The 60,948-nt window shown below is 41.2% G+C and overlaps 3 protein-coding genes across 3 annotated transcripts in view; 2 read left to right on the top strand and 1 right to left on the bottom strand.

Moving 5' to 3' along the window:
• LOC140353504 (uncharacterized) overlaps window positions 1-1,159 on the bottom strand; it is a 1,809-nt gene extending 650 nt beyond the window's left edge. The window contains exons 1-2 of the mRNA XM_072438078.1: window positions 806-1,159; window positions 363-516 (exon numbers count right to left, since the gene is read on the bottom strand). Of these exons, the coding sequence (XP_072294179.1) occupies window positions 363-516; window positions 806-870 (219 nt within the window). The 5' untranslated portion in view covers window positions 871-1,159. The remainder of the gene's footprint in view (window positions 1-362; window positions 517-805) is intronic.
• A 3,571-nt stretch (window positions 1,160-4,730) lies between these two features.
• Window positions 4,731-6,038, top strand: org (oogenesis-related gene). The gene is made up of 6 exons (XM_072438079.1): window positions 4,731-4,778; window positions 4,830-4,934; window positions 5,135-5,357; window positions 5,573-5,739; window positions 5,816-5,920; window positions 5,985-6,038. Exons 1-6 carry the CDS (start codon window positions 4,731-4,733, stop codon window positions 6,012-6,014), a joined length of 678 nt encoding a protein of 225 aa, XP_072294180.1. The 3' UTR covers window positions 6,015-6,038.
• Window positions 6,039-29,772: 23,734 nt separating this feature from the next.
• On the top strand, window positions 29,773-58,952 carry lingo3a (leucine rich repeat and Ig domain containing 3a). The gene is made up of 2 exons (XM_072438766.1): window positions 29,773-29,819; window positions 56,026-58,952. The coding sequence occupies exon 2, from the start codon at window positions 56,085-56,087 to the stop codon at window positions 57,915-57,917; it is 1,833 nt and encodes a 610-aa protein (XP_072294867.1). The 5' UTR covers window positions 29,773-29,819; window positions 56,026-56,084; the 3' UTR covers window positions 57,918-58,952.
• The last annotated feature ends 1,996 nt before the right edge of the window (window positions 58,953-60,948 follow it).

Below are 60,948 nucleotides of genomic sequence, written 5' to 3' on the forward strand. Positions count from 1 at the left end.
CAGGGCTACACCAAACCACTGTTGTAGTAAAGTCCTATTTTCTTTGCTGATTTCTGACATTCCTTTTATACAGTTGGCAAAAACATGGTAAGGATAAAGACAGACAAGTCCATTCATTACAGTTGACTTTTCGTCTGTTATGACAATGATAGCTTTCTAATTTAGTGAGTGAAACTGCTGTTTGCCACAGTGGAAGGAACTACAACTTTAGACTTTTGAAATAAAAAGTTTCAAAGGCTGCTTCCTGTCTTTACTTTTTAGGAAGTAAAACATGTTTTTTCCCGTAAGTTGTGCATGAGCAATAATAATGAACGTTAGACAGTGACGCTAAGTAAGTCACAACCCTATAATGCATATCAAACCAAACACGTACCCAAGTCTTGATGTATGGGGCATGAGGTGGCATGACAATCGATGGATTCAAAGACATCGTCCAGTGTGTAGTTGGGCGGCTGCAGTTCGGGGCTGAGCAGGGACCTGTCCACACTTGATCCTCTGTGTGAGTGGCTTCGTTGCCTGTAAAGAAAAAAGAAAACAACATCAACTAAACACTTTTACACTGTGTACATTGAACAGAGGATGGAGTGTCACTGTCATCTTTATATTTAACTAGAGGGCATCAGTGACTGTGGAACTCTTCTAAGGCTCTTCTATCACACAGTTTAGGGTTAAAGACCAACACTTGTGTGCAAATATCTCGTTGTTTTGAGATGTCTACTGATTTATCAGACACCTCAGTCTGTATTCAATAGGAAACAGGTTCTGCTGATAGTTCCTTTTAGACTCCTTATAGCATTATCCTTACCTGTGATGTTTGACAGGCAGAGCTGGAGGGTGGCCTCGTGTTGGATTTGACCAATCCGACTCCATCCAAACAGTAAAATATAAGCCTAAAACTCGTTCACTTGAAGCTCTTTGTGCGTGTGCAGCAGGTGGCCAGCTGTGCTCTGTCACACATACTTCCTGTATGCATGGTTACAATCCCCTCCCAGGTTTTGTATCGTTTTGTACATGCTGAATTTTCATATTCTTATCTTGGCTCTCAAACGTTTTCATTCTGCTTTGAGGTTGTAACCGGAAGTTTCTGCAATGAGGGTTGAGCCATGTTTGAGTTATAACCTCAATTTGACAGAACAGAAAAGAGCAGTTAGCAACCACAAGAACAGTGCAACAACATTCTCCAAATGACTGAGTTTTGTATCATGCAGTCTCTAAAATCAAACTGTGTTAAAGGGATGCATTTCAACCTTCTGAAATCTTTATTTCTTTATTGAGGCATTAAAAAAATAATAATAATAATAATATATATATATATAAAAAAATGCATGAATGACCTTGACAGCAAACCTACTAAATAGATTAATATACATAAACATACAACTAACATATAACTAATATATGTATTAAATGGGGTAATTTTGTCATGACTGATGAGGAGTGGGAAAATTCTGACTTCTGAAGAATGTGACCCGTTTTTGTTTCTTTTTCTTTCATAACACCCTGTCAAAGCTCTCATTTGAGTAACAGGGAGGGGCTGAAAGTTGGAGAACTTGTGGTTGACAGGAGGCTCACCATTATCATGTGTTCTGCAACTGTCCTGTGGCACAAAAACATTGGGCAGAAATGAACAAGGCTCTGTTTATGACATAATATTCCCATTCAATTTCAGAACTATGTATTTGGGCCTCGAAACCCCTGCCATGGACAACATGAGTGAATGCCTTTGAAACATACCTCTGGTGGCTGGGGAAAGGCCATCACAAACACATTTATGACACAAGTTGCACCTGACAATGACTGGACTGACATTATAATGGACATATGGATGATGGAAATAATTACTTTTAGACTTAATTTGGAAATAGAAAAATGCCACAATTTGTGTTTGATGCTGATGCACTGAGATGATGGTTTGTGGATGTTATGTGCCACCTTTGTTTTGTTTGTTGCTCTCTGATCTGTTTTATATGCTTTTTATGTTTTTTATGTTTTTTTGTCATTCTTTTGTATTTAAAAAAAGAAAAAAAGAAAACATTGAATGGATGCTTCTCATTAATGATGGATGGAACTATTTCAGTAATTGAAACAAAAGCATTAAGAACTAACCACATTACATTTGTGTTGACTTGACTGTATTAAATCATCAGTTAGATTTTCACTTTTAGTTGAATCTCTGCAAATCTGAAATCGCTCCCACCAGTGTTGCCCGGTGGTCGAGTGGTTAAGGCTCCATGTGCAGCCGGCGCAGTATTGTATCTAATGATTCGCTGCATGTCCTCCCTTCTCTCTCATCCCACATTTCACACATCTTTCCTTTATAATAAAGCCTACGGGCCAAAAATCTTTAAAATAAGAGAAATCCCTCCCGACAATCACTGAACATGACCAATTGTGGATATCCTCTTCTTCAAATGTGTGTATTTTTATATAATTGTCCATGTGTGATCTTCTCATGCCCTTTAAAAGGACAGACATTGTGGGTGTTGTGTACAGCAAAAGGCTTTCAAGTGACCCATCCTGCCATGACTCACTGTCCAATTATAAGTAGACTGCAAACTCAAAGGTCAGCCTTGTAAATATAACCCTCGTCATTATGGAACTATAGCATTACTAAAATAAAGCCATTTTTAAATCAATGGAATATTTATGTCTTAACTTTATGATCAACACGTTATTGTGGATTTAAAACAACTCATGTACATTTCTGTTACATCACAGTCCAGTCGACTAAATTCATGTGAACCCTCAATCATAATGATATTCACTGATTAGTATTAATGCTTATGAGTGGGAGAGTTAAGCACAGGTTCAATGGTTTCTGCGTCATAAGAGAGAGACAATCTTAGCATTCAAAGTACTAGAGTGTCTATGTGGGACTCATTGACAGTAGACATTTAATATTTTAATTTATAGTTTACGCCTGGATAACATGCACATATAGCTGTCTTTTATGAAAGGAAAATTAGTTGTAGGACAACACAGGACAAAACAAAGTATGTTTTTAAAAATACTTTATTTATTTATTGTTCTACCACACTGTGAAAAGAAATACTTGCATAAAGAACAAACAAATAACAAATTGAACAAAGAGCAGCATTAATCAAAAACCTCATGACACTGGCCTCATTATAACTGTTGATGAAGCCTATCGGTTGCGGGTGGTGAAATGTTTTTTTATAATCTCACGGAAGCGGCTTTTAAACTTGCCGTCTGTGTGAGCCGCAGTGACAAAGCAGGAAACAGAAGAGGTACACAGAGTCTGAATGTCTCCCTTTGGTAATCTTTCTTTAGAGGCTGCTGAGTCTTTGGACAGTTTCTGCCGGAACACTGAGTTGGTGGAAACATCTCCTGTCCTTCTCAGAGGAGCTTTGCTGTAGCTGAAAGTGTTCTTCTCGTCCTTGCAGCGCCGGAGCCCGGTCTGACAGAGCAGCGCCTCTTCACTGGCCATTTGGGGGCTCTGGCTCAGGGTGATGAATCCATAAGGAGTGGTGATTTTGGCCAGGTGAGGTAGGGAGAGAGCGGCCCTGCTGGCTGGATCCAGGCACTGGTGGTCCCCTTTGTGAGCTGATGGTAGAGCACCACCACTCTGCAGCAGAAACCTCCTCTGGTTCAGGGGGTCCGACACACTGCGCTCGGCTTTACGCTCAGACAGCCTCAAACAGGAGGAGGACAGGCTGGCGCAGGATGCAGAGGCTGGTAGATCCTGTTCAGAGCTGCAATCACTCTCCTCCTCCTCATCTCCTTTGGCGGTGTCCAAAGACCTGAGGCTGCCTGTTACCGACAGACTGGGTATGGTGAACTGAGGGATGCTGTCAGGCGTCAGGATGTTAGGGAAGGTGGTTTCTAGGCTGCTCTGGGAGTCTGAGTCTAAAGAGCATCCAAACAGCTTACTGTTGTTGGCCCAGAGCAGCGCCCGGATTCTTGCACTGCTGTGTCTGCGAGCTGCAAATAAATCTTCTGAAGGAACAGCCTTGGCCTGACTGCTAACCGCCCCGATGCTAAATGTCCTGGTGACTGTGTTCCTCTCCATCTCTCCAGCGGTGTCAGAGCTCGTAGCAGCAGTGTTGCATGACATACCACTTTTATAGTGTTAGGTGAAATAAATTAGGTCTTTCCTGTGCATCACCACGTACGCATTAATGATGAAAAGAAGTTCCGGAAATTATCTCCAACTAGAGAGCCAGGCTAAGAGGGTTCATAATGATGTTATTCATATGGTAAACAGAGTAGCAAGAGCATGTCCAGAGCGCCTGCTTTGTTTGGAACAGCATTGTTAAGAGACGCTACTCACGAGTACAACATCTTCAGCCCTGACGCAGGAGTCTAGGCTCTTTTAGAAACAAAAAAACTATATATATGAATATATTACCATTAATAGAGCAATATTAACATTAATAGGCCTATTAAGATTTGTCTTATATTAAAACATATTGGATAGACAAACATGACATTTTGTTGTAATTTCAGAAACAACATGTAATCCTATTAATGACACTTAGAGTTGATTGCGATTTGATAAACAAACTTTATGTTTTCAAGAACCCCGCCTTATTTAATTGGCTGCACCTGATTGGCTGGCGCTGATTGAACCAGGTGCATCTCTCTGCGCTCATTGGCTACGCGGCTTAGCTGGAGGTACTTTATGCTCCTAAACGTTCCTCTGCAGTGTTACTGAGCTTTGTCCCTCCATTTCTCAGCAATCGGCTGTTTGTCCAGTCTCCGGCTACAACATGATCACCGAGAGCTGCAGAGACACGGCCCCGGTGGAGCAGGAGCAGGTGGAGCAGGAGCAGGTGGAGCAGGAGCAGGTGGAGCAGGAGCAGGAGCAGGTGGAGCAGGAGCAGGAGCAGGTGGAGCAGGAGCAGGTGGAGCAGGAGCAGGAGCAGGTGGAGCAGGAGCAGGTGGAGCAGGATGACCAGGCCCAAAGTGACGAGGTAAACTGAGCGGTCAGGAGCCACGCGTGGACGGTGTATTACTATAACATGTTTTCTGTTGTAGAAAAGAGTCGCTGAAGGAAACGTGCTTCGCGTTGTGCTTCGCGGGCTCTTCTGGCCTTTCGGTTTGGTGGTGTGTAAACTCTTATTGCATTTTAATTTGCACGTAGGGGTTTAATAAACGTGTTTCCCCTCGTTAGGTCCGTGCTTACCGGGGCTTCTGGTGGGTGCTCGGATACAGGCGGCCCACAGAGACAATCCTGGTTCATCCCCAGCAGGTCTCGAGCCCGGGCCGCCCGAGCCTCACGGGCCGTAAACGCCTTCTCTGGAGCACGCGCGTGCTGCTGTCGGTCATGCCCCGGTGGCTGCAGAGCGCCCTCGGGTATCCGGTGTCCAGCAGCATCGGCCGCTGCCTCTCCCCAGGTACTTGTGCTACAAACTACAAGAGGAAAGAACTTCACTGCAGTTTAAAAGTCTAATTCAGCTGTAGTGAGTGTAAAGAACAGATGTGCCAAGCAGAAACAAGGGTGTTGTGTCCTGTGTGGAAGTAATGCTGAGTTATATCACGTTTTAGCAGTTATTATATTGTGAATGACATGTTGCGTTTGTGCACATCAGACTTTTCTTTTTCTTTTCAGACGTAAGAGTTTCTCCTACAAAGCCTTGTGGCAAAGGCAGCAAGAGGAAGCAGGATGAGCTGGATGAAGATGATGACCTGGAGGAAGAGGAGCATCCAACCTGGGTGGAGGCTCTTCACCAGGAATGTGCTGATGACGAAGGCTCAGAGCAAGACCCTGACTATGAGGTTTGAAATTCTTTTGACTGTATTTCCAATTACCTGTCCTTATTGCAATGGTCTAAAATCTTCAATTCCCCCTCAGCCCAGCACCGCAGAAACGGCCAGTGAAGAGTATTGCTCACACAACAACACAGAAGACGACATTGTGGTTGAAAAGGGTGTCATCGTTATAGAAGACGTTAACATGGTAAAGGGAAATGTCAATGCATGTCTTAAGAAATCCCTAATCCTAATTTTTGTTTTTTTTCCAGGAAGTGACACCTGCTCCAACTCAAGACTAAAGTCCTGCTCTTTGACTGTTTTTGCTGTACATTGTGTTTTAAAGTTATAGATTTTGAAACTTAATAAATTTTGAATACCATGTCCTTTTTTTCTTTGTCCACAAGATGGCAGCAAATGCTAGTTTTGAGAGAAGGCCATGTAATCTTGCTGCATTTTTGAAAATGCATGATTTATGCTCTATAGCTGCAGAACGTTAGAAACATTTTCTGAACTGGACTCAAACTACTTTATATGCAAATGTGACTATTTAAAAGATTTACTGGAAGGAAAGGATAACCTTTCCTCTGCCTACCGACTCTGCAAATGGCCACTATTTTGTCCAAACCTTGCGTAAGAATGCAATCTAATGTTAGCCTATAAAATGAACAGTTTGTAGGGCTTGGAGTCTATAGTAAAGCTAGAGAATCCAGCTGTGAGCACAGACTGAACAGGCCTTGATGAATTCCAGTTTAAATATTTGTGTGAGCTTTTTGGTGCCCATGAGTTTGCAGCTCATCAGTGCAAATAACTTGCTCTTGAGTGGCTGTGGATGGGGCTATAGCAGAGTCCAGCAGCGAGGCCTCTGGGGATCTCACTGAAGGGTAGACTGCTGCAGCTCTGTCTAGGCACCTATCTCTGCTGTTTGTAGCTGGCTGGAGACTGCTTTAAACCCACAACTCTGCCTTTGCCTTTCAACTGCAAGGTGAAAAACAGTCGAGCTGTGCTATATATTTCGCTCCCAGGTGTACCACAGAACAAAAGCATCCTGGAGCATGCAGTGTTGGCTTTATAATGGTGTTAATACTGTGTTTCTTTGAGGGGGATGACTTGAGTTTCACATTTTGCATCTTTTCATTTAGTGAGTGTGTTGCACTGAAGAGGTGCATACTGTTACAGACAGTTGGAAAAAGGATGTTAATGACTGCAATATTGATATTTGACGCATTTCTTTGACCTAACTTGACAGACAGCACAACAGCACTGGCAGCAACACAATGTAATGTTATACTTTGAATGGAAGAATAAGCAAATTGACTGTGCTTCCACCTTCCACACCAAGGTGTTTTTGGGCTGTTTGAAGCTTTATTGACGGAAAGTATGAGATGGCAGATTTTTGTAGATGGACAAACTAAGGCAGGTTTTGTCCAGATTATCCCCAGAACTTTGAGACAAACCCCACAGTGCCAAGTCGCAGAATCTTGCTGGTGACATCTGCTCTTGTTCACCTGAAATGAATGGCAGCAGGTGCAGGCCGCGCTGTAGGCTCCTGATTATTATATCTACATCACAATGTGGTTTGGGAATGCCAGCTAACCAAAAGCTCAGCCCATTTGTCCCCTTCGCTTCTGTAACCTTCTCTGCCCTGTCCTGGGACGGACTGTACTGTGGCCTCTATGGAAAGCAGCGCAGCGTGATTTGGTTTACCTCCAGCCTAACGACCATCTGTCCCCATAGACTGAGAGAGCATCCATCACCGTCTGAGGACTGCAGCAAAACGGGCCAGACAAATGGACCGACAGGCGGAGGATTTACACAGTCATACGCTGCGGATGTAAGAGTATTTGAGAGTTTAGAAGTGAACGTTACATATTTTTAATTATTATAGTCACCTGTGATATTTCAGGGCCTGTTCAGGGATTGTAAAAATCAGTGTATACGATTTTCACCATCTTCTTGGCCTTTTTTGTTGCTGATAAGGTTGTCCAAAAATGTATACCTCCATAGTAATCAATACTAAAATGATCGTTAGGGACTGATTTGAACCGGTTTTAAAATATCAAACAAATCTGGACCCTTCCCGAATAGAAATCATCTATTATTTTTGTTGAAAATAACAATCTAGTGCAAGAAAATACATGTGTTCATTATTGTCTTTGAGCCTTTACTTTAGGATTGAAATGTAATTTGAAATGTCAGTAAGTAGTGTGACATGTTGCAGTACCAATTTAATACTGATCATGTATTTCTCCAAAGTGTTGAGACAAGAGGATGTTTTCTTTTTTGGCTTTAATCCTAGTTCTGTATCATAAAGCAGAGCCACTTTTCTATGGTCGTGTTGCATTTGGCTCTGATGCAGATCAAACTTGGGCTTGGCTGTCATTTGCTGTGATTGTCCTTGTCGCTAACACCAAAGTTAAGTGTGTGAAGTCTGCCCTGTCGATGTAAGCGAATCTATTTACACATTCATGATACTATTCCTGGCCATGGCCCGGACCCAGAGTTTACACAATGTCGGAAAGAGCCGAGGCACGTAAATAAAAGACCGATCGAGACTGGCATTCCCAAATACTTTATTTCTAGTTTATCAACATAAATGAGCATGACACTTCAGAGTTACTTTAGCTGAGCTCTGACTACATTTGTCACTTGTCACTGCACTAGTTTCTATTTTTAAAAGGCTTAAACATAATTTGTGTTGTGTTCAAACTTTATTGCACATTTATGCTGAAATACCTTTGAGGATGACCCATCACTTTTACTGAGATTTAGGACAACACAAAATGCTGTATAGAGCAGGAGAGATGATTAAACATAATCTGCATGTGCCAGGAGTGTCCTATTCTAAAATGATGCGCTAAAACATCCCAGCCCACTGAAGGGCAAGTTGTTGATGTGGTGATTTCTTTGGCACTCTCGACTGTGTGAACTGTCAATGCTTCCATCGAGTCGAGCTGTAAGCTGATTTGGATACGAGCATCTGCCAAAAGCTGTAAAATACATTTGAATTCAAAATACTTGTTGACTTGAATACTTGACACTTGACAAATATGTGTTAAAGTACAGTATGCAGTGCATTTGTGGCAAGGTGTTACATGAAAATAGATTTTACTTCAAGATGATACAATACAAACTAAGTCATTACAGTAAATGTGTCAGCTTAGACAAAAATAAACGTTACAAAAACATATTAATGTACATATCAACTCTTGAAATTCTTCACTACGAGAGTTTCAAAAGCCAGCCACAAAATCCCATGTGTCAGCAGCAGCTCAAAGCTCTAGAGAGCAGCTACTGTTCCTGAACATATGATTTATGGAATCCAGCTTCACTGACAGAGGTCACACTCATCTCTGGATTCCCACTTATTATAGCGAGCACACAGAAAAGAGTGTTATATCCAGTTGGTGTGTCACGTCATAATAAACACAGTTTGTAATTAAGTGATTGATGCTATTGAAGGGTCATTGTCACACTCGTTCTATGCACATCAGGGTTTTATATTTCCTAAGTGTGCAAAGGAAAGCAGCTGCTTCCTCAAACTCTGCCAGCAGTTTTCCCACCTGCTCCCAAAGTTCTCAACATGGGAAGCATTCAAACCAATCAAATGGCTCTGCGCTGTCATTTCCTCATCTGAACGAGTGGTGTAAATGTGTTAAAGTAAATTATGCAGTGACAAATTCCCCACCGAGATGTGGCATTGAAACTGACACGCATTGAAATTTGAAACGCTCACTAGTCGCTATGTATCAGTGATTCTTTCTGTAAAATGGCAACTTTAATCATATCTGTGCATAGGCTATTGCATTTTCCTGTTGCGTTAAACAGACGACATGTTTAACTCCCCCAAATGGAAATGTTTATATGCAAACTACTTCATAAATACAGCCCCCAAAGCGTGGCTGGTATTTTCCGCTCAGCATTTAGTGACAGTGACACACCATTGGATTATAAGCATAAAATGAATATTGATTGTCGTATATAAACAGGCAGGGCAAGAAAGAATTGTATTTAGACTTTTATTACCTAACTGTATCAGGTTCAAATCAAATATAGAACTTACTGGCGACATTATGAAGTTGATTTATTCTCAATTAAATGGAAAAAACCTTGCACACGATGACCAAGTTCTTATGTTGTAATTTTGTGTTTTGGTTCTCGAGCAGATGATCAAATAAGAGAGCAGATCCTACGACACAAAACAGGTACAAACTCGGCAACACAGATGAAGCTGTGATTGTAGCTTTTCATTTTAGTAACCTTTCTTTTCCAAAACCAGTAAGAGCGCTGGCTACAAACCTCACCTTTGAGAGGAGCAGAGGAGCAGAGGAGCAGCACAATCTTTTGAGTCTTATTTTGATGCCTTCATGTATTTGTCTGAAATGTCATGTTTATCTCCTGAATACAAAGGCTGTATATCTGGAGCGTCCTAATGTTTTCTGTGGTTTCCTTCAGCTGGCAGCACACATTGTTAATCATTATGTACCGCCCCGTCGCTCCAGGGGTGGACTGACAGTGCCGAGAAACATGCAGAGTGAATAGCAAGCTTCGTTTTTGTCGCAGTTTCAGTCAAGTTCTTTCATTTTCCCATCATGAGCTCCATTATCCATGTAGACAGCGTTACTCCTTGTCCCTGTGAGTGAAACTGTGCTCTTTATTTATGAGATGGTGGGACTTTGTTGTAATTCTGCTCATTTCAATTTATGTTAGAAGCATCTATGGGCAGATTAAAGGTTTATTCTGTCCAGTTTTACAGGTGCTGCTCAGAGGCACGTCTCCCTCTGTGGGCTTCGTGTTATTGCAGATGAAGACTGATTGGTGGTCAAGAAAATGAAAGCAGGAACGTGCACCCTCAGCTGCACGTTAAGCCCGGAAACTCATGCCTCGGACTAAACAAATCACTTTTCCTGTGGACAACATGATGACCACTGACTGAATATAGTAGAATCAGCAAAGAGATGGAATTTGATACATAACAAATTACCCTTTTTGTTTTCAATTTGAGCAAATTGGGGGGAGTTAAGCAAGTGCTAAATTGATGGCTGGGACTGTATATCAGGGTTTTATAGTGTTAAATAGTCAGAGCAATAGCAAAGGTACCGGACTTAATCACTGAGCCACTAAATGAGCTTTAGAAGAAAATAAGTTAGTGTTTTTAATATCAAAATGTCAATATGCTTTTCTGAAATGAGGACAGATTTGGAAGCTCATATTAACATCAAGTCAGCAGAGACTCGTTAAAGGAGGCAGGTAGATTCTGTACTTCAAATACATATACTTGACCCCAGAAATAAGGTCATATTTTGATAAAAATATTGCTTTTACTGACACCAATTGTAAGGTTGATTGACTCTTGGACATGGTGGCCAAGTGGTTAAAATTGGATGTTTTGGTTCTCAAGCCTATTCTCCAATCAGAAGCAGAAGAATCTCTCATTAGTGTTGCCAGATTCAAAGCTGAAATCCAAGTCCTTTCTCTCTGATGTGAATGGTCACTGCCTAAAGCCCATCTTCACCTGCACCATTCATGACTCAGTGCTAGTGCAGCCTCTGCAGTATATCCTGGAGGTTCTGAGCTGAACATGAGCCATGGGCTGTCCACACACTGAAAAGGAGAAAGTCTTGCCGGTGACTTCTTACCGCCTGCAGGTTCAGTTGTGATTGTAGTTCTTTTTTAAACCAGTAAGAGCTTCATACTTCACAGTTGGAAACTGTGTGCGGTGCCACTTCGCGTCCCCTTCATGGAGAGTGCAGTGATGAAGTGTTGGATTCTGGTAGTGTCATTGTAGGGCTTTGCAGCATTAGCAGAAACCTGGCAACAGTTTGCTGCTCTTCTGTGTAACTTATGTAAGAAGCACAGCAGCGACAGACAGTAGCCCAAAGTATGTGATCGACACTCATGACCTGCTGGCCAGAGAGTGGACTTCTAATACCTCTGGGCCCCAAAGCCAGGCTGTTAACAAGTCTAAAAATAGAACAATTGGACAGATATAGTGTGGGTGTATATGCTGCAGCCCTTTGTGCAGCGCTTTAAATGGGAACTTGATATAATCTCCAAACCAGCAGCGGTTGACTCAGGCTTGGGCCGAGTTGCAATACCATCCATTGTGCCGTTACGATTGCATAACCTTTTATTTATTGGCCTGGGTCTCATGTCTTTTTCCGTTCTGTAATACCCTCCATCTCTTTGTCTCTCTCTTTGCTTCCTGACATTTGTAGTGATGCTTGTGGGAACTGTGAACACTGCACCACTGCCTCGGCTTAACACAACCGGCCACCCATTTAAATCGGCTGTCTTGGCATGAGCGCTAACAAGCTTAAAAGCCAAACTGGAGCAGTGGTCAGCAAGAAAAAATTACATTTTTATATTTTCATGTTTTTGCCTTCCACTTGACCCCCTAATGCTTGCTGCGTGTGGGCTTGTGTGCGCTATAGGAATGCAAATGAGTTACTGCCGATACATATGACCCTCCTCCCTCATACTAGTTGGTATTAATACATACAATACTCCATCTATTTGCACCACGATGCCTGATCCTTTCTGCATTAACATATCCACTTTTAATCCCGCTGCTTTAGCTAATGCCATGGCATGGGGAATGTCATCTTTTGTGCCCGTCTTAATTGGTTTTCATTATGTATGCACCACTTCATTTGCTCTTATCATTCACAGTGATCAGGATCGGTCTTGTCTGAGCTCCTAAACCCGACTGGAAGCCACAGTAAAGAGGAAACATAACCCGGAGAAGTCTAATCCACCCACCACCACCAGCAGCCACTGCACTGCCCTAATCTGCATACGATGTGGGAGGCTATTGTGTGAACTCCACTGGAAATGAGGTGTAGCAGCTCATACGCTACACGCACACGCACACACACACACACACACACACACAGCTCATACACACACACACACACACACACACAGCTCATACACACACACACACACACACACACAGCTCATACACACACACACACACACACACACACACAGCTCATACACACACACACACACACACACACTGCTCATACACACACACACACACACACACACAGCTCATACACACACACACACACACACAGCTCATACACACACACACACACGCACACACACACACGCACACACACACACACACACACAGCTCATACACACACACACACACACACACAGCTCATACACACACACACACACACACAGCTCATACACACACACACACAGCTCATACACACACACACAGCTCATACACACACACACACACACACACACACAGCTCATACACACACACACACACACACACACACACACACACAGCTCATACACACACACACACACACACACACACGCACACGCACACGCACACGCACACACACACACACACACAGCTCATACACACACACACACACACACACACAGCTCATACACACACACACACACACACACACACACACACAGCTCATACACACACACACACACACACGCACACACACACACGCACAGAAAACACACACACACACACAGCTCATACACACACACACACACACACACAGCTCATACACACACACACACACACACACACAGCTCATACACACACACACACACGCACACACACACACACACACACACACACACACACACATACACACACACACACACACACACACAGCTCACACACACACACACACAGCTCACACACAAACACACACACACACACGCACACACACACACACAGCTCACACACACACACACACACACACAGCTCACACACAAACACACACACACACACGCACACACACACACACAGCTCACACACACACACACACACACAGCTCACACACACACGCACACACACACACAGCTCACACACACACACACAGCTCACACACGCACACACACACACACACAGCTCACACACACACACACACAGCTCACACACACACACACACACACACAGCTCACACACACACACAGCTCACACACACACACACAGCTCACACACACACACACAGCTCACACACAAACACACACACACACACACACACACAGCTCACAGCTCACACACACACGCACACACACACACACACAGCTCACACACACACACACACACACACACACAGCTCACACACACACGCACACACACACACAGCTCACACACACACACACACACACAGCTCACACACACACACACAGCTCACACACACACACACACAGCTCACACACACACACAGCTCACACACACACACACACACACACACACACACACACACACAGCTCACACACACTCTGTATGTTTTCTGTTTAGACCAAGATTTTCTAATAATATTGGAAAATGGAAAGATGAATAAAAGACGCGTGGAAATGTTTTTTATTCCAATTTGTAGCATCGTGATTCTAGCTTTATTGGAGTCATGTATCTAAGTGAATGGACAGGGTGTTTATGCAAATATTCTTCTTCTCCCGCTGCTATTTCAGAGTAATGTTGTCACGACGCTAAAATGCCAAACTCAATTGCTACGCTACGTAACAGGCTCAATACTAATACTAATAAATGCTCCTTTTTTAGACGATAGACAAACTATTTCAACACAAAATAACAGTACTTTATGTTTCCATTACTACTAGATCAAGCTAGAAATTTAATCTGTTTATGTGAGTGTGTGCTCAAAGTCTGTATATAGTTTGGATACTAGTTTTTATTGATTAGAATCTGATTTTTGATACTTTTGACCACCCTAATAGAGAGGCTCTGGAAATAACTCAAACATGTTCAAACCGACTGGAAATGATACGCAATTGTTTTCGCATATGGAAGTAGATGATTACGCGCCCCTGGGAGACTGTTATTCAGCTTGGGCGTAATGTTTCCTCCGGCTTTTCTACTAGTGCTTCTTGCGTAAAGCCTAAATAGATTGAATCTTTGGGGAGTTATTAGCCTCCAGCCGTGTATTATCAGAACTCGTTATTTTGTTTGTAGTGAGGGGTGAAATAGTCAAAAATTTCCCACATTAAGGACACCGTGGGCGCCAATGTGACCTTTATGCCAATCCCAAGCCTTTTAACAATGGAAAAGTTGTGTAAGGAAGACAATCTTAAAAACACATCAATATGCAAATCAATGCATTCTCTTTTGAGGATTTTATGCCTCCGCAATCCCAGAAGAGAGAAGCCAAAAGATTAAGAAGAAGCAAGAATTTACAATGACAACAATGACAGACGTTCTAATCTCAAATGCGTCACTGGCATAGTTTATGTTCTACACAAACACTCAATGTGCATGAGCACGTTGTTCTTTTCACTTTAGTTTTTCCTCAGCACAGGCTTGGCCAAAGTTCAGCAGAAACAAGCTACGGTGAGTTTTTGACCCCAGAATGGTGTCAAAAAGTAGTGACATTACGCGATTGTTGATAACTGAAAGAACTGTGAGCCACAAGTCCAAAACGGCAAGTTTGTAGACCTCATCTCCAACATATAATATTCTGGTTTAGTTATTTATTTCAAAAACAGAGAGTTTATAGAGTTATATACGGTAGATCCTAACCGTCCATCTGAATAGGTAAGGCAAGTTTATTTGTAGAGCACATTTCATACACAAGGCAATTCAAAGTGCTTCACACAGCAGGAAAAAATGCATTAAAATCACAAAGAAATTACAGAAACAGAAATACAATAAAATTGACTAATTAAAAACATTTTAAGTCATAAAAGAGAAAAGTGCAAAGAAAAATCCTTTCAGTCATATGCACAGCTAAACAAAACTGTTTTTAGCTTAGATTTGAACATTGTCAGAGTAGAATATGATGATCAATTCGCTAAAATGTTCCCATGATGTGAAATGGTTCAGATAGTTCAGAGTTATGGTCCTGGCTTGGTTTAATTAATTTCTATATTGATATACAGTACAATATTTTGCAAAATAAACAGACCAGATCACTAATAAATAACGATGCATAATTGTTCATATGTACTAAACAGGGTAAACCTTCCATAGTTTTCTTGTGGCAGAGGTGAACAATCTGGACTCTGCTGCTGCTCGGCCTCGTATTTACTCCTGACAGACTCAAATTGAAACTGTGATCACATTCTCCACACTTTCCCACCGCCACACTCACGCTCGGGATCCTCGCGAGGCCCCTCTCTTTTTTATATCTTTGTTTCGCTTCATCTCTTCCACTGACTTGTTGCCTTGGGGGATTCATCAGTCGCTGACCTTGACACCATTTTGTTTTCTCAAGCCCTCTCGCCTGTCTCCCACAAGCCCGGACGCTCCATTTGTTAAGATTGGTGAGGAAACGGTGAATGAACTTTAGATTGGATTAGGAGAAGAGATTGAAGAGGAGGTGGATTAATCAAGTGCATTGTGTTTGTCTCAGTGACAACTACAGACAGTTCTGTCACTACAGGCCGATACGCCGTCTGCCCTGCGAGTAAATATGGACTGTTCACAAGTCGCTTTCCTGGGAATAAAGTTTGCCAACAGAGGAAAGCCAAGTATAGAGAAAAGCAATTCATTTTTCTGCAGCCATTCTCAAGTGTCTCTGAGGAAGCTCAAGACGCTGAGCCACAATCTACAACTTATGTACCAATCCATGTAATAAAATATGGATTTACTAAAAACTTAAATATATATATATAGGTAAATATGGTGCATTAGCCTCGTGAAATTCATTTAAGATACTGGGCTCATTGGAAAGCTACAACCCTCATGTTTGAATCAATTCAGTCACTTTATTTATCCCTGCAGAGCAATTAAGACGCTCAGAGAGTGGCAGAGTTACAAGAGTCTATAACCGTATTCTTCTCTTTCTACTTATTTATTATCAAATGCACCATTCTGGGAAGCATCAAGATCAGTTTGTACTCCAATCCCACAAATAAAAAACAAACAAACTTAATTTCATCCATTTGAATTGACCCTATGTCTGTATCCCCAACTGGACTTTTATTTTTACTGCCAATTTATTGTTGTTGTTGCCAATTGCAAGTCCAGAAATCTCATTGTTTGTCATTTTGGCTTCAACGTTGAAACGAGAATGGACTGGACTCATCTGATACTGATTGTATTGTCTGTTAGTTCATATCGCACAGCAGCAGCTTCACTCCTCTTTATATTTACCACCAAAACATCCAAGCAGAATTAGAAACATGATTTGTCTCAAATCTGACTGCAGGAGGCAAAAACTAAAGAGCGCCAGCTTCAAAAAGACACATTCAGTTTATACTCAAAAGGGTTTAGAAACATCTTCAGTATTGAGAAGCGAGTTTACAGATTTAGACTCACTATCCCGGTCTCCTCTGAAAACCCGTACAGATTTATATGTGCGGTATTGATTAACTGTTGGTGAAAAACTGCACACAATCTCCACACACACACACTTGGCCTTCTTTAAACTCACCCTTCCAGATTGACTTCACCTTGTGTGATCAGGACAAGAGAATCTGCAGAATCAGTTGCGCACGTCCCCTAGTGAGGGCACTGCCATACATCTTTAGTCTGAACAGATGGCCCCGTCTCGCATAGTTTATCTTCACCTCACACACACACTCAAAGGCACGCACTTCCACCTCAGCTTGAAATCAGCCACTAACCACACCTATTGTCTGACGTCAAACAAAACATTACATTTTACGCGCCTCTAAATTTCCCCTCTGCTTGTTTACATGCACGGTCTCCCCGCCGGCCCATTGTGAGCCGGGTGGCAGAGGCAGCGGGCCCCTTTGTCCCCCGGGCTGGCGCCGCGCCCGAGAATTGTCTCGTATAGTGTTGTGGGCAGAGGACGGAGCGCTTGGCCAGACTTCACATTGCTCATTAACTGCCCAGTGGCGAAAGGGGCCAGAAGCCGAGAGCAGCTCGAAAGCCTCAATGTCCTCCCCATATGTGCACGTCGTCTGTGTCCTTGACAAAACCCCTACATCGTTCCCGTTTTGTTCTGACCAAGCGCCGTTGCCATTCTGAGGTCTCATACACTCCCTTTTTTGTCAGTTGCTTCCCACTTTTATGTCGAGAGAACAGACAGAGCAAGTGTGATTGTACTGTTTATTTTGTTGCTGCGCACTAAGGACTTTATGGGAATTAACAAGAACAGATGGCATATCAAAATACAGCAGCTAATTTTGAGAAATGAAGATTGTACAATATTTATATATAGCTCTCTATCACCACAGCATTTATGAACTATCTAAGATTGAATAGTCTTTACCATTAAAATGCATATGACGGGTTAGACCTAACATTTTACTAAAACATTGTAAACATGATTATATTTAAGATTTTACTGAAGGGTTTGTCTATTTGTCTCCAGTATGACCATTTTGGTGACGTTGTTACATTCTGGTTGAACATGAGCAGATGTGACATATGTAATTCCAATCATATTCTAATATTGTAAACAAGGGTCATCTATATAAATTATATTACCTGATAACACCTTTATTATCGTTGAATGATTGTTTAAAAATGAAAATGTGTCTGTTGTGTGTAAATGCATTTCCTTTTCTTTTCCCCCTTTTTTGTCCTTTATTAGACCGGACAGCTGAGGCTGAAATGGGGATGAGAGAGAAGGGAGGGCATTAATAAACTCACACCACATTTTTGATGGAATTTCACTTCAATTCTTTAGAACTCGGTTTTACTTCTTGTAAATTAAATTGTTATCTTTCACCTTTTCTTCCCATATTGCCACTTGACTGACATAAAACTATGATACATATTTACCACAGGTTTTACCCCACCAAACTAAGTAACAATTAGAAAAACATGAGAACCTGCCATATGCACTTTAAGTTCCTGAGGTTGCCCAGAAAGAACATGATTATTATCTATGGTGTGGATATTAACATTATAATAGTCTGATATTGATAAGCACAGATGATAAAGCACTTTGAATTACTTTGTGTACAAATCATGCTCTTACAAACAAACCTGCCTTGTCCATATAAATAAAATCACATTGCAATGACTTAGAGGACTTTGAATTTGCTTTGGCAGAGACCAAACATCTATTATAAGAAACTTGGGCCATTAAATCAGCCATGTAGACAACTTTACATTAACACTCCATTAAACTGTAATCTTAACCTCCAGTGGCCTGCACTTCCTAATTAAGGCTTTAATATCATGTCGCAGATTGGGGCCTTTATGGGGTAGTTTGTGCAATTTCAACATTGTATTTGTGCTTTATAGAGGGGATTGGATGAGGTCTGACAGGCTGAGCTGGTTGTTGATATTGCCTCTGTGATGGAGCAGCTGGCTCCATCTGCGTTTCTCTAAAAAGCCTCTGAATTGTCTTCCACCGAGTGACAGATCTGAAGCGCGCTAACCTTATAACTATATCTTTGCATTTTCTGCCGGTGCTCTTTTCAAGCTCATGGAGTGCTGCCAAAACTGGGAAATACGCCGCTGTTACGGGGAAATGTCAAGCCTGTTACTTTCATAATAGCCAGGAATTGTTATGCGTGAAGGTAAATAATCATTTTTTCACGCACGACACGCAGCGCGTCAAAGAAAAGAGCAATTAACATTTTCCTGCAACAATAACTCATTTAAACCTCATTATCCTTTGTGCAGCAGCCTCGCTTTACACCCGCAGAGGCATGTTCTGTATGTTGTGGATGAAGAAGGTGCAAAGCTTTGATCTGAGAATAAAAAGTCTATTTCTGTGTTAATGCTTTTTTTTACTAGCATGACATTAAATGCAGAGAATAGTTGACAAAACCCTTTCACATGTTCGTTTTCTGCTAGGATAAGAAGTAGCCTATTTGTTTTTTGTGTTCTTGTCCTTATACAACATCATTGTATTGGGTTTAAAGGCAGAAAGACAAATTGCAGTGGTCGCCGATCCCTCTCCTCGCCACATTAAACAAACAGTCTGACATGACTACTACTACTAACTACTTTGTATAATTGGCCACATTTTACATTTTGTCCTCTGCTCCCATGGTGTTAGCATTGCGATGGCTTGTGTGCTCTGCTTGGAGTCTTCTGCATCGCTCGGCTCATTTCTGCCCAGCTCAGCTTTACTGAAGCGCCAATCCCGGGCTGATTTGTCACCTACAGCGTGATTTGCCGCCTCAGCTCTTCCAAGGCGTTTGCTTGATGGACAATCCCACTTTTTGTGAGCTTTCTTTGAACCTATGCCATGTTTTGTGTTTGTCCTTTTTCTAATTATGTCAGAACAGTCTTTCTTAACAACTGTCTTCTAGGGATGCTAAAAATATCAATACCCAGATACTACAACAAGGGTCGTGAAGGTGCTGAAATCTCTACAGACAAAACTAGGCCTTTATCTTCGTCTATCAAAATGAGTATACAGCAACATACTATTTCTAAAAGAATTACTATTATTTTGTGTTGTCAATTACATTCTAAAGTTTTTACACTACATATAGTACACACTACATATAGTACACACTTTACATGACCTCCGTGTGTCTGGGTGGGTGTGTTCTCCTGTCATTCCAGTTTCCCTCATCAACCCAAACCCTCATGTAGGCTAATCCTCCAGTACATCTGCCCAAAGGCACTGGGGGGTCACACACAGCAGACACGTTTCCCAACAATTATGACAATTTTGATTGCAAATATATGTTAAATGTTAAATATGTGTTTTATTTCATACTTTTTCACTGAGCATTAATACATTGTGCAGCCATTTCCCCATTTGCTGCAAAATAAACATTAATTAAATGTTATGACTGTGTTATAAATAATTGCTGTGATTTAATTAGCCACTAGAGCGCTCATCAGTGGCTTTACTTTTGACTTGATGAATACATGCAGCACAAGAGTATTACAGCACAGAGAGCTGCCACTGTGATCAGCGTGTGACCGTCAATAATTCACCGTTTCAAGCTTCCACATTCTCCTGGATCAGCAGAACTGTGTCAGCTTCAGGAACACAGCAGAACAGAACTAAACATCAAACAAGTGCATTTAGTCTAAGTCTGGCAACCTTTTATTTATGTGGATGGCCCTCTCATAGACACATACATACATACACACATACGTAGGTACATATTTTGTTCTATGTTTAATTAAAAGTCTTTCACAAATGTCTGAGTCGGTCCCTTGCTGTCACTGTGTCCTCTGTGTCCTGACATTGGGTGAGCGCTGCAGACATTATTCACGTGAGTCACTGGTGTGTGCATAGTCCTGGAGACACTTCCTTTTGGGAAGAGTTGACCCTAAAACATCAAAAGGCAAGACTGTCTTGTTCGTACGCTACACAATTATAAACGTCCTTAACTCGAACACTGACCCAGAAAAACCATAGGGAGCATTTCCCTTTTATTTTTTATTTTTTACTGTACAACTCAAATGTAGACATGTCAGATTTTATCCTTGGGGCAGTGGACCTCGTTCCCTGAGGATGTGATGCCAGTTGTGACAAGTGATGAGCACAGCGTCTCACTCGACAGCTGAAAGTAGGTTAGACACAGTGGCCAGTTATGAGGCTGGTTGTTGTTTAGTGCTCATGTTGATCACAGTTTTGAGGATTACACTAATGCTAATGGGGTGCAAAATATGGCACGTGTTCTCACAAACGTTCACATCATTAAGTCAAATGCAGAGTGGTCATGTCAGCAATCATCATTTAAGTGTATTCATGTAGAAACTGTAATATTGGTCGTCCTGTAGCCATGTACAGGCCGGAGCAACTATAGTCAGAATTGCATCAGTAATCAAGGCGGAAAAGTCGGCATTTTACTATTGACACTATCACTATCCACGCTGATGGATAAAAACAAACAAACAAACAAACAAACACGTATGAATACATTTATTTCGTTGTCATTGTGGCATTTTAACTGGGCAGATCTAAAAGTTGAAACGAGATAATTTTACCACGTTATTTTCTCTTTTACCAGCAAGATATATTTTTAAAAATGACTTCCATTTGCGGTTTTCCTAATTCAGAGCAATGCCTCGATTCTGATGATTCACCTGACAATCCTTAGAGACCTCACTGCAGCTCTTGAGGTAAAAAAAAAAAAAACTCCCAATAACGTACCTGCACACAGTACAAGCAGTGCCTCCTAAAATCTATTTAAATCCTGCATTTCTTCTCTGGGAGGCCGACACTGTGCCTTTTCCGTTCTGCTTGCTATGATTTGCAAAGAAGTTTGACATAATCCAAGAAGTCATGAGCTGCTGCAGGCTCACACCCACTGCATCTCGAGTTCCCGTTTGTGTAGACACTTGTAAGGAAAAAAAGCAAATATGGAGCCTAATCATGCACAAACACACAAACAGGCTGTCCTCTTGGCGCAGAGCAGAGGCTAAATCTGCTGCAATAAATAGTCAACATATACCAAAGACTATATTTTATTCATGTCGTTCCGTTGGTTCCTACTTGGGCCTTCCCTAGTCTCCTCCATCTTAATTTACCCCTTCATCCATTCTTCATTCCCCATAGATTAGTGTCCAGGATCAAGCTCCTCCGCGCCCTCTACTTCTTCTGCACATTTCTACTGTCTTCACGCTCCCAGTAGACTTTAAATCACCGTCTCATCCTTCCACTCGGCAGCAGCTCTCTAATCTGGTCTCCTGCCTCCCAGAATGTTCTTGCTTGGGTTTAAAATCGTGTGAGTTTCTAACCTTTGTCTGTGCCTGGAGGTGCACCCAGCGCTTTCACCAAGATGAGAACGTTTCATTAGTAACTCAAGCACATCAAATCATGAGGGGTTTAGGGAATTTCTTTGTTTGTCTCGATCTGCATAAAAATACAAAATGGAAAGTTTTCATCATCACTATTATGCTTTCATTTTAGACACGGAGCAACAGCAGTAATCATCTCAAAACAGAATGTTTTTTACTTAATTGATTGATACCGTGGTTTAGTAAGGTGTGAAAAGAATAACAAACACCAAGTTGTTTCTTACTTTGTCAAATGGTTTTCTCTCTCTCCTTTTTTTAAACAGTTTAGCATAAAACACATACTTTGAAGACGCACAACTACAGTAGGTGGTGGTAAATGCACCTTTTCATTTGGCTGCCGACCTCGATTAAAAGTTACACAACAACATCAACTTTGTCAAATGTCTTGCAGATAATGCCTTAAAGATGCACTATTTAACATTTCTGGGGACGGGTAAACAGTCTTCTTGATAGTTAAATGTCATGGCCTTGAATGGAATGTTCAATACTATGGAATTAAAACTTGTCTATCGTACAATCATTCAACTACAGATACCTACTCAAAAATACCTTGGAATAACAAGCTTCCTTACTGTGAGCGGCCTCGCCACTGATCTGACCTGTTTGTCTCCATTGATAAATTGCATCCTTTAGATAATTTTTTTGCCCTTAGATGTGGAAGCCAGCCATCATCACACCTATCTTTAAGTCAGGGAATGCGACCGAGGTGACAAACAACAGACCTATCAGCGTTCTGCCGGTGGTGTCAGGTGTGGAGCAGTGGCCCATCCAAACAACCATTCCACCAACACTTCAACCTCTTACTTTATTGAATGTGTTACTTATAAACTGGACAAAGGGGCTGTAGTTGGTGCTGTTTTCCTGGACATTTAATCTCAAAATTGTCACCATTCAAAGTTGCACACAATGCTGTAAACGGGATGACATCATATTTAGAACACAGAACACAAGCAGTCAGAGCAAGAGTAAGAAATATGAATATGCTGTCATCCCATCTGGCATATAATGTTGGTGTGCCCCAGGGCTCAATCCTGGGGCCTCTCGTATTCAGCCTGTACATCGATGACTTGGCGTCTGTGTGTTCTGGATGTGATGTGCAATGGTTTTTAAAATCCTACATTGGCTGGCCCCACCACCACTTTCCAAAAACACACCAGATCTGCTACCTCAAATAATCTGCAATGCTAATACACAGAATTTTTAAACATAATGTGGAAATTATGGTTCCTTGAGAAACAGACTTGTGACCATAGTTGACCATAGTTTCCTCTGCTGCCGAATGAGTCTCGTCTAGTGTCAAGCTTGTCACGTGTTATTGTTGTCTAATGTTGTGCTCTTGCAGATTTCTGTACATATTTCACTCAGTAATCTGTTTCTACATTGACTCATAATCTTTTATATGTTTCTACTTATCCTAATTGTACTGTATATAATGTAAATGTATGTTTTGTATATTGCAGGAATTTTACACCCTGCATGGGACTACAGTTGGAAACTAGCTAAACTACAGCTAATACTGGCACATTTACAGAAATGTTGATTAATGTGCACTTCCCCGGTTCAAATAAACTTAAAATAATTCCTAATAATAATAATTGATTTAGATACATTTAATGCCATACCATGGGACATCTCCATTGAGACAAGCAAGCACCTTTAACCTTCATAATAATTTACAGTATACGGCACATCTTGCTATTTGAACTACATAAGTGGCGCTCACACACTGTGAAGTCAGCCCTGGTCCTCAGTGTGTGACATTGTCCACATCAAGCTGTTGTGAAGGGACAGATGGACACAGCATGCTTTTCAGAACCACTCGCTGTCAAAAGCTTGGGGCGAAGGTTTATCCACATCACTGCACATAATGTAATGTCCCCACCTACACATATTCTAGTGCTGCTGGTTAGTAACTCTGTTGACTTTCCATTGCCTCTGGAAGTTAGACCTCTTCTTTGGACAAGTTGGAAAAGTTGCTTGAAGTGGGCTTAAATTACAGCAACAGTTATTTATGAATGTATTAATGAATCTACTTCTGTCTGATTCTTCTTAGTAGGTCTCACTGTGGGTGAAGTATATTAAGAACTAAGAGATAGTGTACATTCAGTTATGTACACTATGTAGGCCATCATTTTCATTCATCAACGGTCTTAGTAACGTGTCACATATCAGCTGTTGTTACTTCCTGAACCGTGGTCAGCCTGACCTGGCTCACACAGACTGACCACACCTCCTGCCCATGTGTGTGTGAGAAAGAACCCTCCATCACCATGGCTTTGTGCCTCATCGATCCAGTTCCCCACCCCAATCCTTAATAGGATTACTCCTTTTGCCATGAGCAGATGTTAAGATGTTAAGGTTTCCTGTTCTGCTTTCTTTCTTTGTCCTATTTATCCAGTTTTGGGACTGGCACAAGTACACTGGCTATATGTGGTCTTGGTTTACTAATGATGTGGTTTAAGTGACGTTCCCATGGGGTGGTGTGTGACAAGAAGAAGTCGCGGACACTGTTCTGTACTTTTCGAAGATGTTTAATACAGATAACAGCATCAGATAACAGGACAGCAGAAAACAGCGCCCGGGTCTCCGATGATCAGGGACCCCCCTCTCTGGGCGCACCTCCCTTATATACTGAAGACGCACAAAGACTGATAAACAATATCTGACAGGTATGACCCTATCCATGTACCAACGGATTAGCCAATGAGAGAAGAAGATGTAAAGGTATCCTTATTTGGGTAGCACCAGGGGAAAGTTACAAAAATGAGATCATGCGCTTACACAGATGTACACAAGGCATCTCAAGGCCTCGCAGCCAATGGAGACATCTCCCATTCGGTAGTTAATCAGATGTGGGCCCCTTACATCAAGTGGAATAGACATTTTGGTAGAAAAACACATATTCCTAAAAGCCAGTCTCAGAATGAGGCCTAACTTTGCATGGGCCTAGTTTTAATACACTTCATATTCCTCCCTTCTGAGTGATTAAGCTCAGATCAATTAATTAATTAGACACGATCAGCGACAAGCGAGAGCAAAAACTTGCTTGTCGATGCTTACTTTTGTTTAGCAGGAAAAATTCTCTCACGGCACCAACCGTCAGTTGTTCTGACCGATCTTGGCTACCACCCCTTCTGGCTGTCCTTGATCGTGTTATCTAGCGACCTAAACAGCCTCACTCCTTTAATTATCATTAACTTTAAGAGAAAATTTGTATTTAGTCTTAAGTTATTATCCAATTGAATCAATCCTTAATCGCTACTGTGTGAGGATATTCGTGTCGCCGCACAAGCTAAACATCAGCACTGGATTATCAACAACACCTCAACACATCAACACATCAACACATCAACACATGAGTATAATTTATTTCATCAACCCTTTACTTATTTAACCAAATCATTTAATTAACCCTTTTATCATTCTATTATAACTCTTTTCACCACTCCGCTCAGCGATGATTATGTTGTCTTCACGGCGTTGATATGTTGTGATGTTTGGCTCCAGCGTTCTCCTTTGTTATTCCCAATGTCCACTCCAGTTATTGTCCATGTTCATTGTCCTTTTTAACAGCATTTCCGCACCGTCCTGGGAACAAAAAAATAACTGACCAGTATCTTGTACCTTGCACTTTTCATGTAAGAACACCCTCTAAAAGTCATTTTATTTTTTATGTGCACAAAATATATGTATATATAAGTGTGATGATATAATTTGTTAAACACTTTTAGTAAAGTAAATTAATTATAGACTATATTTAAACAAAAATAATGAATAATACATTTAACTTGTCAGCATAATCTTTCCTATATATCTCACTAACTTTTTCTCTCACAGAACATTCAGTTGGAGAGTGCTGTATGCCTAATTTGAATACAGCAAGCAAAAACATTCTTCCTATTTTTGATCATGCCACTGAAATGCTGCAAAACATTCCTCTGCAGTCCTCTCCTCTACATTTATCACACTGTTCACTGCTGACCGCCTTGTTGCAGCAGAATTTCTTCTCACAAAGCGTAAGTGGGCGTGTACAACATCCTCCTGCTGTTCTCTTCTCGATAATTCATTCACTATAATCTGCACCTTGTCTTTATGTTATGTTTGGTCCTGAGTTGGCGTGCATTATCGACTTGGACTTGCTCAAAGCCATTACCGCTGGTTTGCCTCTTGCATGTTTGAGTGGGTGTTTGTGGGGGTTTTATTATAAGTAACTGTAGGAAATCATAAATACGAACGGGTGGCACATACTCATTGTAAATGACAGAAGACTTTTTAATTACCATTTAGTTGACTGCTTATTGTGTGTTTGCATAAGTTAAAGCCATGAAAAGCAATACTTTTTTAATATACAACTATAATAGTCCTCTTTATAGCCATTGTTATTGACTTGTGATCCAGTAAATATACACACATTAAAGGTGCATTACTGTATATAACTTTTCAAATGGAAGGTCTGCCAACTGCTTGTCTCCAAAGTGTTTGCTTACCTATCAGTTTAACACAGTTAAACTTATCCATCTGTATGGATACATGATACGCCTCCGAGTTACACGTCAAATAACATTAAGAATCCATGGTTCACAAGATGTATTTGAGCGATAAAAACAGATACATTCCAGGCAATGCGGGTGACAGATCTATCAACTTTATTATTCTCGCATTATTTTACCAATAAATATATGTGTAATATCTGTTGTCACTTGGGAAGTATACATTTATCAAGATCTCCCTACACTATATAAACATAAAATTATGTTTTACACTATATAAACATAAAACTATGTTTTACACTATATCAACATAAAATTATGCTTTACACTATATAAACATAAAACTATGTTTTACACTATATAAACATAAAACTGTGTTTTACACTATGAAATAAACCGTAAGAGACTAAAAAAAAGTTTGCAACTCCATGTTATCATCCGATTTCAACACCTTATGTTTTATATTCTCCTCAAATCCTGCCCTCGACACAGGTTCAGAGAAAACAGCGGTATAAGCATGACTTTCATTTTGAGGATAAAGTCCTGAAGTTGATGCCTTGCCTTTTCTCTGCGCTGCAGGAAGGTACATTGCCTTCATGTTTTATTTATGACATATTTATCAACAGCAATCCTCACCATACTTTAGTGCTGCAGAAATATTCCGGCTGAAAAAGCTCTGTAGACTTGTTTTGAACCATCAAAGAAACTAAAGAAACAATTAGTGTGAAACATTACTATACATCTGCTCTCACAGTCATACTTTACCCCACCTGCATCAAAAGGACATTCACAGAGGTCAGTGTCCTACACCCACAGTAACAGCAGTGAAGACACTTGAAGCCTGTCTATCTACATTTAATCCATGTCAGTTTAGTTCAAAGTGACACTGTGGCCTCTGGTGGAGGTTGCAGTAGGACAGTGTTTTTAAGGACAACAAGGCAGACGAATGAAATCAGGGCATTGTCTCCATTTTCACCTGAATATGACATTCTTGCATCGCCCGCGGCTCCGATTTATGTGCTGTTAAAAAGAAACTTGTGCGTAGTGGAAGATGTGTGAGGTGCCTCGAGGCTCTGTGCAGGTCCTTCCTCCTCCTCGTCTGCATCTAAGCCATTAAAGGCTAAAACTGAGACCACCTTTTTATTAAACAAGAGCAGGTTAGTCTCAAAGTTAGCATTTGACGTGACTAAGCGCTAAAGCTCAACATTAGCTTAAATATAATCAGGTTGCTGCAGAGTGGTGCAGTTAAGGATTTGTGAAGATCTTAAACACAACTCCTGAGCATAAGGGTTTGGCATATGGCCCGGTGAGATTTAAAGGGCAGGAGCTTTTTGATATTCAGTGGCTCAATGCGCCTTATACAATGTAATGTAGAGGACAGCTTCCTCCTGCTGCATAACACCTTCTGCTGAATTTATGATTAGACTTTGCGGCTTGATCTAGGAACAGTGTGGGAAGAACTCTTTGAAAATGTATTTAGTTACAGAATGAATAATATAACCTGCATTAAAATGGGTTTACTAACATTATGCGTCACTAGGTCTAATCAGAGGACTGTATTCTGATTTTTTATTTTTTTTTTTCCACCGTTTGTTACGCGTCTATTTATACAATTTAAGAACCTTTATTACAATTTGGAGAAGGAAAAGTTGCCCGTGCGCTCACTATAAGAGCTGGGTGTTCTATTTTTGAACTTTGAAGCCTTCATTTCATCTGTGATTTTAGAAAAGTGCCTGTATTCTGAACACCAACAAAAGAAAGAGACATACACGTGCCTATTTCTGGTACATGTATTAAGTTTCTTCCTAACGCTGTCTGGGTAAACAATTCTAGGATAAGAAAGTTTTCAGAAAGCACAAAGAACTTGGATTTCCTCATTCTTAAATTGAGGGATGTTTTATACATAAAAGCCATATGTTTCTAAATCCTAAACCCATTATGTTGAAAAATGACAAAACATGTGCTTGAACAGGTGCCACAGCCGATGCATGGGCCCCATCAGACGTCTCAGCTGTGCTCAATGTCGTATTTCACAAAGAGCCAACAGGAGTTTGACATGCTATAGCTGTCAATTATAGTTTTATGAATCATGCTTTCAGCCATTCATTCAGTATAATATGCTGAACTAGACCTCTGCTGCAAACAAACCAAATTCAAGGGCAAAAATGCTCTTTTTTGAGGAGCTAAGTAAATGTTTTTATGTATGCTTTGAAATATCCAAATCTGCATACATTGTTGGATATTTTGTGTTATAAGAGACTACAACTAAAATGTTCTGTTGAATCTCACAGGAAGATAATTCTTACACATTCTTTTCTAATGACTCTTTTGAGCCTTTTTTCTTTGTATAAACTCTCTGTAACGCCATTAAACCCCTTAATACTTGCTTCTGTTTCCCACTGAGATGAAAGAAGTACTAAAGCCGTGTGCCCGTTTTACGTTTTCCCTTCACTAGACTTGAATGCAGCACAAAAGCGAGAGGGGGAGAGCGGGAGAGAGAGAGAGAGCACAGCAACAGTGCAGGCGAGCCCCACCGAACAGCAGCGGATCCTCTTTCACACACACACACACTGTCCGCTCCACATCCCACACACAAATGCCTGAGCTCTCACACACATGCGACCCAACAACAGCACGGCGTCCCCGACACTACAAGGCTTCATTCTGAGCTCGGAGATCCTACTATCTGCATAAGACATACAAGAGCGAAGGAGAGGCATCATCTTAAAAGACACATACATCATCCATGGAGGGGGAGGAGGGGAGGTGAGTGACTGCTGCCCGGTACAGCTGCTGCTGCTACGGCTGCCTGACGGGAGAAGAGAAAGAAAAGAAAGCGTATCAGCTTTTTTTGGGCAGGATTTAGCCGCGTCCGAGACCAGCCCGAAGCCGACGGCAGTGAGAGGAGGAGGACCACTGACCACTGGGCAGATGTGGACGGAACAACGGTCAAGTTCACACTGTGGGTAAGCGTCTTCAGGCTGGGGCTCTTGACAAGGTTCACAGTTTGGCTCGTTTGCTTTATATTCTATTCATATTAAATATATATAAGTGACAGGAGATCGTGTTGGAGAGAGCTGAATATAGTATATGTCGTTACATGGCAGAGGACGGACTCAAGTGCGCAATGTTTTTGTTGTTTCTTTGTTGCTTCTTTTATTAACATTGCATTTATTTATTTTCTATATTTTTTTTATTATCTTCAGTCGTGTCATTCTTTGCATTCACTTGACTTTGGCCCGGTCCTGTTGCCTTCTTCACAGTGACAGGTGAAGTCTCTCCTCTCAGTCCGGTGTAGTGTGATCGATTTGCCCACTAACTTGGATTGACACAGTTTCTCATCATCTCACTCACAGCAGCAGTGTTTTTTTTTTTATATCGCCTTGTTTTAAAAAACGGTGAGTCTTCATATAAGCGCAGACAGCCACGTCTTAGTATATGGCAAGTGTGCGTGTCTGGAGCAACTTCTCAATTAGGTTTTAATGATCTAAACGTGGTGCAGGCTTTGATCAGTCCCTGCAGTCAGTGTGAGACGCTCGCTGTCTCACGCCTGTGTCACAGCCAAGTCTCTTCGCTCAGCCCGCGGCATTGTATTCCTCTTCAAAATGAATCTCCTTTGTTCATTAATTGTCTCCATCTGGGCTATTTATTATTAATAAATCGAAAGAGCGTTTTAGCATTACTTGCTGTTAATTTTGTTTTCCACTCCGAGCGCTGGAGGAGCACGTTTGAGGATTTTGTGCAATCGTCTAAACACCAGTATCTTCTGTCCTTAGTATTTCATTTTTTCTTACATTTTTCTTTATATGTTTTTCTTTATCGAGCATAAACACGACCCTGATTTGCCTTGTGGTAATTTGCAAATGTATACACAATGTACAGTAATGTGTTTTCCCTAATAGAGCTTGGCATGGAGCTTTGGGGGAGAGGGATTGTGTTATTTCTAGACCGGAGATATTACTGTTTAGGTCAGCTGATCACAAACCCTATATATGGTTTGCACAAATAATATAGGTATGTTTTCTATCCGACATTCACTCCGCTCTCTATTCTTAGTTTTTTGGCAGGTTGGTTGTTCATAGCTGTGGTGGTCTTTTTGAAAGAATGTTACTGTCATGGTGAGAATTATTCATTTTTATTGACATCATGAGCAAACAGTGAAATCTTTCATTTTCAATCACACTGCTACATCAGATCAGCATTCCTGAAGTGTATTTTTTACTCAGCTTTATCAACCCAACCTGTCGATTCTTATTTTTGTGCTCTTCTGATTGTACTATGACCTGGATCATGGATTAACCGAATACACTGAACGACCCTAACATGCCAAGTTCTGCCACTACATCATTTCCATTAAAGGGTTAGCTGTAATGCCTTAGTGGTTTCGACCTAAGTGTTTAAAGACAGGCTGTACATTGGAGGTCTTGTTCAGTCTGAAGTGTGATTTTTTTCATTAGTGGATTATCAAGTTTGAAAAAAACCGAACTGCTTTCTTGTGAGGACTAAGTGGCTGTATGTGCTTTGCTGCATACGCTTGTCTCTCTCACTGTTTTAAATCAAAAGATGAGCACTGTACTGGCTCAACAGGAATTATACAACAGCGCTTAATGGTGCCCGCGGTGCCATTTATTCTCCCGATTGGACAGATTTATGTGTCAGTAATGAAATGTGTGCTGACAGGCCTTTGCAGCCCTCAAAGTGCATTGTTGAATCGGGCCTGTTAGCAGCGTCCATTACCGCGCCTACACTTACCTTCTCATTTGGATCTTTTTGGTGGCACATAAAACTGTCAACCAAGCTCAGTAATGACATCACGGTGGCTTAGAGCTGCCAATGCCCAGACTCATTGTTTTCATCTTCGGGGGTATTTATGAGCGCTGTAAAGCAAAGGATCCGTCCACTGTCAGCAGGAGGAGAGAGAGACTGAGCCCCGTGTATGTCTGTCAGACTGTTCTGGCAAGTCCACTGGAGATGACCAGCTGGACATCCCTGCCCCGCGTGCTCTGGCTCACTCTTTACTCACTCAAATGATCTTTCAAATGTTGCATTTAACCTCTAAAATGTCCATGGTGCTTAACATTGGTGGCGACGTTGTGGATGACTTTGGGGTTGGAGTTTTGAAATGATTTGTGTTTGAAGAGTGATATTTGTCATTGCCGTCTTAAATGAGACAACGTCAAAGAGCACTTAAGTATAACAAAAGAAGATTAAAAGTTTGATTGTTGCATTCATTTCTGTCAGTAATTCCATTATTGTTTTGTCTAATAGTTAATCCATAATGCCATAACAAGATTCTACTTTTATCTTTGAGGTTTTATATTGTTTTAATGCCACTGTGAAGCAATTATGCACTTACACTTTGGCTTTTTATTATTGGGCTCTTTATGAGTCTAATGGAGTTGAAACATTTTATAGCCTTTTTTAAAAGAGTTTTTAAAAGTAACAAAACCAAAGGAATTAAACCATACAATACATGACACTAAAAAAACAAATAACTGTTTCTCCAGCCTTAACTTAACATAAAAATAAGAATCAATTCCCAGCTAACATGTTATTATTCTCATGCAGGCTTGAGCAAATCCACAAGCAAATCTTTAAGTTATGAATGAATTATCTTTTAGCAATAATTCATTCCACATAATTAAAATGTCTTAGTTGTGGCATCTTTTGGCGAGTCAATGGTGATGAGAGAAATAACGGAAGCTGCAGAAGTGAAGAAGCGTTTTTTGTGCTTTGGATGCTGCATATTTCATGGTTTCCGGATGAGGGAATGCATGATTAGATAGCCACGAGGTTACGTAAGCACCGGGAGGAACGATAAGGAATCTCTGGAGTTGAGGTAGGCAGAGCAGCTCCTTTAAGAGATAAACACTCTTCTTTTGACTCTATCCATCGCAGTAATGCTGATTGATTGCTGATACGAGGTCTAATTTACACAATAGACTCCAATGGCGTCCGTGTCCTCCATCAGTGTCCCAGGTTAAGTCACGTGTGTCCTCACTAAACCGTCTTATAGGATAGAGAACGTTTTTTAGCACGCGCTTGCTCCTATTTCCTTTCCGGCTCATTTAATTTCATGAATTTCCACCGCTGTTGGCAAGTTTCCCGACTGGCCAGCCATAAAAACAGCCCTCTCAATATGGATCATGGCAGAGATCGCTGTGTAAAATGAGTTTATCTCGCCTGTGGGAAACTGCTGCTTTGCTGGTTGGATCGGCCGCGCAGGCAGGAGCATCGAGTCTTTCTTACTTCATAAATACTTTTAAAATATTTCAGTGAAGCCTCCATGGAACAGAAGCGATTGTAACACACAATTACCTGGTGTGCGTTAAATCATTTCTCAAAAGATCTTCTCAAGTTTGGAGAGAAGCACCAATGAGAAGAAGTATTACAACTCTTACTATGTACGGAAGCGTTATGAATTATTGAGTGACTTTTAAACACTGTCTTAATTCTACAGATGTGAATTAAATAATGAATTAGGTCGTGTAATGAAAGTAGTCTGCTGTTCAAATCTGTGTACAGTATGTATGATCTGTGTACAGTATGTATAATTTGTGTACAGTATGTATGATCTGTGTACAGTATGTATGATCTGTGTACAGTATGTATGATTCTTGTACAGTATGTATAATTTGTGTACAGTATGTATGATCTGTGTACAGTATGTATGATTCTTGTACAGTATGTACGTATGATCTGTGTACAGTATGAATGATCTGTGTACAGTATGTATAATTTGTGTACAGTATGTATGATCTGTGTACAGTATGTATGATTCTTGTACAGTATGTATGTATGATCTGTGTACAGTATGAATGATCTGTGTACAGTATGTATGATCTGTGTACAGTATGTATGATCTGTGTACAGTATGAATGATCTGTGTACAGTATGTATGATTCTTGTACAGTATGTATGTATGATCTGTGTACAGTATGTATGATCTGTGTACAGTATGTATGATCTGTGTACAGTATGTATGATTCTTGTACAGTATGTATGTATGATCTGTGTACAGTATGTATGATCTGTGTACAGTATGTATGATTCTTGTACAGTATGTATGTATGATCTGTGTACAGTATGAATGATCTGTGTACAGTATGTATAATCTGTGTACAGTATGTATGATCCGTGTACAGTATGTATGATCTGTGTACAGTATGTATAATTTGTGTACAGTATGTATGATCTGTGTACAGTATGTATGATCTGTGTACAGTATGTATGATTCTTGTACAGTATGTATGTATGATCTGTGTACAGTATGTATGATCTGTGAACAGTATGTATGATTTGTGTACAGTATGTATGATCTGTGTACAGTATGTATAATCTGTGTACAGTATGTATGATCTGTGTACAGTATGTATGTATGATCTGTGTACAGTATGTATGATCTGTGTACAGTATGTATACTCTGTGTACAGTATGTATGATCTGTATACAGTATGTATAATCTGTGTACAGTATGTATGATCTGTGAACAGTATGTATAATCTGTGTACAGTATGTATGTCTGATCCGTGTACAGTATGTATGATCCGTGTACAGTATGTATGATCTGTGTACATTATGTATGATCTGTGTACAGTATGAATGATCTGTGTACAGTATGAATGATCCGTGTACAGTATGTATAATCTGTGTACAGTATGTATAATCCGTGTACAGTATGTATGATCTGTGTACAGTATGAATGATCTGTGTACAGTATGTATAATCTGTGTACAGTATGTATGAACCGTGTACAGTATGTATGATCTGTGTACAGTATGTATAATCTTTGTACAGTATGAATGATCTGTGTACAGTATGAATGATCTGTGTACAGTATGTATAATCTTTGTACAGTATGTATGATCTGTGTACAGTATGAATGATCTGTGTACAGTATGAATGATCCGTGTACAGTATGTATGAACCGTGTACAGTATGTATGATCTGTGTACAGTATGTATAATCTTTGTACAGTATGTATGATCTGTGTACAATATGTATACTCTGTGTACAGTATGTATAATCTGTGTACAGTATGTATGATCTGTGAACAGTATGTATGATTTGTGTACAGTATGTATAATCTGTGTACAGTATGTATGTATGATCTGTGTACAGTATGTATAATCTGTGTACAGTATGTATGTATAATCTGTGTACAATATGTATAATCTGTGTACAGTATGAATGATTTGTGTACAGTATGTATAATCCGTGTACAGTATGTATGATCTGTGTACAGTATGTATGATCCGTGTACAGTATGTATGATCTGTGTACAGCATGTATGATCCGTGTACAGTATGTATAATCCGTGTACAGTATGTATGTATGATCTGTGTACAGTATGTATAATCTGTGTACAGTATGTATAATCTGTGTACAGTATGTATGATCCGTGTACAGTATGTATGATCCGTGTACAGTATGTATAATCCGTGTACAGTATGTATGTATGATCTGTGTACAGTATGTATAATCTGTGTACAGTATGAATGATCTGTGCACAGTATGAATGATCTGCGTACAGTATGTATGTATGATCTGTGTACAGTATGTATGATCTGTGTACAGTATGAATGATCTGTGTACAGTATGTATGATCTGTGTACAGTATGTATAATCCGTGTACAGTATGTATGATTGGTATGTGTTGCAGGCAGTAGCAGCTGAACGTGGCAGATCAAGTGTGAAACATGCTTCTCTCTTGCTTTGAGCCAGCTGTGTCCTACAGTGTGTACAGTATATACAGTCATCACACTTTAATTATCTCATTAGACTGAAATTCAATTAACACACATTAGGCCATAATATGCACAGACTCCAGGCACCGAGGTAAACTTCAAGTCCTTCATTTATTTGTTTTGTTTTCTTGCTGGACCTACTTATTCTTATAGAACAATTAAAAAATAATAATAATAATAATAATAATAATAATAATACAAAAAAAAATAAAATAATAATAATAATGGTGATGATGTTGATGGTTACTCGGAAAATATTGTTTTCAAGCTAACCAGATCAGAATTAGTGCTTACATTAAGAGGACTAATCGGATTCTATTCTGTACTAATGATAAAGAGACTGAAGACACTGATTTGTCATTGTGAGTTACAAGAGGAGTAGTAGTTCTAGTTGTAGTTAGTATTTAGTGGTAGCAGTATAGTCAGTAGTAGTTAGAGTAATTATTTAAGGACCATGTTTGTTCGTTTACCATTAAAGTTTGGACAGCACTGTTTACACAATTAATGTATCACTCTTATAATCAGTCCTGTTAACACGGTTGGATTGAACCAGGATCCGACACGTTGAAGCGTCTGTGATCGAGACTGTGATTATTGGAGACAAAATAAGCCCCTCGTCTCCTCACATAGACATGCGTGGCAGCAGCTGGAGTGCCTTTGTTCACTGTACATTTATCCCAACACTCTGCTTCATTAAGAAATCAGTCTGTGAACCAACTGAACCTATTTCAAATATCCAGCTGATGAGGGATTCATGGCTCTTTGGATCTTCATACCAAAATCTTTTTGACCCAACCCCCCTAAAATTATGAGATAAATAGTTTTTATAATATATCATTTTCACAGAAGAAGTCAATCAGAAGTAGGGAGCAGGGTGAAACAGGCATGTTAGCCCGAAACAGTGGGCCCAAAACGGCGCCCGTAAACGACATTTTGGGAGCTAACATTGCTGTGTAGATGTTTTTCACTTGGTTCTGCTCCATGGTCTCATGGTTACATGTTTTATTTTTGCACGCTGCTTGAGTCTTTGGATGTACCTGTCTGCTTTTCACACCAAATTATATAGTGCTTTCCGTGACACCCAAAGCGCTTTTCGGTGCATTATTCAAGCGCTTCACCCCTGGTGGTGGTAAGATACTATTGTAACCATAGCTGCCACAGGGCAGACTGATGAAAGTGAGGCTGCCAATCTGTGCCCTTTGATCACCAACAATCATTCACTCAGACACCAGAGTAATACTAGCCAATGTGGGAGAAGTGTCTTGCTTAAGGACACAAGAGTTTTCTCTCGGGGCTGTTTCTGCTGTGGTCTCCCACATCCACTTGCATCAAGGCCACACCTCCTCGTTTGAAACATAGGTTTGTTCCATTTTAATTTCAATCAGTCAATTTAGCTGGATTTTGAGTATGTTTTTATTTTTTTTAATATCTTATTTCTAAATTATTATTATAAACAACAGTATTTACCTGATATTAATATGATCCTCTAAACCAGTTATGACATTGTTTCTTGCTACATCACATGACATGACATGCTGTGCGAGCCACATCATGTTTAACACCTGCGGCTCTGCTGCTTCTTTTTCATGTCATCTTAATAAGAGCTTGACCTGGTCAGAATTGACTTGTCGAGGTTCATTAGTGATTTATCTCTCGTAGCTGTGAGGCTCTTGAGTCCAACGCGTTCCTTCTTCGCTGAGAATCATGTTGAAATTGGTTTATTTTTCAAGTAACCTTTAAGATGTATTTACAATGTAAGCCTTATTGTAACCTATAAATATGATTGTGTATCCCAGAACTGTTCCCAGTGCGTGTTGGACTCCGCCAGGGCTGCCCTTTGTCACCGGTTCTGTTCATAATTTTTATGGACAGAATTTCTAGGCGCAGTCAGGGGTCGGAGGGTGTCCGGTTTGGGGACCACAGGATCTCATCTCTGCTGTTTGCAGACGATGTTGTCCTGATGGCTCCATCAAACCCGGACCTGCAACATGCACTGGGACGGTTTGCAGCCGAGTGTGAAGCGGCTGGGATGAGAATCAGCACCTCCAAATCCGAGGCCATGGTTCTCGACCGGAAAAAGGTGGCTTGCCCTCTCCAGGTGGGTGGGGTGTCCTTGCCCCAAGTGGAGGAGTTCAAGTATCTCGGGGTCTTGTTCACGAGTGAGGGAAGGATGGAGCGTGAGATCGACAGGCGGATCGGTGCAGCGGCTGCAGTGATGCAGTCGCTGCATCGGACCGTTGTGGTAAAGAGGGAGCTGAGCCGAAAGGCAAAGCTCTCTATTTACCGGTCGGTCTACGTTCCTACCCTCACCTATGGTCATGAGCTTTGGGTAGTGACCGAAAGAACAAGATCGCGGATACAGGCGGTCGAAATGAGTTTCCTCCGCCGTGTGGCTGGGCGCTCCCTTAGAGATAAGGTGAGGAGCTCGGCCACACGGGGGGAGCTCGGAGTAGAGCCGCTGCTCCTCCACGTCGAGAGGAGCCAGCTGAGGTGGCTCGGGCATCTGTTTCGGATGCCTCCTGGGCGCCTCCCTCGGGAAGTGTTTCAGGCATGTCCCACTGGGAAGAGGCCCCGGGGAAGACCCAGGACACGCTGGAGAGACTATGTCTCTCGGCTGGCCTGGGAACGCCTCGGGATCCCCCCGGAGGAGTTAGAGGAAGTATCTGGGGAGAGGAAGTCTGGGAGTCCCTGCTCAGACTGCTGCCCCCGCGACCCGGCCCCGGATAAAGCGGCAGAAGATGGATGGATGGATGGATGGATGGATCCCAGAACATTTGGGGTGGGAGGGGGGGTCATACTTGTTCTCTTTGTTATATCTAAGCGAGCGTGCAATATAATTTAGGGCAAGAGCCTTTTCCCACTACCAGAAGAGAGTCTGTGTTATGCTTCTGCGTGATTTGAACTAATAAAAGAGCAGCTGTATGAGTCCATGTGTGAGCGTGACAGATGGGTGTGATGAGATTGTGCCTAACAGACTGTGGTTTCTCTTCTTGCTCCGACTTCTCGCTGCGCTGTGGCCTTTCTCTGGAAACATACAATCTGAGTTTGCCTGTCAGAGCTGTTTGATCAGAAGTGCTGTGCAGAGGATCTCGTCTTTGAACTAGCTCACAGTTGGCAACTTTTTCCCCTCAGTTGTTTGGGGCATTATAGACGCTGCTATACTTGGCTTGTCAAATATGTGGAACACTCACTCCAGTCAGATTTGAACATGTGCCTACACAGTCAGTATAGATCACAGTGAGCTACGTACATGTGTGATGTCTGTTAACGTGCCCAAAACTAGAGTGGCCGGTTTAATGCTCACCTGCCACACTGCCTTAGCCTGACGGGTGCACCCTCCTCTCTTCTTGCATCTCAGAACACTTTAAGGTGAAAGGACGAGATCCCGTGGACATCACAGGAAATCTTATGAATTTGTGATGGGGGAACTGGTGATTTGCACTGAAACAATGTTTGCACGCGGCGGTGGCGGCTGCTTCATCTTCACAAGGCGGTATTTTCATTAGAATTGAATTATTCATTTTTCTTACATTGATCTCAGTCGTGGTCTCCTTGTGTGACAGTCGGAGAGCGGTCAAACTCCTGCTTTTACTCCGTCTTCCCTTTGTCAGTTCGAAAACACATCAAAGACTGTTCCTATAGATACAACATGTGTATCTCCAAATAGAAACTGTCCCGAATGCCTGTGAATTATCAGCTCTGTCTGTTTGCGCTAACAAGCCTTTTTCACTTGTTTTTGACGCCACTGTGAACGCTCTTTCATCTCTACAGCCCAAATGTGTGGAGACGGAACACATTTATGTTTCATGCATAGGGTGGGCCCTTTTCTGAGGGGTCTTGACTCTTATCCTCCAGCTTTCGGGCAGATTATGGACAGTGATTGCACATGTCAGTGGCAACTCTCTCCTTTATTAGAAGTGGGGGTAATCCCTCATTCATCCAGGAGTGGTTCGTGGCAGAAAGGGTTTCAAAGGTCGAGCGCACATTGTCATCTCTGCTTTGTTGTTACAGGGAAGACTTTACTGACGTTCGTTATGTGCGAACTGCGTTTTGGTGCCTGTGTATTTCAGTTGAGCAAAAGTAGAATGAGCTCAGTGTTTTTGTCTTGCAGCCTTTTGGGATGAGCAGCGTCTCCTCCTTTCTTCAGCCTCAATCTGCCATCACTACCTCTGCATCGTGTTTTGTTTCCCTCAGCCTCCGTCACACTTTCTGACAGCCACTGTTTCTGTACTCATGCAGGCTCATTATAAGAGCCGAAGTAAGTGACAGAACCATTATATATAACTTTGTATCATTTCTACAGTTTTTTGTCGCAAAGCAATGGAAATTTATGGGAAAAAATGAACTATATAATGTAAATTCACTTGAGAAATATATTTTAAAGTATTACCATGCTTCTCTGTATGAATATGTAAGGCTTGAGCTGAGTTTTTTTTAAGTAGAAGTATTATTATTTCATTAAACTGTATGATTTTGTTGTTCTTTGATCAAACTTTTATTGAGAAGCCTCTTTTTATTCAGATATTATATTTGTTAAAACATGTTCCCTTATATCTTTTTATGCTTCATTTGACCTATCATCCATTCTTTTGCCTTGTTACAGAATAGACAGAAAGGGCAGCGTCACACCATTTGATGGGATCTGTGTCGAGCTGTTAGATGGATCGAAGATTGGCTTGTCAACTCCTCGTCCAATATCACACAGGGACAGGCATTCTTCTTTGGGGATAAAACCTCCCTATCACCTTAGCAAAACCCCTCCAATTCTTGTATTTCTCTTCTGATTTGTTTCAAAATGTTAATGTGGCAAGTGTGGTTTATTTGTTTCCTTATTGTTGTGTGGTGAAAGACTAAACAAGACCGAGATGCTTCCGGCTGATGTTTGTTGGCTTCTTAGCAAAAGGAAGGAAGCAGGAGCTGAACAGGATTTCTTTGTGAGTAAAGAGTATAGACATGACTGAAAACCAAAGGATGGATAAGAGTTAGACTGAGATTTGACATTTACAGAAAGGGGAACCTGAATATAGTGGTTGAAAGACTGCACAGACTGGAACCTTTTGCATAGACTCTGTTTGACATGACATTATGGTGTGAGAAAAGAGAATACAGAAAAAGGGAGAATTGGGGGCTTAAGGTTTAATAGGGAACAACCAAAAAGAAAAAGTCTTTCAAAAGCTTAACTTCTACTTGAAACAAGCATGTTTTTGCAACATTAGCTAATCTCTCTGAAGATGTGGCACAGAAACACAGATCCCCTCTTTTCTCTTCTGCTCGTAGCAATAATCCAGCTTTTCTGAAAAACAACATTTCATTATTAAAATGCCAAAAAAAGGGGACAGGAATAAGTAGCGTGAATTAACAAGTGCATGGTTTTCATCTTCCCTGCGTCTGCCGTTGGTGCTTTTGGAGAGCTGGAAATGCTATAGATGTTTGAAGATTAATCAACAATTATTTGCTGGATGTGTTGAGATTTACTTGCTGCTGGTGTGGTGCAGTGGCCTCCTTTAATTGCCTTTGAATTCTTCCTGTAATTAAAAATCTTGGTTAATTACAGTTAAACGTGCCACCCCACTGGCTCAGCAGTTGTATTGAAGGATCATAGCTTGGAAGAACAGTGTGGGCTTCAGTGGGAGCAACTTTTATTTTTACCACAAAAATTAGCACCTTAAACAACATGACTGCATTTGTTTGTTTAAATTCTGTACTCTATCTTCAAACTTTATAGTTGCACGTGCCATAGTGAATAGTGAGCCCTACACAGAATGACACGATGCAAATTGAATTAGAGAGACAAAAAAAGAAAGTGCTTTTGCTGGTGTGTTCTTGGTGCATTGAAGTGCAGCTCCTCTGCACCATAGGCTCGCATCACCTGAAAAATCTTATATGCATTTTATTTTGGTAGCTTCTAGATGCAGAACATGTACCAAATGGAAATGGCTACTAAGAGCCAGAGTAAGACAGCTATGTGATGCCATATAACTATATTTTATTATAATTTAAATACAAATGATGTACAAAAGACATTCTTTCTTCAAATAAAGACATGACCAGTGCATGAATGATTTGACTAAAAAGGGGCGTGGCACAGGTAAAAGCTTTCAAAACTAAAACAAAATGATTAGTAAACAGCTTAAAGCAGATTAAACTTTCCCATCACTTCCAAAACTTGAGCTAAAGCTCCATGCTTTGTCATTTCTGCTGCTATGCATAAAAAATCCTGAATTACTAGTTGACTTTTCATTGACCGATGTATCGATTACATATAACTGTAATTAACCAAGAGTTTTAATTACTGGAAGAACTTAAAGGCAATTAAAGGAGGCCGCTGCAGCACACTGGCAGCATTTCAGTTTAAACACAAAGTAAATCTCAGCACATCCAGCGACTAAGTGTTAATTCATCTTCAAACATCAATACCATCGACTACAGCCCTACTCAATATTTATAACATTTTTCAGTTTTAGAACCAAAAGAAAATTGAACAGAAAAAAACTAAACAGTGAGATGCAATATCTTGCAATATGCAATATGCAATATCACTTTCTCCAACACCTGAAATTCCTCAAAGTATTTGATAACTTATGTTACTATCATTACTACTGAATTGGCATGGAAATCATAGTATCAAGTATTTTGACAGTATTTTAGAAAATGTATTCTGATGACCATAAACATTGCCAAAATACAATTATTTCACACAGAAATTACATCAAACCTTGATTGGAGATAAATTGTAAATTTATTTTAGTTTTGAAGTTTTTTTTTTTAAATAATGTGTTTTAGTTATAGCCTATATATGCTGCAAATATTATATATCTAAAAAAAAAACAACCATTGCAGCTATATATATTTTACACTACACTTCTCTTTTGCCTGTGGCCTCTTTCTCCCAAATTTGCTCTCATTTTGGCCTGGATTGTGTTTTCTGCGGTGAACCGTGGCTGAGCTGGACAGAGCTGGACAGAGCTGGACAGAGCTGGACAGAGCTGGACAGAGCTGGACAGAGCTGGACAGAGCTGGACAGAGCTGGACAGAGCTGACTTCATACTATAGTTGGCTGTGGTGGGGGCAGTCAGATTAAAATTGAGAGAAATAGCCAAAGGGAAATGGACAGGGCAGTGTGTGGTTTCTCCCAGTGGGATTAGAGTGGGTCAGGCAGTGAAGTAGGCCATGCAAACAAGCTCAGCGGAGAGTAAGTATTCCCAACTTGTTATTATGTTCTAATCCCAGGTAGCAAATGACAGGAAAAAGGATTTACTGCCATGTTGACATTTCCCTCGAGGAATGTCAAAAAAACCAACTTGGAAAGTAATTAATGATAAAACCATTATCAGTTCATGCCAGACACGTGACGTATACGCCACCTGCAGCCGTATAGATTCTAGTCCTAATTTAAACAATGTAAACTTAAAGGAAATATGCAAACACTGCTCAGATATTAAAATTGTCTTTTTACTGTCAGCTGTGGGGCTGACATTTATACATCAACAAATGTCATCGTACAAAATACAGCTACATTTGAAAACACAAATGGCGTCATTGCCAGTATTTGTTGTTGTCATACAGGTCAAACATAATGGAGTCTAATCTAACGGAAACATGGCTGGTGTGAAGTCGCTAATGTTAGCTGCTTGCCTCAGATCAATAAAAGATCAATAATTTTCTGTCTGATGCAAAAAGCTAAATAATCTATAACAATTTCTTCACTGATGTGAAATCCATGTTAAATAAATCACGTATGATTAATATTAGTCCATAAATTCCACAGTGTCACACAGGTTTGCTCAGTTTTTATGAGTTTTAGTGAACTTTTTGTTCAGAGTGAGATGTACCAATTGTATGAGGGCACGTGGGCCCCATCTGGATGCACAATTGTTTAATTACAAGTAGAAAGCGTGGCATAATAAAATGGGCTAGTTAAGAGGGCTTGGTTAAGCGCCATGAACAGCCCTTCTGAAACTTTACCAGTAAATTATAGTAGAGCTACACTAGTCATTCAGTAAATGTTTTGGTCATTTAGTTTTAGTGCTTACATTGATGAGTGCCCAATACAAGTCTGTGTAAATTCATGGAAAATGGGCCAGTTTCTGCGCTGAACGCCCTGCTGGTTGGCAAAAATGACAACTTTCATTAAATATTTGGGTCCCTTTTTTGCACGTATAAATCATCAAAACCATCTTTGAAATGTTGTATTGTGAAATCATTTGACTCATCGTCTGACTCTGTTTGGGAGCGATACAATGATGGTACAAACTCGACTTGTTAGCTACGCTCTGGCTGCATTTCTTGCTGTTATGACTGTGCCCACTCTGTTAGAAAATAGCAACATAAAATAGCTTGTACTGAAGTTCGCGTGGCTTTCAAGCACAAGAGATAAAAGAGGGAACGCAAATTGGAAATCTGCATAGACTCTGCCTCTCTGACACTTCTAGTATTTTATTATTCAAATACATAAAAGGGAGAATATAAATATACATCCACACAGAAGAAGTAGAAACATGTTTTCAAAGATCTGGCTTTCTCAAGTCTCAAAAGCAATTTGCTACATGGTCCACTTTTTCAACTTTTAAAACTTCTTTCTTTTAATGGCTGGTTTGCAGAGTGGTGTATAAATCAGATTGAACTTTGGTCGTTTTAATTAAACAAGAGAAATGCTTAAAGTGGTGTGAAACAAAGAATAAAGGTTCAAACCTAATTGACATTCAAGCTTATTTCCAAATTCAACTGAAGATTTTAAGACTTGTGCTAAAGTAAAGTTCATCCAATGCATCAAAACTAAAGCCATACAGCCGTCTGTCTGTTCTCTCTGCAGAAATATTACAGTTTGTGCAGTTCACCGTCAGTGAAGACCAGAAAAATTGGGAGGGTGAAGTAAAGGTCACAAATGACAGCAGGCAGCACATTACGGTGAAAAAGTGAAAAAGAGCTTCAGATTTCCATTTTCAGCGTATGAAGCGTTCTCCAGTCCCCTGGCTCATTATACTTCTTTAGACTTCAAACTAATTGCCACAAAATGCAATTATCATACCCACAAGCCAAGAAGCTGACGATGCAGCAGTGCTTTCTTTTCTCCTCTAGTATTTTACCAGACTTTATTTCTTGAGTGAGGTAAACTCTCCTTGTTCCACAGTTAAGGTCTGGGGTGAGTCTGGTGTCAGGACTTCTGGTTGGCCGGCGCCGTCTGCCGCGGGACGAGCCATTACCCCTGACAAACACAGACACCTTTCCCCTTGCTTCTTGAGTGTCGACCTCAGAAAAGTTTACTTATATTGTGAACTTGTTGATCCTTTTAGAAAGAGCTTTAGAAAAAAAAAAGTGATTTTTTTTCTTTCTTTTGAAGCTGTTTGAATTCTTAGAAATGCCTTTTTAATATTTTAAAGCACCAGCTGAAAAGAGTTGTCGACTTCTACAAGCTGTAAACTGTAATGGAAAGTGTTACTTCAATAGTATATTATATGCAAACAAATATAATAAATTATACTAATGCATACAATAAATGCAATTCAAGTGGTTTTATAGACATGAAGAGTTGATGTAGCCCTGGATGTTGGCTCCAGCTGTTGAATGTAACTCCACTGACCTCCTCCTCCACCTTTCTTCTGTCTGGATGTGCCTCAGCCGGGACCCCAGCACCTCCTCGCTCCGACCCCATCAGTGGCCCCCCAGAACGCCTCTCCCAGCTTTATCTCTCAAACACAACCTTGCTGCCGCTGACTGTTGAATTATGAATAGATGTGAATGCTGTTGGCCAGGACAGAGGATCACTTTCAATTTGCACAGTTCTGCCCTCATGCTGCGACTGGCTCGTGCTGTCAGTCACACTGCTCCCCCCCGGGATCTCAAGGGTAGTATTACGTTGCCACATGAAATGAGGAGAAATCATGTACAAAGGTTGACCATTGAATCTTTCTGGATGGAGAATGTTTTGAGCAAAAGCCTTTTTTTTGTAGCGTATCGTGAACAGAAATGCCAACTCATGTTCTTTAAAGGTGCTCTACGCAAGTTTTTTTTTTTATATATATTACAATTCCAGGTGATTCAAACAAAGCCTGTAACTTGCCATCAGAATCGGGAAAATGATTCAGTAGTTACAGATTGTCGTTTTTCATTGGAGATAGAAGAGGCAGGTAGCAGACGCTCAACTCAATTCATGTGCATACAACTGATGTGAATAAGAGTGTTTTGTTTGCTTACCATTAGTATTAGTATTATTTAGTCTTATAGCTATTTTTACTTTACTTTGTTTTATTATTTTATTGTTTTATTATTTTATTATTTTATTCATGTATTATTTTATTATTTTATTTTATCTTATCTTTTTATTTATCTTTTTATTTTATTTATTATTTTTTCTCCTTCATTCCCTATTAAGATATGAGAGGAGTTTTGTTAATAAAAGTTTTTTGTTTTGTTTAAAAGAGTTCTTCTATTATTAAGAGTGTTTTTTTGAAACTTCCTATAAGTTATCTGTCCTTTCCTCTGTATCGAAATTTCCCCATGTGTGGACAATAAAGGATTATCTTATCTTATCTTATCTCAACTAGAAAAGCACATTTATCATCTCTTACTGTGAGGGAAGTTAGCATATCTGGTTCTAATCACAGATGAATCCCTTAAGTGACCGAAAGGTACTGTTAATTTAAAGTGTGGCCTTTTTTAACAAAAGTAATTGGTCCTATAGTTCCAATATAGTGTCTGAGTCTCTATGGGAGAAAGAGGAAGCAGCCGTGTGGCCCTTGTCAGATACTCATTGACGGGCGATAAGCGCGTGTAATTGGCCTGCGTGATGAGAGCCGGCAGCGCACAGTGAAAGGCAAGTGGAAAGGACAGGGATTCTTTTTAATGAAGCCAACGAGAAGGACACGGAGCGCCTGCAGGCTTCATAAAGGATTAGAGTCGGCTCCAACACATTTGGGCTTATGATGCTTCCTCGTGGACAACCTTGAGAGATCGAAAGGACAGCAAAGTGACTGGAGAGAGAGAGTAAATATTAAGAGGGTATTGATATGCCGTGCTCCACTTCCCGTCCAATAAAGCTTGATATTTAGCTGCAGAGATGTTGTAAACAAAAAGATTTTCTAAAGGTCACTGTCCCTGAGACATTAACCTTTTGCTTTACTCCCCACCCACTCATACTCATTAAGAACAATGTGTTTTCTCCAACCAAAATGCATCGTGTATCATCATTATTATCATTTCCTTTTGGCTGTTCCTCTGTAGCATCGCCACGACAAATCATATCTATAGGGCAAATAGTATGACCAATAATGTTGTCAAAAAGCTTCAATTTCAAACTTGGTTTTGATACTTAGAATAGGCCAGATACTCAATGCTAATTTCAATACCACAATGATTAAATTATCATTATTTATTATTTATTCAGTGTAATTTCCAACACAAAATATTTGCAGTTTCATTCAAATTACCATGTGATATTTGACCTTTTCTGCTGCAGATCAAGACCATTCTAAAAGTGTTCACGATAGGTCCAATTGTGTCCCGTTTATGTCATTTATAATTTTTTTCTTAGTGTTTAGATATTTGTTCTAATGAGGCTCTCATTTCAATGCTCGTTTTGCTTTGGATTAGTATCGGGGTATAAACTTTTGACAAAACCCTTTTCACAAATGAATTGCTTATGATGAATGCAATATTATACTGCAAACATCTTTGTTAAGTTAAGTATACGAGAGGCTGTAAACAAGAAAAGCTGTGTGTATTTATTTCCGAAAGAAATAAAAAAGCTTTCAGACTTTAGCTTAGTAACTTGTCATTGTTAAAGACACAATTTAGTTGCTTGGATTTTTTTGTTGAGCCGTGAATTCAGTGTTTTGGGGCCATTTGTGCTATTTTTTAGATGATTATAAACTTTAGTATGCACTGGTTTCTGACCTCTTGTAGTGGCAGTGTTCTTGTCTCCTGTTATTTCAGTGGCTGCGATGACCCTGAGCCGCGTTCTGGAAGTGGCTGTGGGTGTAGATGGCGCAGAGACAACACAGTTGAAGTGATGGATGCTGACACACTGCACGGGCCGCTCAGCCAAGAAGTGGACAAACACTGATGCTTCTCACCTCCGCCTCGCGATGACTTTCATGCTCTGGTCTCCTGCATAAAGTACAGCCCAGATGCTTTTTTGAGGTGTCGATAAAAGGACTTTGTTTTATAATGTTTTTCACGCAGTACATCCGCGACGAGAGCTCTCCATTGCAGTGTCTAATGAAGTTCCTGTATTTTTGCTTATCATGCCAAAGAGGACACATTATGACATTTAATGAGCTTTTAGCCTTGTCACAACAATGTTTCCTCATCATTAGTTTACTCAAAGTTGTATTTAGATTGACATGCACGTTTGAGTAATCCTGTATTGCCTTGGGTGCTCAGAAAATTACTCTTTTCACCTACCCCCTATCCCCACTCAAATCTGTTAACTTAGTCGTGATTAAGAAAATGAAGACTTTTAAAATGCCACTTTAGAAAAAATAAAAATCACGTAATCAACAACCCACTGCTTGTTACAGTGAAATGCCACGATGAAGAGGCCACTATTAAGCTGCTTAAGCTCCAAATGTAAAATGATGATGGACTCATGTTATAGTTCAATATTAAGTACATGAAAATGCTCTCTCTCACTCTAAATACCAACACTTTCCCGTATTTGCTGACTGTAGTTTGTCGATCCAACGTTCCCAGCTCAATTTGACAATAGCAAAGGTTAGCGTGCTACGTTGGCCGCACATCACTTAACCAACATGAAGATATTTGAGGAGCCGCATTATTCATTGATGGCTTGAACTTGTACCGCGCTCACTGATGGAAGCGGGACAAACGAGAAGACAAACAGCCATTTACGCTGAAGTTGTTGTCTGTTCCAAAGCAACAGACGTTTCCAATTCGTTCCATTTGGTATTTGATCCGGCGGCTTTCAAGGGCAAGTGTTTCCCAGTGAATGACCCTTGATGTTGTTGAGCTGAAACATCTCTAAGCCCCAGTAATTGCCAGACATCACTATCTCTGTGACCTTATAACAAATTCCGGCTTGTTTTTCTGAAGAACAACTCCATATGGATTACATGGACAAATTGCTACTTTGATCTATTAGCTGAGCGCAAACAATACAATCCTCATCCAATTATGCCCGTGTCTCCTCTCGTGGGTTGTCACTTGTTATCTGTGCTCAAGTCGGGGAGAATAAAAGGTCGCCCGGGGAGAGAATGACACACACTGATCATACGGACCACCAACAGACGATGTCCATTTAACAGGGTTTTCGCTCACAGCAGATCTGCACAGGGCGAGTCACTGGTGGAACTGTGGGCGATGTTTACGATGGGAATCTAGCATTTTATAACAAAGAGGCGCACAAGTCAAGTGTAGCAAAGGACACTTGTTCCTATACAATAACTGGAATGTATAATTAAATGTATCACTTCTCCTCACTTACTCTTTGATTGTAGACTGTTCTCTGCAAAGTTGAAATACAATATTGACAAAAATGAATGTCACCAGTATCATCGAACAAAATTCAGACTATGTTTTAAGTAAATCTGCTCAAATGTGCTGTAAATGTCTTTATTCAGGTTCAAGTCTTGAAGAAAACATGAATGGACACTAAAATTAACCTCAAAATGGTAAAATGGTAAAATAGTTATGGTAAATGGTAAAATAGCACTTTGAGAGAACGTTTATGTCTCTTTTTGTGGTCATTTGAGTAGTTTTAATTATAGACGATACACTCAATACTCATTTTTAATTTCTCCAAAACAACAATTGCAATATTGCAAGGTTTTACTATATCTTTCACCTCTAAGTAAAAATAAAATCACTATTATCTATTATCATTACCAAGGCTAAATAAATTGGGGAGGAAAGAAAAATATGAACCTGAAGATTCCATTAGGAAAATTCTGTTGAATAAAAGTTCTTCCCTAAATGGAAACAGTGTAAACAATGCAGCCAAGCAATTACTACGCCTACACTGACAATTTACTGGTGCAGAACATTGCAGATAACACTTGACTTTGTTCTGTGCTAATGTTGTGGACGGCTCCTACACACACTGGGTTATTGAGCGAGCAGAGCTCACTTCAGGAGGATGTGTCACCCCGAATCACCGTGACGACGGGGCATCAGATGTAATGTTCTTTTGAGCCACTCATCCCTTGTGTCAACTTTAGAGCTTGAATTCCTACAGGCAACAAAATGTGCTTCCTTTGTTTGCATCCGACTGGTTTTGTTGTTTTAGAAGTAGAATATCAAATATAGCTCTTAATATACCTTCTGTTGTTATTTTATTGTTGTTTTGTGTCTGTGCAGCACTTTATTCTTTCTGATAAAGTAAAAACACATGTTATGCAAGCCTTTCTTCATGGCTTTAATCAATTGTGATACCCCATCCCTTTGCATTGGCACCTATCTCGTATGTACTGTTCTTTATGATGAATTATTAAGTAGTCAGGGAAAGGCTTGTATTCAAAAACTAAAGCCAATCTGATCTTGTCACAATGAATAATAAATAATAAATAGCGGAAACTAATATTATAGTAGTAGTAACGGTTGCCTAAGCTTTCATAAGGATTATATAGAGTTGAAAGGATACACAAATATACGTCATTAATTGTATTTCTTTGTTTATCGAGAAATATTTGTACTGTTTGGTGTGACAGAAGTAAAAATACGGCATTCCAAGTCGAATTTCCCCAAATATTTCCCTCCATTTTGTAATTTTAAATGACTCTAGTTGACACAGTTGTATGGACATTCACGGCAGTACACATGGAAAACTGCGCCGTGTAAAAGGATACGACTATAAGTGTGCTTCCATCAATCATGCCGAGCCATGTTATTCATCAGCGCTGCAGATGGTGCCTCAGGAGTATCATATGTTTGGCTCCGTGTGCGTGGCTATGTGGCCGTAAACAGCCCCGGGACAGGTCAAAGCCCGGGGTCACTGGGTCACGACCGTACAGCGTAACGTCTTCAATAATTCAGCTGCAGGTTAGAGAAGTCTTTTTGTCCATAAGCCCTGGGACGATTCTTTCCTATTAAAGATTCATGGCACATAGCAAGACACATTCTTAATCACCCCTTTTGTGTCCTTTAGTTTCACTGTTCATGCACAGGGCAGAAGTGGGATGTCTTTCACCACTGTAATTTAAGAATGTCTTTGTTATTCATTAAAGTAATAAAACTCTCATTTCAAGCCACTATTTCATGCCACTAAAGCTAGTTTGAGGTATCATATCAGATCTAAAACGGTGCTATAACACAAGTCCCAGGAGTAGAGCATATTACATGATAACCTCCATCAAATGTCTTGGCTAAAGTTAGTTTCTCATGTTCATTTATGTTTACATGCTTTGTACTCGCTGGTAATGGGTGTCCTTGCCTTTGGTGAATGGCCTTTTAATACCAGTTATAAGTAGGTAAAGTAAGTACATTTTATTTGTATAGCACCTTTCACAGACAAAAGTAACAAAGTGCTTCACAAAACACAGAATAAAACGATAAAAAACAAAAAAATTACAATATACAGTAAAATCAGCCGCTAAAACAAAAGCAATCAAAAGGATTGACTAAATAAGAAGGTTTTAAGCTGACCCTTAAAAGCAATAACTGAGCCCAGTGACCGCAGGGAGTTATAGCCATTCGTCACTGCTCTGCGAGGCCCCCAGTCAGGTGAGTCGCCCATACAAAATGTACCTCTCTGTGCGTTCTGCATGGGCCCCCAAACTGCCTCGATCTCCTGGCGCTTCTGCTCAGACCCCGCAGGGCTATGGCTTCCCTCAGTGTAAAATGACTAATGTGTTTTTCTCTGGGGGACACTGGCGCAGAGCTTATGTAAAGTGTGATGAGTGGGCACGGTGCAGACATCCGTGCGAGCGCAGCCATTTGAGGCGCTGTGTGGATGCGGTGCCTCGGCCGGTGAGTCTTTCTGGAGATCGCTCGTCTTCGCCCCCGCACTCTCCAACACACTCGTGCTCATTTGTCAGCCATGTCCTACACCTGCACCAGGATTACTAAGAACTTCACTGAAAAGACCATTTGACTGTGAATACAAATGCAAAATGTTTCACAGTTTGTACAGCATTATGAAATATATAAATGAATGTACATTTATTGATTTCATACTGTAAGGTCATAATCATACATTAAAGTGTGCGATATGTCGATTTCACCTCTCCACCTACAGCTATGATGCCCTCATGTAAAAACAAGCTGGGGCCTCATCGTTCATTATTTTTAATAAGGAAGAAGGCTGGAAATGGCAAAAGCCCTGTTACTATAATATGCCTGTCCTCACTGTCCTCACTGTCCTCACTGCCCTCACTGTCCTCACTGCCCTCGCTGTCCTCACTGCCCTCGCTATCCTCACTGCCCTCACTGTCCTCACTGTCCTCACTGTCCTCACTGCCCTCGCTGCCCTCGCTGCCCTCACTGTCCTCACTGTCCTCACTGTCCTCACTGTCCTTACTGCCCTCACTGCCCTCACTGCCCTCACTGACCTCGCTGTCCTCACTGTCCTCACTGTCCTCACTGCCCTCACTATCCTCACTGTCCTCACTGTCCTCACTGCCCTCACTGCCTTCACTGCCCTCACTGCCCTCACTGCCCTCACTGCCTTCACTGCCCTCGCTGTCCTCACTGTCCTCACTGTCCTCACTGCCCTCACTGTCCTCACCCCGCAGTCTAATCCTGGCTCTGTTGCAATAATTAACCTGCAAATGTCATTTCTTTACTTTAAAAATGCTGCCCTTCTATGTCCTTTTTGTCGCTGTAGTATCAGTGTCACTTTGTCCATCTTCTTTACCAACACTCTCAGACTAAAGCATACAAGATAAATTAAACATGTCCAAGCCGGGAGATATTGACTGCCATGAACTACAGGTGACATTTTACCACTGAAGCAATTAGTGGCGCTGTGGGATTTGTACGGTCTTTTGTACCGTGTGCGGTTGCAGATTGCTATCTAATACCACCTCTCTCCCGTTTAAGTGCACCTGACAAACAAGCGTCGTAGGAAGTGTATTTCAGTGTATTTCACTGAAGCAGGATGGCAAGCTTTTCCATTTTCACGGTTTTTTATGTTTAGGCAAAGACTCTTTTGTCCTCTGCATGTGGGCATATCTGCAATTACACTGTTTGACCCCAACAGTGTAATTGCAGATATGCCCACATGCAGAGGAATTTCAGTCTGACCTTTCTCAAGTTCATGACCAGAACCAACTTGCATAAGATTTGAATATAAATGTAATCGTTTGATAACAGTATGTTAATATTTCTACAGCAGATAAATATGAATTAATGGTATACTGTTTTGAGGGTATTTAATGTATTTGATTTAGAATGATATTGTTTTTGTTTTTCCTTTCATTATTAGTATATTTTCTTCCGTTCACGATATGGTATTGGAGGTATACTAGCCTTTATAAGCTTATTTATTTACTCAAACAGCAGCTGTTAGGAGAACGTGTGCTGGGAAGGGCTGTAGGTGTTTTCTGTTTACTGTTTTTTCCCATTGATTTTTAAGATGCTCAACTAAAATAAATGAAATTGGCACGGAGAAAGACGCACAATTCTGGTTTAGTTAGAGGCACAAACACTAAACAGCAGCCAGATATTTGAGAGGCAATAAGAGCTTAATTATGTAGCCAACTTGTGTATGTGAAATGTCAGGATGTGTCCTTGATGTGTGAGGAGCTAATGAGGCGGGCATCTGGAGGACGACTCGCTCACTGAGATGGGGTCAGCGCATGGAGGTGGAGTGCAGGTGTATTTTAGCTGAGTGTGAAATGCAGCAACGACAACAGAGGCGGCCGCGGAGAGCGCTGTCATGGCAACAGCTGATCTAAGTTGAGTTAGGATTTTAGGTCAACTTGACGCTCTTTTCTGAACGTGGCTTTAACTTAAGTTTGAACTAAATCTGTGTCAATCAATGTAATTCACAAATTGTGTCAGTAGTAAAATGTCAAACTTGATTTCATTACAAGGAATTATCTCAATACTCGATACGATATTTTATTAAAGAATTAAAAAAAAATAAACTACACAAAATAATAGTACTTACTTGGTCTAGTCATCTTATACTAGTTCTGATCATTCTAAACCTCTTCACCATTTGCTGTGGTGTTTCCCTGATAATAAAGGATAAAATATATACATTATCATGGCCCTATATGCTTTTTCAAGGTAATTTATTATGTGTACATTTCCATACTGACTTAATTACTTCTGAGTTGTTCCTATAAGTAAACTGAAAGATAATCCTCATCCTGGCATTCTGTTGGGAGAAGAATATTTACGTGTCTGTCACTTCCAAAGGTCTGACCTGCGCTCTGTTATGAAATAGATGACAGTTATTTTTAACCGCTGCTTCCTGCAGGTAACTCTAGCCTCCAGAGCAGCAGCTTGGTGTGGGACATGCTGCGTCCAGACCACTGCGACCCACCTGCTTCTGACCTGTGTCCTGCAGGGCCCAGTGAGGGACTATTTGACCTTTCAAAATAGTAGCATTTCTAAGATCGTTCATTTTCCTTTGTACATTTTCTAAGACTTAGAAGAATTATTTCACAATGCAGGTAAGATGACTTGAATGACATGCAATTGCTGACAACCATATTATCAATGTCATGAACACTTAGATATTAGAGGATAATTAAATATGTATCACTTTTCAATTGCTAACTTGTAAATATCTCCTTTCAGACAAATATCTCCCACAGTATCAAAGGGTTTGGTCTAAATATAAATCCACAGTAACTCTTCGCTGGTTGCATGTTATTCTCATCATCTTACACTTTGTATAGTTTGTGGAGCTGGAGCTGGAGGAATCTTTATCGCAGGATTATTGTAACTGTAAAAGTTGCAGTTGCAAGAAGTAGATAGTAATAGAAGTCCTGCAAACTGCATTGTCCATGTCCAAAACATGGTTATGTTCCAGTTCTTCTTAGTGGTGTTGGTACAAATTAATATTGTAACAAATTTGCTTCTCATGCTGTCAACAAACTTTGTATGTCAGATTTAATATCTTGTATGTATCACCCCAGAATGCTGACATTGATCTTTATAATCAATTGCGTGATCACTTTCCTACTTCTTATTCACACTGTTGCCCAGAACATTTAGCTTTAGCTCATATGTCACTGTAGTCCCTCATTCGTCCAGGAGTGTGCCATTGCAGAAAAAGGTTCAGTTGTAGTCATCTGGACTCTTCGACTCTCATCCAAGAGTCATTGTCAATCTGTGAAATTAGACTCTGAACTCAGATATTTAACTTGGAGGAGAGAGAGTGAGCCAGGGACAAAAGGGAGACTAATAGCCCATTAAATGACTGATAGTAAACAAGAGGCTAGCTTGATAGAAAACAAAGAGGTTGAAACAAACTACTTTTGTCTTTTTTCAACAGGAGGGCCCGCCCGGTGGGCAGGGCTTACCACAGAATAGGATAAATATCTGAGTTCCCGGTCTAAATTTGCAGATTGACTCTTGGATGACTTTCTAAAACGAGTCCGAATGACTACAACTGAACCTTTTTCTTTAGCTCATATGATTCGACCATTGTCAACTCAAATCTATTTTCCACAAGACAGAAAGTTAATCAATCACATTATTTTTGTCCAAGATATTACTGATACCTTCTTCACCTGCCAATGATCATAATGCTGTCTGTTCATACAGCTTTCGTCATCAACAGTGCTTGTTCTCCTGAAGAAAGCACTCAGTATCATATTAAAGTCAATTTTATTGTTATAGGCTAATGGACTATGGCTGTATAAAAGGCCTGTCCTCGTGCACATGTTGTGTAAGTGTGTGTTATATGAGCCCCATAAGCAGTTGGGTTTAGGCTTAACAATAAGCGCCATGCCTCAGAGACCAGTGCAGCTGATGTGATGGAGTTTTTGTGAAGCACTGGCTCATGCTGTATCCTCTGTCTCGCTGCTGACTGACATCGCCAAAGACCTGCACAAAGCCATCTGCGTCTCAACTCACATACCAGACGCCACATATATGTTTGAAGTCTTTGCACGTGCACCCTTTTATTTTAGGAGCCTGTTTAGACATTTACTGAAATGCTATTCATACATGTTGAGATGTTCGTGTGCTGAATGCTGTAACACATATTTCTATAAATTGCATGTTAATGGAGAAGATTAGGGTTCATGACTATTATGGGATTTCGTGCTTTACGAGGCTCACAGAAGCATTGTCAGCTTTTCTAACCACTACAGATCCAGGCCTTTGTGAATTATCTCAGAGCACAAGCTTTAATTTCACTGCTTATTCAGGGTCAATTAGAGTGTGTGATTGCAATTGTATTCATTTACTTTTGGGTTGTTGCCATTGAAAGGATTTGACTCGCATAATTTCTGTCACATTGTCTTTTCTGCTCCTCTTTCACTCATCTTTGTTTTTTCTTTGTTTGTTTCAGGTATCTGACCCACTAGTTTGACCCCAGCCCATAGCTTGAAGGCGCACTGAAGGAGGGCCATGGCGGTGTGCCCGAGCCAAGATGTTTCCTGGACACTGGCGATACTCTTTATCCTGGTAATGATTGTGGTGTCACCCTCCGTAGGCCAAGGATGTCCCCAGCGATGTGACTGCGTCTCAAAGGTCAAGACGGTGTCCTGCAATAATAAACGACTGACTGCGCTCCCAGAGGGCATTCCTTCAGACACAAAGATCTTGGACCTGAGTGATAATAAACTTCCCTGGGTGGAACATGGGGACCTGCTCGCATATCCTCGCCTTGAAAAGCTGGACCTAAGTGACAACATGATTAGTGTGCTTGAACCCAATGCATTTGCAAGTCTTCAGAATCTGCAGTTTCTGTCTCTTCGGGGAAACCAATTGAAACTGGTGCCCATGGGAGCGTTCTCACGTCTTACCAACTTAACGTCATTGGACCTCAGCGGAAATAACATTGTAATTCTATTAGACTTTACTTTCCAAGACCTAAAAAGCCTGAAAAATCTTGAAGTTGGGGACAATGATCTAGTTTATATCTCGAACAAGGCATTCCTAGGTCTGGTAGGCCTTAGAGAACTGACAATTGAAAGATGTAATCTGACTTCGGTGTCAAGCCAGTCTTTGTCTTACCTGCATAATCTTGTGACTTTACGGCTTCGCTACCTCAGCATCTCTTCCTTAGAAGATCAGAACTTCCGTAAACTAGGTAATTTGAGGGGCTTAGAGATTGACCACTGGCCCTTTTTAGAGCACATCTCCCCTCACAGTTTGCAGGGTCTTAACTTGTCCTGGCTGTCGATTACACACACCAACATCACCTCTGTTCCCACCTCGGCCCTGCGCAGTCTGGCCCACCTCACCATTCTCGACCTCTCCTATAACCCCATCTCTGTGCTGGAGTCCTGGGCCCTGCGAGACCTTGTCAGACTGAAGGAGCTGCATTTAGTCAGCACTAACCTTGTGACAGTGCAGACATATGCACTGGGCGGACTCAGACAAATCCGCCTCCTTAACTTCTCCACGAACAGCCTGGTGACCTTAGAGGAGGGGGCTTTCCAGTCCGTCAACACTCTGGAGACAGTGCGTTTGGATGGGAATCCTTTAGCCTGTGACTGCCGCTTACTGTGGATCCTCCAGCGCAGGAAGACACTAAACTTTGACAGTGCTCCCCCGGTGTGCATAACCCCTGTGGAGGTGCAAGGCAGGGCTCTCTCCGCTTTCTCAGACTCAGCTCTTTTTGAACACTTTACTTGTCAAAAGCCCAAAATCCGTAACAGGAAACTGCAGCAGATATCTGCCCGCGAGGGACAGGTGGTCTCCTTCATTTGCAGAGCAGAAGGTGAACCAACTCCTGTTATTTTCTGGATCTCTCCTCAACGCCGCCGCATCACCACAAAGAGCACAGGACGCCTCACTGTTTTATCAGAAGGCACATTGGAAATACGCTATGCTCAAGTCACTGACAGTGGGACCTACATCTGTATAGCCAGTAACGCAGGTGGAAATGACACTTATTTTGCCACTCTAACTGTGAGCGGGCTGCCTCTGGATGCAGCTCTTATGGCAAACCGTACCTACTACACTGGGGACCTGAACGACACAAATCTAAATGATACTAGGGTCTTTTTAAAGTTTACTCTTGATCTAAAGACCATCCTCATATCCACAGCCATGGGCTGCATCATGTTTTTAGGAGTGGTCTTGTTCTGTTTTATTCTACTGTTTGTGTGGAGTCGAGGCAGAGGGCAGCACAAAAACAACTTTTCTGTGGAGTACTCCTTCAGAAAGGTGGATGGGCCTGCGGCCAGCGGAGGACAGGGTGGGGCTCGAAAGTTCAACATGAAGATGATATGAACTGACCTTTTTTAACAAAACATGTTTACAAGCTTTGTCAAGCTACAAACATAAAAAAGAAAAACTTTAGAATCACTTTTTTATCTAATGACCTTTTACATAATGTATTGATATAACATACTGGGACTTGTCACACCGAAGGGGACATTACTAGTCTCAAAATATTAGACTAAGCAACAAAACCTATAAACATATATTTACCAATATATTTAACATTATGGATCATTTGCCAACAAACCATAAAAAATAAGTACGGTAGTTTTTTTGCTTTTCCTTTCATGTGTTGCCATCATAGTCAATCTCTCCAAATACATTATTTTATTATGAATTGGGTGGTGCTTCATAAATGCCAAGGACTTGCCAATGTTTATTTGAAACATTGAACTATTCCATTATATCAATGCTTCATCTTACAATCATTATATTCAGGACTTTGGTACCCCGGTAATTTGTCAAATAACTAACAAACGTTTGTAGTCTAACACTGCCAAGATCAGTCCAAAGCACCACTTGAATGCGTCAGAACAAGGGAACAATAGCCACATCCGCAGTTTGGACGATCATTAAACAACATGAAGCGCATTGTCTCTGTTACCGTTATCTTTATCTGTAATATTTCTCCTTAAATGTTCATATATGTAGATATTTGTAAATTGTTATTTATCTTACTCTCATGATAAAGAGGTTTATCTGTACAGTTAAACATCTATTTTGTACTTATTGAAAATTGCACAATTATTTGTGGTTGTTTTTCAGTCGTGTTGAGTAATCGGATTGAAGTAAATCTCTAGTTAAAGATGCCTTTTCAAAACTATTGCCATGATTCCCAGAGCATTTACCCTCTCACACTTTGCTTTTATCAGACAGAAATTGTACTGAGACATGGCGTGTCCCAGAGTGCTCACATCCCATCATGAGGAGCACATGTCAGGCTTCAGGACACACCGCACACCGAATTTAACTTTGTAGGAACAATCAAGTTTTTTAATTTATTGATTTGATTGAGGGTAATGAGTTAAGATGATTCTTATCCAGGCTACACTCAAAGACATGTTATTTATTATATTATTTACATGTTCAATAATGAAGCCAACATGAGATAACATTTTCCCTTTTCCACATTGATCACGTTAAGAATACTTAAAATATCTATCTATTTTTATCTTTTGGCATTTCACCTAATTTTTCTAGTCCTGCTATGGCCACTGCAGGCTCTTAGGTGCTGTTACACTGCCCCCTAGTGGTTGAAAGACAGTTCCCCAATGCTGAGCACAGTAAACTAAAGCATACCAGTCTGTAAAGACCATAGCATCATTCACAAACATATTTATGTCCAATATTTAATTAAACGTATCTAATGATACAACACACTTTATGTCCATCCATCCATCTTCTGCCGCTTTATCTGGGGCCGGGTCGCGGGGGCAGCAGTCTGAGCAGGGACTCCCAGACTTCCTTCTCCCCAGATACTTCCTCTAACTCCTCCGGGGGGATCCCGAGGCGTTCCCAGGCCAGCCGAGAGACATAGTCTCTCCAGCGTGTCCTGGGTCTTCCCCGGGGCCTCTTCCCGGTGGGACATGCCTGAAACACCTCCCGAGGGAGGCGCCCAGGAGGCATCCGGAACAGATGCCACCTCAGCTGGCTCCTCTCGACGTGGAGGAGCAGCGGCTCTACTCCGAGCTCCCCCCGTGTGGCCGAGCTCCTCACCTTATCTCTAAGGGAGCGCCCAGCCACACGGCGGAGGAAACTCATTTCGACCGCTTGTATCCGCGATCTTGTTCTTTTCGGTCACTACCCAAAGCTCATGACCATAGGTGAGGGTAGGAACGTAGACCGACCGGTAAACAGAGAGCTTTGCCTTTCGGCTCAGCTCCCTCTTTACCACAACGGTCTGATGCAGCGACTGCATCACTGCAGCCGCTACACCGATCCGCCTGTCGATCTCACGCTCCATCCTTCCCTCACTCGTGAACAAGACCCCGAGATACTTGAACTCCTCCACTTGGGGCAAGGACACTCCACCCACCTGGAGAGGGCAAGCCACCTTTTTCCGGTCGAGAACCATGGCCTCGGATTTGGAGGTGCTGAGTCTCATCCCAGCCGCTTCACACTCGGCTGCAAACCGTCCCAGTGCATGTTGCAGGTCCAGGTTTGATGGAGCCATCAGGACAACATCGTCTGCAAACAGCAGAGATGAGATCCTGTGGTCCCCAAACCGGACACCCTCCGACCCCTGACTGCGCCTAGAAATTCTGTCCATAAAAATTATGAACAGAACCGGTGACAAAGGGCAGAGTCCAACATGCACTGGGAACAGGTCTGACTTACTGCCGGCAATGCGAACACAGCTCCTGCTCCGGTCATACAGGGACCGGACAGCCCTGAGCAAAGGGCCCCGGACCCCGTAGTCCCGGAGCACCCCCCAAAGGACACCCCAAGGGACACGGTCGAAAGCCTTCTCCAGATCCACAAAGCACATGTGGACTGGTTGGGCAAACTCCCATGAGCCCTCGAGCACCCGATGGAGGGTATAGAGCTGGTCCAGTGTTCCACGACCGGGACGAAAACCACTCTGCTCCTCCTGAATCCGAGGTTTGACTATCGGTCGGATTCTCCTCTCCAGTACCTTGGAATAGACCTTACCCGGGAGGCTGAGGAGTGTGATCCCTCTGTAGTTGGAACACACCCTCCGGTCCCCCTTCTTGAACAGAGGGACCACCACCCCGGTCTGCCAGTCCAGAGGCACGGTCCCCGAACGCCACGCGATGTTGCAGAGACGTGTCAACCAAGACAGTCCTACAACATCCAGATACTTTAGGTACTCAGGGCGGATCTCATCCACCCCCGGAGCCCTGCCACCGAGGAGTTTGCGAACAACCTCAGTGACTTCAGCTTGGGCGATGGATGAGCCAGCCTCCGAGTCCCCGGTCTCTACTTCCTCTTCGGAAGACGTGACTGAGGGATTAAGGAGATCCTCAAAGTATTCCTTCCACCGTCCGACGACATCCCCAGTCGAGGTCAGCAGGCCTCC

This window comes from Eucyclogobius newberryi, unplaced genomic scaffold, assembly GCF_026437365.1.
Source record: "Eucyclogobius newberryi isolate DKJ021-1_F unplaced genomic scaffold, fEucNew1.0.hap1 SCAF_9, whole genome shotgun sequence".
NCBI classification, from domain to species: domain Eukaryota; kingdom Metazoa; phylum Chordata; class Actinopteri; order Gobiiformes; family Gobiidae; genus Eucyclogobius; species Eucyclogobius newberryi.

Coding starts and splice junctions, on each gene's coding strand:
- org (XM_072438079.1), top strand. CDS start 4,731: ATGATCACCGAGAGCTGCAGAGACACGGCCCCGGTGGAGCAGGAGCAG. Junction 5,740..5,815: donor AGCAAGACCCTGACTATGAG/GTTTGAAATTCT, acceptor ATTCCCCCTCAG/CCCAGCACCGCAGAAACGGC. Junction 5,921..5,984: donor TTATAGAAGACGTTAACATG/GTAAAGGGAAAT, acceptor TTTTTTTTCCAG/GAAGTGACACCTGCTCCAAC.
- lingo3a (XM_072438766.1), top strand. CDS start 56,085: ATGGCGGTGTGCCCGAGCCAAGATGTTTCCTGGACACTGGCGATACTC.